Source organism: Megalobrama amblycephala, linkage group LG17, assembly GCF_018812025.1.
Source record: "Megalobrama amblycephala isolate DHTTF-2021 linkage group LG17, ASM1881202v1, whole genome shotgun sequence".
NCBI lineage: Eukaryota > Metazoa > Chordata > Actinopteri > Cypriniformes > Xenocyprididae > Megalobrama > Megalobrama amblycephala.
This window is the reverse complement of record NC_063060.1, coordinates 46444754-46516842: the sequence shown is the minus strand read 5'-3', so window position 1 is coordinate 46516842 and position 72089 is coordinate 46444754. Positions and strand designations below refer to the sequence as shown.

General features: G+C 40.1%; 3 protein-coding genes and 1 pseudogene across 3 annotated transcripts; all 4 read right to left on the bottom strand.

The window, feature by feature from the left end:
• Window positions 1–2302: 2302 nt before the first annotated feature.
• On the bottom strand, window positions 2303–4462 carry LOC125250886 (B-cell lymphoma/leukemia 10-like). The gene is made up of 2 exons (XM_048163692.1): window positions 4191–4462; window positions 2303–2671 (listed from the first exon to the last, which is right to left on the bottom strand). The coding sequence occupies exons 1-2, from the start codon at window positions 4239–4241 to the stop codon at window positions 2318–2320; spliced, it is 405 nt and encodes a 134-aa protein (XP_048019649.1). The 5' UTR covers window positions 4242–4462; the 3' UTR covers window positions 2303–2317.
• A 14828-nt stretch (window positions 4463–19290) lies between these two features.
• On the bottom strand, window positions 19291–40833 carry LOC125251969 (annotated as a pseudogene).
• Window positions 40834–45863: 5030 nt separating this feature from the next.
• On the bottom strand, window positions 45864–47649 carry si:dkey-56d12.4 (uncharacterized protein LOC799220 homolog). The gene is made up of 2 exons (XM_048164648.1): window positions 47316–47649; window positions 45864–46973 (listed from the first exon to the last, which is right to left on the bottom strand). Exons 1-2 carry the CDS (start codon window positions 47647–47649, stop codon window positions 45907–45909), a joined length of 1401 nt encoding a protein of 466 aa, XP_048020605.1. The 3' UTR covers window positions 45864–45906.
• A 9086-nt stretch (window positions 47650–56735) lies between these two features.
• Window positions 56736–68992, bottom strand: LOC125251968 (NACHT, LRR and PYD domains-containing protein 12-like). Its single transcript, XM_048165024.1, has 10 exons — window positions 68883–68992; window positions 65057–66841; window positions 64607–64777; window positions 63801–63971; window positions 60118–60282; window positions 59721–59891; window positions 59085–59255; window positions 58422–58592; window positions 57020–57271; window positions 56736–56910 (listed from the first exon to the last, which is right to left on the bottom strand). The coding sequence occupies exons 1-10, from the start codon at window positions 68990–68992 to the stop codon at window positions 56736–56738; spliced, it is 3342 nt and encodes a 1113-aa protein (XP_048020981.1).
• Window positions 68993–72089: the final 3097 nt, after the last annotated feature.

Sequence of the window (72089 nt, the reverse complement as noted above, 5' to 3'; positions counted from 1 at the left end):
AGTAATTGTACAAACGTCAGCTTGTGCTTCACGTCTTTTTGCTATGAAATTTTTATCAAGTAAATGTAAGAATAATTTGATCATAAAACTAAGTATTTAAATATCATCTTACTAAGAGATTACTGGCAGATAGAGTGACGACTGATATTGATATGCATTTTATGTAAGTATCTGCTATACTGTTATAAAGATCTCATTGATTTACATTAAAAGCATCATAATTTAATATAAATGTGCAGGAAATGGCTTATTTTTGCTCAATTTGGGCCTCTGAATAAATTGTAGGTGTTTTTCCTCCTCAGGTTTAAGCTCCATATTATCATATTATATGAGCCATAAAAGCCTGATACTCAGTTCAAAGCGTTCATCGCTGCCATTTCACTCTGCGGCCAAAAAAAGGCTGATGGTCTTGTTTGAGTCACTGTTTTCATCAGCATCAGCTCGTCTACGGGGGCCGCTGTGGCCTGGTGGTTTCAGAGTTGGACTACAATGAAAGGTTGTGGGTTCGAGTCTCGATATTGGCAGGAAATGTAGGTGGGGGATTGAATGAGCAGCGTGGTCAATGTGTACCATAAAAAAATAAGTTTCAGACCTTAAAAATTCCTCCTCGCTGCAAATCGGCATTTGTTCAAACCAAGCTGGGCATTTTCTACTTCCACCACAATAATATGTATGTGTACACTCGCACTAATATACATCAATCATAATGAATCCAATCCGATTCGGACATTGTGTTTATATGAAAACCCTAAACATTGCAATCTGATTCACATGTTCATTTAGATGAGCATTACATGTGTTCAGAACAAAACCAGTCCGTCGCGTGTTCAGGACTGAACTGTGTGTGGTTTGTGTGTTTGTATGAAGGCTTTTTAATCCGACTGAGTCATCCATCTGATTTCTAACGATTATTTGGTTCCATGTACGTCACGCTGAGGAGGAGGTGATGTTTTTGTTCTGGAGGACTTTGGTTTTACCATTACTAACTTTTAAGTGATAACGGCATGTCTTGCCTGACAGCTTGTGGTCAAAATGACCAAAACTTGTCCTAACACCACTGTAAACTGCATTTTGAGATCGGAAAGTGGTAGTGTACTTTCATCTCATAAAAAACAAGAACATTTGTATATATAGCGTCGCTGTTGAGCAGAAACCTCATGTGTACGAAACAGCTACTTCACAGGAAATGGAAATAATTAGATACAATGTTGCCATATATATGGCTTTATAAATGGTCAGACACTTGCATGTGTATTATTAATAACAATATTAATAACATTCTACCAAAATCAAGCTCAAATTAGATTTCCAAGTATTTGTCCAGTGAATTGTGTGTTTTATACGTCAACAGATCGGACGCATCTGAGACAGTAAGACAATCGCATTACACTTTATACCAGTATGCTTTACTGTAGCTATATGTGGGTACTCAGTTTTTCCTGTAATTTGGCCAAAATCTCATCTGATTAAAGCATTAGTTCACTTCAGAATGAAAATGTCCTGATAATTTACCATGTCATCCAAGATGTTCATGTCTTTCTTTCTTCAGTGGAAAAGAAATGAAGGTTTTTAAGGAAATCATTCCAGGATTTTTCTCCATATAGTGGACTTCACTGGGGTTCAACGGGTTGAAGGTCCAAATGTCAGTTTCAGTGCAGCTTCAAAGAGCTCTACATGATCCCAGACGAGGAATAAGAGTCTCATCTAGAGAAACCATCTGACATTTTATAAAAAAATAATCATTATATACTTTTTAACCACAAATGCTCATCTTGCACTACTCTGTGATGACGTAATCATGTTGGAAAGGTCATGTGACATAGGTGGAAGTACCGCAGGTAGGGCGAAAAACTCAAAATTGTCCGACATCATTGTTTTACCTTTTTTTGTAAAGGCCGTTTGACTTAGTCTTTGATGTTCGCTTTGTAAACACTGGATCGGTACTTCCGCCTACGTCACGTGTGATCTTTCCAACATGATTACGTCATGCGTGGAGCATCACAGAGCAGTGCAAGACGAGCATTTGTGGTTAAAAAGTATATAATGTTTATTTTTTTAGAAAATAAGTGATGGTTTCTCTAGATAAGACTCTTACTCCTCGTCTGGGATCATGTAGAGCTCTTTGAAGCTGCACTGAAACTGACATTTGGACCTTCAACCCGTTGAACCCCAGTGAAGTCCACTATATGGAGAAAAATCCTGGAATGTTTTCCTCAAAAACCTTCATATCTTTTCCACTGAAGAAAAAGAGACATGAACATCTTGGATGACATGGAGGTGAGTGAATTATCAGTGAACTAACTCTTTAAGAAACGTTCTAATTCTGAATAACAGCGGCAGTATTTGATTCATGATATGACCCTTTAAATAATGTTTTTTTACCTTTTAAAGCTTCTAGTCGCTCATTTTTCACGCGCTGCACCTCATCTGTGATCTTTGCGATGATGAAGTTGAGTGTGCGGCCCCACTTGATGGACTCGATCAGCATGTCTAAACCCCGTGGGTTTTCTGCGAGGATATCCAGCAGTTTGCTGGTGCGTCTCCCTCTCGTGGTCCTGCAGCTGATCTCCTCCGTGTCCTCTCTGGTCAGGATCTTCTTAGAGCGCAGGTAATCGAAGTGCCGCTCCGCGATGATCTTATCCACCAGGTATGGTCGTAACCGGTCTATGGCCTACAATAAAAAACAATAAAAGTGAAATACTTACAGAATGACTTTTACAATTAAAGAGGACTTGTGTGATGTTGATGTTTGAGCATGAAAAAGTTCCAGTTCTTCTCGCCTCCATCTTGAGTTTTCTTCACAATATTCCTCATTTAAATAATTAATGCGCAGGCGGGGCCTGGTTGAGTTAGTTAGTAGTGTGTTGAAACTGGTGTTTATGGTAAGGGGCGGGACATTTCCCAAACACCAATCACAACACACTGCTCCAGCCGACCAATCAGAGCACATTGTGCTTTTCAGAAGGAGGGGCTTCATAGAGACAGGAACTAAACAGAGCGTTACTGACAGACTGGGAAGAGAGGAGCTGAACAATGGAGAATATGAGGAAAATAATCAACATTCAGTCTTGTAGAGCCCAAAAACAACATCAAGAAAAAATGTGGAAGATTTAATTTCACATTCCTTTGTATATTTACCATTACATATGACATACTTTAAAAGACCCTAATGGTTGTATCTAAATAGTTAAGACAACATATGGCCTATTATAAATCAAATACATCTTAAAAGGCCTTCAGCCAATGGGATCACCTGTTTGTTAAGGAACACCTTAAAGAAATGAATTCATGATAGTTAAAAATAGTATGTGTAAGCAGTTTCTCAACCCCAGTCCACGTGACTCACTTCCCAGAATGCTCTACATTGCTCTAATCTATCTAAAACATTAAGGTATCCTGAGGACCAGAGGTGAGAAACTCTCCCTGTGTCTGAATATGCCTACTTCCATACTATATAGTAGGCGAGAAATAGTGTGCGAGTCAAGTACCCAGACAGCAACATAGTCTGGCTCAGATTCGGCCCTCATCCGGTACATGTGGTTTATACGCGGATCCAGATGTGGGCCGGATCTGTGCCGTCACTATGTTGCTGTCAGGGTAGTATGTCCAAAATCACATAACTTGGTGAAAAGTGACCTACTACTTCTTGAACAGATACCAAATGTAGTACTTACTATGTAGTATGCGATTTTTGGACACAGCATACTAGCTTCACCTACTCAGTAGGGAAGTATGCATATTTGGACTCCAAGCTTTATGATTGGCTGACACGTGTGGAAAAGCAGATGTTTGTTTACTCAGACAGTGATTTCTCATAAAGCAGAAATAAAGGTTTAACTTCTGTTTTTGAAAGCTGTTTTGAGCTACACATTTAATAGCCTACATAAACTTTGAACAGTAACTTAATTATTGTGTCTGATATCCAAATAATTTATCGCGTATTCCAATATAATTAATATACAAGCATGTCTGAAAGTTCAAGTGTACTTTATAGTGTTTATACACTGTACGTAAACTGATAAATCTCAATGAACCGAATTAATTTGTACGCTCTTTCACATATTTCGATCAGGTTTATGATCAGCAGACCAACACCTCTTTCACTTCCACTTTATCGAATCATAATCAGCCAAACTCACCGACATATTCACACACAGTGTTTTACACACTTTCATACACATCACACTTACTTCCTTCTTTATATCGGCCATTTCGTCCTCCGTCAGGTGAGTAACCTCCATCCTCCTGTTCTGTTTTTCACCTCTCGAGTTTTCAACTAGTTCCGGTAAGAAAAATATGACTGCGATTCCACGTCAAAGACGGGAAAAGAATGAAATGAGTATTTATGTTATAGACGTTCATAAACATGCGATGGCGAAGCTCGAACTATAATAGTTCTCTAAAGTTAAGGGGAACTACCGGGATCTCCAACTTCCTGATTTGATACATAGAGACGCTCTTACGTCACAATCCATGCCCTGATATCTGCTCAGTGTGTAATATCTACATCTGCTTTACTGGTGCTTCACACATCACTGGCCACATGGAAAATCTCTGATTCTTCTGAATGCTTGTGCACAAGTCTGTCTGTTCCTTCATTTATATCTTATTTCATGATTGTTCATTTGTTTTACACTTTTAGACTTTATTTTAAGGTGTCCTTGTCTGTACTGAGTAATGTACTTACTATAGGGTTATGGTTTGGTTTGGTTTAGGGTCAGTTATTCATGCATGATTTATAGTTTTTATTATAATAAGTACATGTAACTGAGTGTCATATCTTAATGTATAGTTTAGGTTTATTATGCATAGTTATTTGAGCATTTTATGCAACCTTGACCAATAGTTCAGATTTGGCACAATATAGAAATGTTGAAGCTGGTCAGAGGAAAATGGCTCCCCCTGCTGGTTGATGGGTCATCCCAATCTTTATTTTTTACTTCATCTCATCAGGCTGCTGAAAAAAGTTTCTTACATCCTCTCATATAATGTGCAATCTTACTAACAACAGTAATAATTTCAAAAATAATTGTCATATTCATTTCTAGCTTACTACTCATTAGTACAGTTCAAAACTGTAATTAAAAAAAAATACCACTCTGCTACTAAAACATGTTTTGTACCTTTAACATTTACTGATAACTATGGAAGCCCGTTTCCGCCATAAAAAAAAAAAAGCCACTAAAAAAAAAAAAAAAAGCCAATAAAAAAAAAGATGAATTGCGACTTTTTATCTCAGAATTCTGACTTTTTATCACGCAATTGCAACTTTATATCTCAGAATTCTGACTTTATAACTCGCAATTGCGACTTTATATCTCAGAATTCTGACTTTATAACTCGCAATTGCGACTTTATATTCTGACTTTATATCACGCAATTGCGACTTTATATCTCAGAATTCTGACTTTATAACTCGCAATTGCGACTTTATATTCTGACTTTATATCACGCAATTGCGACTTTATATCTCAGAATTCTGACTTTATAACTCGCAATTGCGACTTTATATCTCAGAATTCTGACTTTATATCACGCAATTGCGACTTTATATCTCAGAATTCTGACTTTATAACTCGCAATTGCGACTTTATATCTCAGAATTCTGACTTTATATCACGCAATTGCAACTTTATATCTCAGAATTCTGACTTTATAACTCGCAATTGCGACTTTATATCTCAGAATTCTGACTTTATAACTCGCAATTGCGACTTTATATTCTGACTTTATATCACGCAATTGCGACTTTATATCTCAGAATTCTGACTTTATAACTCACAATTGCGACTTTATATCTCAGAATTCTGACTTTATATCACGCAATTGCGACTTTATATCTCAGAATTCTGACTTTATAACTCGCAATTGCGACTTTATATCTCAGAATTCTGACTTTATAACTCGCAATTGCGACTTTATATTTCAGAATTCTGACTTTATAACTCGCAATTGCGACTTTAAATCTCAGAATTCTGACTTTATAACTCGCAATTGTGAGATATAAACACGCAATTGCGAGTTAAAAAGTCAGAATTCTGAGATAAAAAGTCGCAATTAATCTTTTTTTTTTTTTTTTTTTTTAGTGGCGTTTTTTTTTTTTTTTAGTGGCGGAAACGGGCTTCCATAGATAACCACCATAATAACACTGATGGTAAATGGATTTTCCACATGATGAATCAAAGTTCATCAAAAGCAGTCTTTCCATAATCTGAGGAAAATACTGATATACAGAAGGTGCACAAAATAATACAAAACACCATCATGGTAACACACACGACACTAAAATAATGCTTTTAACATTTGATGTAACAAAAATCCCTAAGGTACATCACTGATAAGAAAAAAAAAACATCAAATGTGAGCTGTCACAGAGAATGTATGTATAAATTATGTAGAAGATGTAGGGCTGTCAAATAGATTACATTTTTAAACCTATGATGCATTAAATGCATACTTATGGTGAAATCATTTTAGACATGTCAAGTTGCAATGCTGAATAGAACCACATAGAGATGCCAAAAAAAAAAAAAAAAAACTAAACCAACCACCTTGACCTGACTGCATATTAGGGGTTGCACCGACTAGTTAATGCTCTGCCATGACACTTTAAGCATGACGTCAACTAGTCACTGGTCATGGCCTACAGAGGGCGCAACAGGATAAAAAAATATTTTAAGTCCACCTTTTGAACTCCTTATCCTACAGTTAATGACAAATAAATACATAGGCTACTCCCAGAGCGCTCCACAAGATATGTTTGATTATACCATCTGGATGCTCAATACTGAAAGTATGCATGTTTTAAGTTTATTGTACAGGTAAGTTAACTGCCGTTCTAAGCACTACACGCACACATCATGTGCATATAACGCGTGCATACAGAATCATTATTGTCAACACTGTTCTGTTCTGATTTATCAATAAAATAGCATAGAACCTGAAAAGTTCTAGAATATATTTCTTAGTAATTAAAACACACAGCTTCACTATTATTAGAGAGACGCTGCCAGGTAGAATTCATTCACACACAATCGCTCTCTCACTAATGCATTCATATAAATGTAATCTTTACTGTGCTACTTGATCTGTATCTGATTTAGAACGAGCAGAAATCTGTGAGAAATATAACGATATATATGATATAATGACATTATGTAGGAGCAGTAGGCTTGTGGGCAGTGCTGTGTCATATGCCATAGCTGTGCACAAGGCAACCTGCGTTCCAGTCTCAGCTTGAGGTCGTTTACACAGAACGCATTTTTGCTTTTATAAACATGAAACGCTGGCAGTGGAATAGGGAAATTGTTAAATGTTTAAAAAAATTTAAATGTTGAACTGATTTGAACTCGAGTGGCGCATTTTTAGAACGCTGTGTTCTGCGCAAGACGCTGCAAAAGATCCAAGGCGCGAGCGCAATGGTCTACATGTCTGTCTAGCTTGTATTTACATATAAATAAAAAGGAAAAGTGCATTGGAATGGAAAAATGCATTCTGTGTGAACCCCTACTGCATATACCTACTACAGATCATGGATCCATTCAGAGTTACTAAACACAGCAGCATACACATAACGGATAAAATGATCATACTGAATGTGTGTGGAAACAACGTGAATGTACTGAAATGTGTCTGTGCATTAATACAACGTGTGATCAGTGCGATGAGAGACGGTTTGTTTGTGCATTAATATAATGGATTCACGCATCCTTACTGTATGACGCCTGTACGTCACCGCAATCTTCTCATTTGCATCCATCAAAACTTTACTAGCGAGACGCTGGTTTGCTTTATCCAGACGAGAAACTTAGTTTGCGTATCATCTGGCCATACAGTGGTGGAATGTTTTCTTTACATTAGAGCTGTTTGAATGAATTTGCATACTAGATCATTGGACTGAAAACGCCCCTGGAGTTTAGCAGCTTAAAATGATCTGATCGCAAACAGAAGAAGCAAAATTGGATTGAAGGGTTAGACTAGAAATTAGGGTTACAGGTGCTTGTGCAATTATAGATGCTCAGTGTGATAAACTCTACTTCTAAAAGATCTCACTAAGTGACAATTTTGTGTGCATCATTAATTTATTTGCGTTCAATTATTTTAACACGTTAAGGATTTTGAATTAATTGCATACGTTAATGCGTTAACAGCCTTAATAAGATGATTTGATCTTTTTTACTTCCAAAAAATGGAACAACGGTTAGATCTATTACAGTTTTCTCTGTATATAGTAAGTTGCTGTTGACAAATTAAAAGGTTTTTACTGTTGCAATTTTAGTCTTTTACAGTTAAAATTACAACAATTTTTTACAGTATTCATGGGCATTGTAATTATAGATTCCTTATCACTCCTCCTGCATTTCAATATTTGTTTTGCTTTTGTTTTTTTAATAAAAGTGTAAAATGTGTTGATCAGAAGCAACCAAAGCACAGTTCACTGACCCCACTGACACCAACCCTAAATGGGATATGGCAGATTCACTATCCCCCGGTTTCACAGACGAGGATTAATCTAGTCCCAGACTAAAATGCATGTTTGTGCTGTTTTATTTGAAAGCATATCTTAAAATATGTCAGAGCCATTGTTTTGTCTCCAGATTCACACCCAGTAATGTTTTTTTCTAAGGCACGTTTATAAAAGCTACTTAAATATCCTAACTGAACTAAGACCTAATCCTAATCTAAACCCTGGCTGTGAAACCAGGTCTATATGGTCAAACGCATGTGGCCACTTCCTTCTAACTGCCTTAGCTGGGACTATTCAAGGAATTTCTGCGAAAATTTCACATTTTGGGGTTACTTTTGGACTTCATAAACAATTGTTTTACTTAAGTGGAATGCCAAAATGTAGAAGCCATGTGTGACAAACTAAGTACACCTTTACCGCTTCCATAGGAATTAAGATGGTAAGTAGCAGTCAGGCGCTGCTAATTAAAAGCCTTTGATTAACTGATCATCAGCAAGCATGACCACCTCTATAAAATTAGTTCTGGCAGTTTGCTGGTCTGGAGACTTCAGGTGTGTGTTAACACAATGCCAAGTAGAAAATGTTTTTTAATTGCAAATTGTTGCTGCCATCAAACTGGGAAGAGTTATACAGCCATTTCCAACATTTGTCCAACATGCTACAGTGAGAAGGATTATTCACAAGTGAAAAACATTCAAGACAGCTGCCAATCTTCCCAGGAGTGGACAAACCACTAGACACCTGGAACAATGTCCTTTGGACAGACGAGACCAAAGTGGAGATGTTTGGCCATAATGCACTGCACTTTGTTTGGTGAAAACCAAACACATTATATCAGCACAAACACCTCATACCAACTTTCCATAATGCTGGTAGATGGGTGATGATTTTGGCTTATTTTGCAGTCACATGACCTGCGGGCAACTTGCAGTCATTGAGTCAACCATGAACTCCTCTGTATACCAAAGTATACTAGAGTAAAATGTGAGGCCATCTGTCTGACAGCTAAAGCTTGGCTAAAATTGGGCCATACAACAGGAAAATAATCACAAGAATACCAGCAAATCTACAACAAAATGGCTGAAAAGAATATAATCAAGGTTTCAATAGCCCAGTGAAGTCCAGACCTGACTGAAATGCTGTGGCAGTACCTTAACAGAGCTGTGCATAAACAAATGCCCGCAAACCTCAATGAACTGAAGCAACATTGTAAAGAAGAGTGGGCCAAAACAATGTTTATCAGTCTCTCAATAATGTGAGATACAGATAAAGTCCTATAGAAAATAGCTGCTAAATGTGGTTCTACAAAATATGAAATCATAGGGTGTACTTAGATTTTCAAACATGGCTTCTCCATTTTGGTTTTATATTTGCTAAATAAATAATGACACAGTGTAATATGTCGTGTTGTTCATTTGAGGTTGTATTTACCTAATTTTAAAGGTGCCCTAGAATCAGAATTTGAATTTTCCTCGGCATAGTTGAATAACAAGAGTTCAGTACATGGAAAAGACATACATTGAGTTTCAAACCCCATTGTTTCCTCCTTCTTATGTAAATCTCATTTGTTTAAAAGACTTCCGGAAAACACTCGGATCTCAACATAACACCGACTGTTACGTAACAGTCGGGATCATTAATATGTATGACCCCAATATTTGCATAATGCCAGCCCATTCGACGCATTAGACAAGGAAAGGCAGTATTAACGGCTGGATCTGTGCACAGACAAGGTAAGCAAGCAAGAACAACAGCGAAAAATGGCAGATGGAGCAATAATAACTGACATGATCCATGATATCATGATATTTTTAGTGATATTTGTAAATTGTCTCTAAATGTTTCATTAGCATGTTGCTAATATACTGTTAAATGAGGTTAAAGTTACCATCGTTTCTTACTGTATTCACGGAGACGAGAGTCGTTGCTATTTTCATTTTTAAACACGTGCAGTCTGTATAATGCATAAACACAACTTCATTCTTTATAAATCTCTCCAACAGTGTGTAATGTTAGCTTTAGCCCGTTAGCCACAGAGCATAGCCTCAAACTAACACAGAATCAAACGTAACCATCTAAATAAATACTTTACTCACATAATTCGAAGCATGCATGCAGCATGCATGACGAACATCTTGTAAAGATCCATTTGAGGGTTATATTAGCTGTGTGAACTGTGTTTATGCGATGTATATATAGTTGAGAGCTCGTGTGGCAGAGGAAGCGCATCTCTTAAAGGGGCCGTGCTGAAAAAAATCAGTGCATAGTTAATGATGCCCCAAAATAGGCAGTTAAAAAAATTAAAAAAAATCTATGGGGTATTTTGAGCTGAAACTTAACAGACACATTCAGGGGACACCTAGGACTTATATTACATCTTGTAAAAAAACAATCTAGGGCACCTTTAAGACCTGCTAAATACCAGGGACCAAGAGCTCTCCTAAATAGCAGTAAAGGTTCTTAGGTAAGATCTTCCTCAAATGTAGTGAAGGCAATTTTCTGAGAGGCTAGCAATAGCAAGCTAGCTTTGAAAGCACATGATCCCTTCCTCCCTTCAGAGCATCTCCAAAGCCACGCCTCTTTCAAAACACATGAATGCACACAGCAGGGAGCAAACAAAAGCGTCACAAGAGACGGTGTTAAACTGACTCGTGTCTCAAAACACATAACATTACAATTATAATGAACATAACTTAAAGAGCATGGACATGCCCCACCTGACTGCGGCAGATTCATTCCGATGTTAATAGGGTCTTGTATTATTGGTTTTTATTTGTTTTGCAACATAATGACAATTGACTTTTAACCTAAACCCTGATATAAGAAATAGCCATAAATATACATTTTTAAAAATGGAAGAGTTTATTAATGTTACGGTCTGGCTCTTGTAGAGATGAGGCTGATACGGACTTTCCACAATAGATGGGTTTTATTTACAAAACGAAGAGACAACGTCCAAACACACATAGCAACATTTAGAACAGACAAGGAGTGAAGGGAGTGAGTCCATTATATATATATATATATATATATATATATATATATATATATATATATATATATATATATATATATATATATATATATATATATATATATATATATATATATATATATATATATATATATAGGAGAGTGCTGATGATCTGTGATGATGGGGAGATGACGAGGGAAGTGAGTGCAGGTGTGGAGAACAGGAGGATAATGGGAAATGGAGTCCAGGGAACAAGGGATCCGTGACAGTACCTCCCCCTCCCGGTAGGCGCGTCCTCGCGCCGTAGATGTAACACCGGGGAGGGGGGTGGGTGCCCTGGAGACCTCATGCCGGTGCAGGGAGAGGCATGGGTAGGAGTGGAGGTCTCCAGGGCGGGTCCATGAGCCGTGGCGGGTCAGGCGTAGCGGGCAGCCAAGGCGGGTCAGGTGCAGTGGCCAACCATGGCGGGTCAGGTGCAGTGGGTAGCCATGGCTGGTCAGGTGCAGTGGGCAACCATGGCGGGTCAGGTGCAGTGGGCAACCATGGCGGGTCAGGTGCAGTGGGCAACCATGGCGGGTCAGGTGCAGTGGGCAACCATGGCAAAGCCCCACCCACCTGTGTGTCCCCCACATGTCCCCCACCCACGGGTACTTGGCCCCCCCCAAAAAAAATACTTGGAGAGGTTTCGGATCATTAAGAGGAGTCCAAGGAATATAGTAAACATGTGGGTGGAGGAGCATGAAGCTGGTTTGGCGGCGCATGGAGCAGCTGATTCGGCTGCAGCGCGTGGAACGGCTGGCTCGGTGCAGGAGCGCGGAGCGGAGGGCTCGGCGGCTGAGACTGGAGATGAGAGGGCTGGAAAAGGGGTCCAATCCATCCCCTCAAACACGATTAAAATCCCCACTGGTACTGGAGAGGGCTCAGTGGAGCTTGGAGAAGGTTGCTCGGCGGCTGGAGCTGAGGGCTTGGCGGCGGCGGCTGGAGCAGAGGGCTCAGCGGCGGCGGCTGGGGCAGAGGGCTCGGCGGCGGCTGGAGCAGCTTTCTTCCTCCTCCGCTTTCTGGACCCAGCGGAGGAGTGTGGGTCCAGTGTAACACAGGAAGGAAGTTCACTGGAGGGGTATGAGGAGGAAGACGGAGCTTGGCAGACTGGCCGGGCTGACCGTGTTTTTGGAAGGACTGGACGAGAGGAACACTCAACATTCTGAACCTCTTGGACAAAGAATTTGGAGCAATTTAAATACAAAACTAAATTTATAGCATCAGTTAAGGAAACATAATCGTCAGGTTCATTAAAGCGAATAGTGTTCTCATCCAGTCCATCCAAAAACAGGGCGATCAAATGAGCATCCGACCAATCTGTCAAATAAGCAAGCTCTACAAACTCCTCCACATACCTCTCCAGTGAACGTCCCATCTGGAAGAGCCCGATGAGCCGATTAGCCGCTGATGTAGATGTGAGAGGCTGTGGGGGAGCAGGAGCCACGGGAACAAGGAACAAACCCATGATGAATTTGTGGATGTCCAGTCGGTTTCGGTCTGTTCTTCTGTTACGGTCTGGCTGTTGTAGAGATGAGGCTGATACGGGCTTTCCACAATAGATGGGTTTTATTTACAAAACGAAGAGACAACGTCCAAACACACATAGCAACATTTAGAACAGACAAGGTGTGAAGGGAGTGAGTCCATATATATAGGAGAGTGCTGATGAGGAAGTCCAGGTGCTGATGATCTGTGATGATGGGGAGATGACGAGGGAAGTGAGTGCAGGTGTGGAGAACAGGAGGATAATGGGAAATGGAGTCCAGGGAACAAGGGATCCGTGACAATTAAACCTTTGGCTTTTATGGCTTATATAGTTATATATATTGAGAATATGGAGCTCAGACATAGGGAGGAAAAACTCCTTAATTTTATTTAGAGGCCCAAACTGAGCAAAAATATGCAATTTGCTGCAGATGTTGATGTATATGTCCAAAAAAACAAGATGAAATTCTGAAAATAAATTGAAGATGAAAATATTTTTAAGGGCTGTCTTTCACCCGAGTATGCACCATGTTAAACAAATTTAAACACACCTAATGACCATGTTTAAAATAAAAAATTAACTTCTTAACCCTCTACCGCACGCATTATGATAATTTTTTTTAAAAAAATATTTGACTCTTTTTCTTTTCTTAGAATGGCTTAACTTGAAGTGCTGTAAAAAAAAATTTGGAAAAAAATATTATTTTAAGGTACTGTATGATATGTTGCCATATGGCAACAACGCGCAATAGTGGAAATAACTTAAAATAAGTGTAAGTGTATATAGTTAATATTTTTCCTCAGAAATGTTGTTTGTATTGAATAAATTGGTGCTATTATAAGCTTTAGCAGTAAATATAAACAACACCTTATACTTATTTTCCAACATCTTGTGCTTTTATTTATGGAATTTATTATTTTGCTGAATAATGCTTTATATTCTTTGAATTTCATTACGTTTTTCGTGAATATTATTTAAATTGCAAATGTAGACAGTTAAAAACAAATCTAATACTGTTCATCATATATCATAAAACATTGACATAAAACCAAAAACATTGCAGTTCATGAAAATTCAACATTACGCAATCTTATGAGAGGAAGGTTATGAACATGAACCCCCATAATCCTTGAAACGTCACCTTTTTTCTGTATGAAACTTCAAAAAGCATTTTTTTTCAGAGGTGAGACACATGTACACATCACATTTGGTGCACTTCACCCTAACAATACACTTACATCCACTTGCACCTGCCTTTTTGAGACACTATGGTTGGCCAGTGGTAGGTCTGGGCCAGTATAGCACTGGCTGTGGTGGCAGGTCTCCGATGTTGATTTAATCCATAATATAAATGCCACGGCAGTCCTTAACATATGACTAATCAACATTATATCACTAGCATTAATGTTCTTATTGTTACAGCTTAACAGACTGCAGCTTGCCTTTGCTAGCTATCTAACCTATTATAATAATGCCATTCCATTATTGCGCAGTGTTGCCATATGGCAACACAGACATTTTATCAATTTACCAAAAACTAATTTCATAAATTTTTTTTTGAGTGGTGAATATGTTATCATAACTTACCAGAGATGATGTTAACAATTTTTTTGTGAATGTGACATGGGCGGGTCCTTGTTTGTTACTGACGTTTTAATTTGCTTTCAGCAACTACATACAAGAGACGGCAGTCTGTCAGAAAATCGCGCCACAGAAAAAAATTGCTTGTCATGTGACTTAACCAAAGCACATCATTGGCTAAACTAAGGTCTTCTCTTACCAACAAAAAAAACGAGAATGTTCTCTTAAAGAGACAGTGGCAAGGAAATGAACACAAAGTGTACGTTGCCATATGGCAACACTATGCGGTAGAGGGTTAAGTTTTACAATAATAAAAGGTGAATATTAATATTAACACGTCATATAAACATCAATCAGAAGAAAACACAACAGACAATGACATGCATTTAAATCCTGTCTTCTGCCCACTACAGAGCTGTTAAACAGTAAAGATGGATAAATATTAGATTAATCCACTTGCAAATATACAAAAATTATTATTACAGCCCGTCTACCTATGTAGGCGCACGATTGTCCAATTTTTAAAGATCTTTGTTTTTGACGCGTTTTGGTTCTTGAATAGATAAAATGATAAAATGTCCATGTCTTAGAAAATTAAAGTTGGATATTCCAATCCGTTTATTGTCACTTTGCTCAATTCAAACAGCAACAAACAATAAAGAAAAAAAAGAAAACAAAACTCTATTCAAGTCCCTTACGATGACAACGGTCAAAAAAGTTTGTTTGACCTTCTTTGTGCCCTCATCTTGTGTTAGTGATTAGACACCATAAATACATTAAGCGGCCTCTAGTGGCGTGAAAGAAAAACTATATAAACTGAAACAAATGGCTCCTACAACCGACTTCTGCTTAATTCAGGAGATATGAAAAATTGCTTTTTTTGCTTATAACTTCTGAACGGTTTGACCAAAAATCACAAAACTGGTATCTTTTGATCTGGTGCAGCATGCCGAGTCGAACAATACCAATTTTTCCATATCGGCTATTTTAGGCATTGGCCATTTTGAGTTTTGTCGTAAAATGCGGCGTATTGTTACAAAACTCGGTATGTGTCTCTGGCACCATGCCCTGAAAAAGTTATAATGAAATTTCCAAAAATTCTAATAACTTTTGATGAAATTGCCTATTGGGTAACACTTTATTTTAGTGCCGTAGTTACACATTATTACATGTACTATGTACTATGTACAATAGTAATAACAGTAAATTATGCATAATTACAAGTAACACCATAAACCAAACCCTTACCCTAACTGTAACTCTACAGTAATTACATGTAGTTAATTAATAGTACTCAGTATTGAATTGAATCTATTGTATTGAAACTGAGAAGAAACTGTAATGAAGTAATTTTTAAGATTGTGTTGGCCCTATGTGAGAATATGCACATTTATTGCACTTTCCCGCCATTTGTTTAATTACTTTTCAAATATAAAAACATATATACAATTCTGTGAAGCCATCTTGTTATATGGCGAGCAAATATCGCTGACTTTTGTGTATAAAGGCATCTTTACACAGCCGATTTATGGCTGCTCTGAAGCGGGTCAGTATCTACATTTATATTTACATTTACATTTATTCATTTGGCAGACGCTTTTATCCAAAGCGACTTACAAGTGAGGAATACAACAAGCGAGTCGTCATGACGAGGCAAACAGACAAGAAGTGCTCAAAATACAAGTTATAGGCAGTGCTCAGATTATCCTAAAATACAACAGAGAGGGATTAGAGGAAGTGAAAGGATAGGAATAAGAAGGGTTTTTTTTTTTTTTTTTTTTTTAAGATGAGGTTAAGTGCTCACGAAAGAGATGGGTTTTCAGCTGTCTTTTGAATATTGCCAGGGATTCCGCATTCCGGATGGAGGCAGGAAGATCGTTCCACCAGCAAGGAACAGTGAACGAGAACGTTCTGGAGAGTGATTTTGTGCCTCTCTGTGATGGTACCACAAGCCTTCGCTCCTTTAATGAGCGCAGGTTTCTGGTAGGAGTGTAGACTCGTAAGAGTGAGTGGAAGTAGGAGGGTGCTGAGCCTGTGGCAGATCTGTAAGCAAGCGTCAACGCCTTGAATTTGATGCGAGCAGCAAGTGGTAGCCAGTGAAGAGAGATGAAGAGAGGCGTGACGTGGGCTCTTTTGGGCTCGTTGAAGACGAGACGTGCTGCTGCGTTCTGAATCATTTGTAGAGGCTTGATTGTGCATGATGGCAGTCCAGCCAGAAGAGCATTGCAGTAATCAAGCCTAGAAATGACCAGGGCCTGGACCAGAAGTTGTGTTGCATGTTCTGTTAGAAAGGGCCTGATTTTCCTGATGTTGTAAAGTGCAAATCTGCATGACCGAGCTGTCTTTGCAATGTGGTCCTTGAAGGTCAGTTGGTCATCAAGGATTACTCCAAGATTTCTGGCTGAATTTGACGGGGTAATTGAGGATGTACCAAGCTGGATGCTGAAATCGTGATTTAGAGTCGGATTGGCAGGGAAGACGAGAAGCTCAGTCTTAGCCAGGTTGAGCTGTAGATGATGTTCTTTCATCCATGCCGAGATGCCCGCCAGACAGCTTGAGATTCGTGCAGCTACTGTGGGATCATCTGGTTGGAATGAAAGGAAGAGTTGTGTGTCATCAGCATAGCAATGGTAGGAGAAACCATGTGCTTGAATGATAGGGCCAAGTGATGTAGTGTAAATGGAGAAGAGGAGGGGTCCAAGAACTGAACCCTGAGGAACACCTGTGGTCAGTTGATGAGCTTTGGATACCTCCCCTCTCCAGGCAACCCTGAAAGACCTTCCTGTGAGATAGGATTCAAACCAGAGAAACGGAGTACCTGTGATGCCCAGTGATGAGAGGGTGGACAGGAGGATCTGATGATTCACCGTGTCAAAGGCAGCAGATAGATCGAGCAGAATGAGAACTGATGATTTGGAATCAGCCTTTGCAATCCGCAGGGATTCAGTGACCGACAGCAGTGCAGTCTCAGTCGAGTGGCCACTCTTGAAACCGGATTGATTGACATCCAATTGGTTGCTCTGTGAGAGGAAAGATGACACCTGGTTGAAAACAACTCGTTCAAGTGTTTTTGCTATGAATGGTAGGAGAGAAACAGGTCTGTAGCTGTCTACAAGAGACGTGTTTAATGTGGGTTTCTTAAGCAGTGGGGTTACCCGAGCCTGCTTGAATGTGTTAGGGAAAGTGCCAGTGTGGAGAGATGTGTTGATGATGTGTGTCAGTGCTGGTAAAAGTGTGGGAGCGATGGCTTGTAGAAGGTGTGTGGGTATGGGATCTAGAGGGCAGGTGATGGGATGACTGGAGAGGAGAAGTTTGGATACTTCTGTCTCAGTGAGGGGGAGAATGAAGAGAGGAGGTGTGTGGCTGTGTGTGTGGTTGGTCTGACTTCCTGTGTGTGTGGAGCGGAGAACTGACTGCTGATGGTAGATGTTTTATCAGTGAAAAATGTAGCAAAATTATCAGCAGTAAGGGATGAGGTGGGTGGCGGTGGAGGGGGGCAGAGTAGAGAGTTGAATGTTTTGAAAAGTGTGCGTGTGTTTGGAGCGCTGTTGATTTTGTTGTGGAAATAGGAGGATTTAGCAGCATGAATTTCAGCAGAAAAGGATGAGAGCAGAGATTGATAGCTACTTAGGTCAAATTGGTCTTTTGATTTGTGCCACTTCCTCTCTGCAGCCCTGAGTTTAGTCCGATGTTCACGAAGAACATCAGATAACCAGGGATTAGAGGGAGTGGCACGTGCAGGCCTGGATGACAGAGGACAGATACTATCTAGAGAAGAAGTTAATGTGGAACATAAAGTGTCTGTTGCTGTATTCACATCTAGAGATGCGAATTGTGAGGGTGAGGGAAGAGAGGATGATACAGTAGAGGAAAGATCAGAAGAAGAAAGAGAGCGCAGGTTTCGTCTGAAGGTAACTGGTAGCGGGGTTGGTGGTGAACAAATGGGGAGTTGTAGATTAAAAGTAATGAAGAAATGATCGGAAATGTGCAGAGGTTTTACCAGAATGTTGTCGGTGATGCAGTTGCGTGTGTAAATGAGGTCAAGTTGGTTGCCAGATTTGTGTGTACTTGTGGTGATGAGCCGATTAAGATCGAATGAGGCTAGAAGAGAGTGGAAGTCTGAAGCATAAGGCTTCTCTAGATGAATGTTGAAATCGCCAAAAACTACAAGTGGGCTACCATCCTCTGGGAATGAGGACAGCAGCATGTCCAGTTCCTCTACAAAGGTACCCAGTTGCCCTGGGGGGCGATAAATTACTACGATATGAATTTTGACAGGAATTGAGATTGTAATAGCATGAAACTCAAATGAATTGTAGTTGCAAAGAGAGGAATGAGTCGAGTATTTCCAATTGTCAGAAATGAGAAGACCTGTGCCCCCACCCCTACCAGATTGGCGAGGGGTATGAGAGAAAGTGAAGTTGTTGGAGAGAGCAGCAGGAGTTGCTGAGTCCTCTGGACGAATCCAGGTCTCAGTCAAGCCCAAGATATTAAGAGAAGAATTAGTAGCAAAGGCTGGAATGAAGTCAGCTTTGTTAACTGCTGACTGACAATTCCATAGACCCACAGAGACAGAGAGAGGAGTATTAGTGTTAGAAGAGGAGTAAACAGGACGCAGGTTAGAAACATTGCGCTGCCTTTTACGTGGGTTAGTGGAGCGTTGCCGAGAGACAACAGGAATGAGTTGAAAGCACATGCTGAGGAAGAAGGAAAAGTGTGAAAGGAGGGAAGAAACTTAAGTGCCTACCGGTGTCGTTGCTCGGTGGAGTCGCGCAGGTAGAGTCGCAGGTCTTTACCCGAGTCGGTCTTCACACGAGGAGGCTGAACGCTCCCGCTGACGCTTCCGCGACAGCGCGCACACACAATTAATATACTGCTTATTAACACGTGATTGAAACGAGCTAGGCCCGCCTTGCAAATCAGCACTGCAAAAGCCTAAACCAAACCCGTGAATGGCTGAAAACCGAAACTAACTAAAGCTTAAGTGCGGGCAATAACACCAATAAAGTCTGCAAACGCAGCTGTTATTCTAAACAAGTACAATTAAAATACAATTCTATATAGTCGAGGTAGGAAATAGGACAAACACAGATACGAATTAAATCCTTCCTAGCAGCAAAGAATAAACGAAGCAACTGACCCAGAACAGATATTAAGCAAAACACTCACGCGCTCTTGCGTCCGTCACCACTGCCAGCTCGCTAGTCCTGCTCACTTCTGAATTACACGAGTTTAAGTATGTTTACCCTCGCAGGCCCGCCTTGCAAATCAGCACTGCAAAAGCCTAAACCAAACCCGTGAATGGCTGAAAACCGAAACTAACTAACTAACTTCTGAGTATCTGCTCAGAATTCAGTGTAAAGACGCAATGCCGCATTAAAGAAGACCTAAAATACACCGGGTCTGACCCACCTCAGCCCCTAGTATCAAAGGCGACTCTGATACTGTTCTGGTTCAGTGTAAATGAACGCGAAATATAGCCGCCCTAAACTACGTCATTGTCATGACAACCAAAAGCATTCCAGTCAGCTCAGGAGGCGCGAGATTCAAGAAGCAGGAGACGAAACATAGGTATAGGGCAAATAATAAAAATAATGTCTACTAACAAGGGGCATTGAAGTAAAAGAGTTCTGTACTCACATCATGAAGCAAACCACCAAAATAACAGAATCGTCGTGTGTCATCAATTGGCTTTCGCCGTTTGTAATCTTCCTAAGAAGAGACTGTCAGATCGCCGCTACATTTCTCTCAGATACGGTAAATGCTTAACACAATCGGCGTCACTATGATTGTGCATTGTTATATTATATTCCAAAAGTCATGTCCTTGAGGACGATATTTCACCCACACACGGCGGTCTAGTGAGTGGTGACATCTGCTGTCCTGCCTGACACGCTATCATTTGTTGTTTCTGGCTCTTTGAAAAAAAAAAAAAAAAAGTTCGACCTCTTTTAATCCTGTTGTGATCTACCCGGTGTAATAATGAATATTTTTTGTAGCATCGTTCCAACTGTAACAATTTTTTATTAGGAAATAGAAGAAAATAGAAAATAACTATACAGAATTATGACAAACATCAAAGCGTGAGATATAGCACGAAGAGGAAATTACACTTTTAAAAATGTCCTATTTTTTATTTCAAGTTATATTTCATTGTTTATTATTTAATTATTTTTAAATTAATTTTGTTAAAACTGTTAGTTTTAAAATACGTATGTTCAAAGCATTGTTTCCCGCAATTTTAATTCCTGTGTAAATGCATTTATGCCGCTTCAGAGGAGCATTAAACAGTCTGTGTAAATGCACATTTTTGTGATTTTATGCCGCTTCAGAGTTGGTTTCTGTGCCGCTTTTTCTGTGTAAAGATGCCTTAAGATACAATCAGATTAGTCTAATTTACATAGAAAAAAATGTTGTTTGTGCTGAAAGGAATAAATGATTCAATTTAAATACTCATGGTGCAGCACTGCTTCTGAAGAGATATAGGTTAACTCATGGTGATATGATCATGTAATGACAAATTAGCACCTTAATCAACCATTTGCCTTTCAACACAAGAAAAGATAGAAAAATAATAATGTGACAATGGCAAATATCCTCTTCAGATGAGCTTCAATCAAATCTCAGGAAGACATTTGACAAAGGCATTAAAAGCATCATCATTAAAGGATTAGTTCACTTTCAAATTACAATTTCCTGATAATATACTCATGTCCATGTCTTTCTTCAGTCAAAAAGAAATAAAGGTTTTTGATATATATATATACTTGCACTAGCATATTATATATGACAATTTAGTTTAAACTTTGACCTGTGGAGGGCAGTAATACACTTAGCAGTGTCTACACTGCCGGAATTCTAATAGAGAAGAAGAAGACTGAAGACTGAAGAAAGAAAGACATGAACATCTTGGATGACATGGGGGTGAGTAAAATATCAGGAAATTTAAATTTGAAAGTGAACTAATCCTTTAAACCCAATAAAACATGTAGTTCCCCAAAACCCAGATGAAACTCAGCTCTGAAGTTCACTGTTAATGTAGTGATTGTGTTGAGCTGCTCACTTCACTGAGATGGCTGATGATAAAAACAATTCACTAATACATGAATTAGAGGAAGACTTTATTAGATCTTATACAAAAAATCATGTACATTTATATACATTAAAATCCAGAAAAGGTCACTGTGACTTCGGTTTTGTTGATAATGATTCTGTAGTGGCTCCATATTCACCATCATTTAATACCTGTCAGTAAAATAAAACAACAACAGTAACATATGCATTACTGCTGACATATCTGTTTAGAGGATTGACTAGTTCATATGATATTATTATATTAAGTGATATGAATCAATACTTACAATAGTGTCACCAGTTTTTAATGTGGATTATCTTTTAAAGCAGAGAGACGCTTCAGACTGGCATGTCCTATTTTACTTACAGACAGATCCAGTTCTCTAAGGTGCGAGTTTGATCTCAGAGCTGAAGTCAGAACAGCACAACCTTCAGCTGTGATATTACAATCAGACAACCTGCAGAAAACAATGACACACTATCTCAGTTCAGCAGGAACTACACAACCTCAGAGATACTGAGATATTAAATATTAAATCTGTGTGGGTGTAATGTTTTATTACTCTTTGTTTACTTTTTAATTTATTGTGTGTTAATGTAAATCACTATGATCCAAAAAAAGAACAATAATCCCTTTAAATAATATGATACTTGTCTCTGTTAAGATTAATGTATGATCTTACATCAGTTTCCCTAGTTTACACTGAGGATCCTTCAGTCCATCAGAGAGCAGCTTCAGACCATTATCTCCTATTTTATTCCCAGACAGATCCAGTTCTCTGAGGTGTGAGTTTGATCTCCGAGCTGAAGTCAAAGCAGCACAACCTTCAGCTGTGATATCACAATAAAATATCCTGCAGAAAACAATGACACACTCTCTTAGTTCAGCAGGAACTACACAGCCACAGAGAGACTGAGATATTAAATACTAAATCTGTGTGGGCTTAATGTTTTTGTTATTTTCTATTTACCTTTGCTTTATTGTGTGTTAATGTAAATCACTATGATCCAAAAAAGAACAATAATCCCTTAAAATAATGATACTTGTATCTGTTAAGATTAATATATGATCTTACCACAGTTTCTCCAGTTTACAGTGAGGATCCTTCAGTCCATCAGAGAGCAGCATCAGACCTGCATCTCCTATTTTATTCCCAGACAGATCCAATTCTCTGAGGTGTGAGTTTGATCTCAGAGCTGAAGCCAGAGCAGCACAACCTTCGGCTGTGATATTACAATCGTACAACCTGCAGAAAACAATGACACACTCTCTTAGTTCAGCAGGAACTACACAACTACAGAGAAAATTAGATATTAACTACTAAATCTGTGTGGGTTTGATGTTTTTGTTGCTTTCTGTTTACTTTTGCTTTATTGTGTATTAATGTAAATCACTATAATCCAAAAAAGAACAATAATCCCTTAAAATTATTTGATACTTGTCTCTGTTAAAATTAATGTATGATCTTACATCAGTTTCTCCAGTTTACAGTGAGGATCCTTCAGTCCATCAAAGAGCAGTGTCAGACCTGCACCTCCTATATTATTCTGAGACAGACTCAGTTCTCTGAGGTGTGAGTTTGATCTCAGAGCTGAAGCCAGAGCAGCACATCCTTCAGCTGTGATATCACAATGAAAAAACCTGCAGAAAACAATGACACACTCTCTTAGTTCAGCAAAAACTACACAACCACAGAGAGACTGAGATATTAAATACTAAATCTGTGTGGGTTTAATGGTTCTGTTACTTTATGTTTACTTTTGCTTTGTTGTGTGTTAATGTTAATTTTAAGCTTAAAAAAATATAAGGATAATAATCCCTTTTGTAGATCTTTTGTATACTGATCCAAAGGTGTCTTTTGTTAAAAGAAATAAGGCAAAATTAATATTATCATAGACAGCATAGAACAGAGAAGCACTGCACTACAATACACATGCACGCACACACACACACACGCACACACACACACACACACACACACACACACACACACATCTCATGATTGACTTACTGAGCTGATCTGGAGGCTTCAACTACAGGCAAGAGCTTCTGAAGTACTTCATCCGGTGACATGTGGTTTTGGCCTTGACTGATGTATTTCTTCAAGTTAAACACATCCAAAAACTCAGAAGACAACAGCTGACCACTGTGATGAGGACAATCTGGCGCTTGAAAGACCTCCAGATCTGACATACTGCTGGATTTCATTTATTAGAGAATGATCGCCCAGTTCATTTAAACAGTGGAACAGATTAATGGATTTCTCTGGTGAGGGATTCATTCTAATTTTCATTTTAATGTATTCAACCGTTTTCCCTTTGCTGTACGAGATTTTTCTAACACATGTCAGAAGGTCTTTCAGGAGCATCTGATTGGACTCCCGTGAGAGACCCAGAAGGAACCGCAGGAAAAGATCCAGATGTCCATTTCTACTCTGCAGAGCCATGTCCACGGTGCTCTGATGCAGCTCAGATATCGTGTGACATGCATGTTTTGAGCTGAGGTTTTCATTGAGCACATCCCTCTTGTACAGCAGGAATGAAAGCAGCACATGAAGAGCTGCTAGATGCTCCTGAATACTCAGATGAACGAAGCAGAAGACTTTCCCCTGATACAAGCCCAACTCCTCTCTGAAGATCTGAGTGCACAATCCTGAGTACACTGAGGCTTCTGTCACATCAATGCCACAATCTCTCAGATCATCCTTGTAGAAGATCAGGTTTCCTTTCACAAGCTGCTGGAAAGCCAGTTTCCCCAGTTTGAGGATCACGTCTTCATCTTTCACTTTCTTCTCATAGTCCTTCTCATGTTTGATGTTGGTCTGAAGGATCAGGAAGTGTGTGTACATTTGAGTGAGATTCTTGGGAATCTCTCCACTCGCTGCTTCACTCAACATCTTCTCTAGAACAGTGGCTGAGATCCAGCAGAACACTGGGATGTGGCACATGATGTGGAGGCTCCTTGATGACTTCAGGTGTGTGATGATTGTATTGGCCAGGCTCTGATCACTGATTCTCTTCCTGAAGTATTCCTCCTTCTGTGGCTCATTGAAGCCTCGTACCTCTGTCACTCGATGGACACACTCAGAGGGGACGAGATCAGCTGCTGCTGGTCTGGAGGTGATCCAGATGAGAGCAGATTCCCCACAATGAGGTTCATCAGAAGCACATCTACTGAGGCTGATTCGGATATATTACACAGTTTCACATTAAAATTCAGAGACAGACGACACTCGTCCAGACCGTCAAAAACAAAGACAACTTTATATTCACCACTGAATAGTTTCATTTCTTTTGTTTCTGGGAAAAAGACATAAAGAAGCTCTGAAAGACTGAGTGTTTTGTCCTTCATCAAGTTGAGCTCTCTGAAAGGAAGTGGAAATATGAGCTGGACGTCCTGATTCTCTTTCCCTTCAGCCCAGTCCAGGATGAACTTTTGCACAGAGACTGTTTTTCCAATGCCAGCAACTCCCTTTGTCAGCACAGTTCTGATGGGTTTGTCTTGTCCAGGTAAAGGTCTAAAAATGTTGTTGCATTTGACTGGTGTGTCCTCTGTTGCTGTTCTCCTGGATTGTGTCTCAATCTGTCTCACCTCATGCTCATTATTGATCTCTCCACTTTCACTCTCTGTGATGTAGAGCTCTGTGTAGATCTGATTCAGGAGTGTTGGGATTCCCTGCTTTGCTGTTCCTTCATACAGACACTGAAACTTCTTCCTCAAATTTGATCTAAATATCTTAAGGGCTCCAGCATGTTGAGGGTCACTGCTTTAAGATTAAAATAAAATAAAATCATTAGATAACTAATATGCATATTTCATATAGTATAATAACTACCGGTTCGTTTAACAAGGTCTTCCTTTAGTTTAGGTAGTTTAGACTGCTGTTTAGTCCAATCCAACACACAATTATTCATTCTGTCCCACTGATCATTCGAGTTAACTCTCACTCCATTTCCCTATTGAAACACACATTATGCCCATATAAATAGACTGTTTCCAGAACATTGAATGTATGATTATTACTATCTTTTATAGTGCCTTTAGTACTGTATACTGTTGTATGCAAGACTTTTGCCTATGTATCAATCCTGGAATGAATGTGTTATTATTACCAAAGACTTTATATACAGAAAGACGGTGCACAATATCAGAATCAGAATCAGAATCAGAAAGAGCTTTATTGCCAGGTATGTTGTTTACACATACTAGGAATTTGTTTTAGTGACAGAAGCTCCACAGTGCAACAGAGTAACAGCGACAAGACAAGACACATAATAAAAAGAATAAAATAATAATATACAAATTTACAAGATAGACAAAGTGCAAAAAAAGCAAAAGACAATATATATTATAGACAATTGTATGTACAATTATGTGTGCAAATTGAGATATAAATAAGTGTTTTAAGTAAATAATATGTAATAGTGTTGTGTGTTCCGTGTTTGTCAAGTGTTCATGAGATGGATTGCTTGAGGGAAGAAACTGTTCCTGTGTCTGGTCGTTCTGGTGCTCAGGGCTCTGTAGCGTCGACCGGATGGCAACAGTTCAAAGAGGGAGTGTGCTGGATGTGAGGGGTCTAGAGTGATCTTCTTTGCCCTTTTTCTCACTCTGGATAAGTACAGTTCTTGGAGAGTGGGGAGGGTTGTGCCAATGATTCGCTCAGCAGACCGGACTACCCTCTGTAGTCTTCTGAGGTCAGATTTGGTAGCTGAGCTGAACCAGACGGTAATTGAAGTGCAGAGGATGGATTCAATGATGGCAGAGTAGAACTGTTTCAGCAGCTCCTGTGATAGGTTGAACTTCCTCAGCTGGCGAAGGAAGTACAACCTCTGCTGGGCCTTTTTCACAATGGACTCGATGTGGTTGTCCCACTTCAGGTCCTGGGAGATGGTGGTGCCCAGGAACCTGAATGACTCCACTGCAGTCACAGTGCTGTTCATGATGGTGAGTGGGGGGAGAGCAGGTGGGTTTTTCCTGAAGTCCACGATCATCTCCACTGTCTTGAGCGTGTTGAGCTCCAGGTTGTTAAGACTGCACCAGACAGCCAGCTGTTCAACCTCCAGTCTGTAAGCAGACTCGTCACCGTCCTGGATGAGGCCGATCAGTGTGGTGTCATCCGCAAACTTCAGGAGCTTGACAGAGGGGTCTTTAGAGGTGCAGTCGTTGGTGTAGAGGGAGAAGAGCAGTGGGGAGAGCACACAGCCCTGAGGGGCGCCGGTGCTGATGGTGAGGGTGCTGGATGAGAATTTCCCCAGCCTCACTAGCTGCTGCCTGTCTGTCAGGAAGCTGGTAATCCACTGACAGACAGAGGTGGGCACGGAGAGCTGAGTTAGTTTAGGCTGGAGGAGTGATGGGACAATGGTGTTAAAAGCAGAGCTGAAGTCCACAAACAGGATCCTCACATAAGACCCTGGTCTGTCCAGATGCTGGAGAACATAATGCAGTCCCATATTGACTGCATCATCCACAGACCTGTTTGCTCGGTAAGCAAACTGCAGGGGGTCCAGTAAGGGTCCAGTGATGTCCTTCAGAAAAGCCAGAACCAGTCTTTCAAATGACTTCATGGCCACAGACGTTAGAGCCACAGGTCTGTAGTCATTTAGTCCAGTAATTTTGGGTTTCTTTGGGACAGGGATGATGGTGGAGCGTTTGAAGCATGAGGGGACATCGCACAGCTCCAGTGATCTGTTGAAGATCTGTGTGAAGATGGGGGCCAGCTGGTCAGCGCAGGTTTTCAGACAGGCTGGTGAAACGCTGTCTGGGCCTGGTGCCTTTCTTCTCTTGTTCTTTCTGAAGACCTGGCGCACGTCATCTTCACTGAACTGAATTGCAGGTGTGGGGGAGAGTGGGGTTGATGGAGGTGTGAATGGTGATTTTTCAAACCTGCAATAAAACCCATTCAGATCGTCTGCCAGTCGTTGATTCTCCACAGAGCTGGGGGATGGTGTCTTGTAGTTGGTAATGTCTTTCAGACCTTTCCACACTGAAGCTGTGTCATTAGAAGAGAACTGATTCCGAAGTTTATCAGAATAATTCCTCTTTGCCACTCTGATCTCCTTTTCCAGTGTGTATTTGGCCTGTTTGTACAAGACTCTGTCCCCTTTTCTGCGAGCATCTTCTTTGGCCTGACGGAGCTGGCTGAGTTTTGCAGTGAACCAGGGTTTGTCATTGTTGTAAGATAAATGAGTCTTTGTAGGAATGCACAGATCCTCACAGAAACTGATATATGATGTAACAGTCTCTGTGAGCTCGTCCAGATCGGTGGCAGCAACTTCAAAAACACTCCAATCAGTCCATTCGAAACAGGCTTGTAAAGCCCGCTCTGTTTCGGTGGTCCATCTCTTTACAGTCTTTGCTACAGGTTTAGCTGATTTCAGTTTCTGCCTGTAGGTTGGTATGAGATGAACTAAACAGTGATCAGAGAGCCCCAAAGCTGCCCGTGGACAGAGTGATATGCATCCTTTATTGCTGTGTAACAATGGTCGAGTATATTACTGTCTCTGGTGGGACAAGTAACATGCTGTCTGTATTTGGGCAGTTCACGTGAGAGAATCGCTTTATTAAAGTCCCCGAGAATGATAAGAACAGAGTCCGGGTGTTGTTGCTCGCTCTCTGTGATCATATCAGCGAGTAACTGTAAAGCCGAGCTCACGTGCCGCTTGCGGAGGAATGTAGACGCTCACCAGAATGAACGAGCAAAACTCCCGCGGCGAATAGAACGGTTTGCAGTTAATGAAGAGTGTTTCAAGATCTGGACAGCACATCTTCTTTAACACCGTTACATCTGAACACCACCTTTCGTTGATGTAAAAGCACGTCCCGCCGCCGCGCGATTTCCCCGTTGATTCAGCGTCGCGATCTGATCTAAACAGCTGAAAGCCCGGCAGACATAACACGCTGTCCGGAATGGCGTCGTTCAGCCAGGTTTCCGTGAAGCACAGAGCAGCCGAGTTCGAGAAATCCTTATTTGTCCGGGAGAGCAGAAGGAGTTCGTCCGTTTTGTTGGGCAGAGAGCGGAGATTCGCCAGATGGATGCTAGGCAGCGGCGTTCTTAATCCGCGCTGTCTGAGCTTCACGAGGGCGCCGGCGCGCTTTCCCCGTCTGCGCGTCCTGAAGCGTCTAAACAGCGCTGCCGCTCCGCCGACTACAACATTCAACAGAACGTCTGAATAATCGAAATCCGGTAAAAGATTTTGTGGTGTGAACTGCCGAATGTTCAGCAGTTCATCCCTGGTAAAACTGATGGTGTTTGAAAAACAGAAAACAGGAAAAACTAACAAAAACAGAACAAACACTGAAGAGCTAAGCACTGTGGCTGCCATGCGCGGCGCCATCTTGATCTTGACTCCAATATGGCAGAATAAGTCCCGCCTTCTAAATAAAACAGCATATATTCAGTTGGTGAAGTCATCGCGTCACTGCAGCTGCCGTTATAAGATCCGGCTCCTATAGAAACAGTCAAGCTGTGTCTCATTTTGGAGGCTGTGTCCTCCAGAGATCTCATATGAAGACGGCATATGTCATCAAGGATGTCTTATTAAGAAAAGCAACCATAATAAAATTGACTGTTATTCCTTGTGAGGTGTAAAATACTGTAATTTCTTTCTTACTTTGCAATCTAATGGTTACTTTTCTTAAATGAGACCACCTCGATGACAAATGCAGCCTTCAAATATGACCTCTGGAGGATGCATCTGTCAAAATGAGATGCAGTTTTAGTGTTCTTAGATGTACACTTAGGACTGCGCATGAGCTTGGTCCAGCATGACAAATGCAGTTTTTTGTCATGATTCAAGCATTTAGAAACAAAATTTATGAGAGGGTTGTTGTCAGATTTCATTAGTTATGTTGATGTTCCAAATTTGGTGGTTTCTGTTCATGGTTGCTGTTCATAGACTGGAAAAACCAACAGTGAGGTTTTGGGCCGGCAGGCCTCAACACATTGATCAACCATGTGTAACTTCTTCAACTATAACAGAGTCAAACTAAAACCTAAATTTCATCATCATTTCTTCATTCAGAATGGAAGGATTCGATTGAAAATTCGGCACCATCCAACCGAACCATCAAGACTTTCTCCTAAGAATGCAAGTATCGTACAATTAACTAGCTAAACAGGGGTTTCGTATAAGTGGTAGACCCCTCTTAATGAGCTGCTTTGAAGAAAGAAACTGATTGTTCTGTTCAGATGGTTAAATGACTCATTTCCATAGCTTCATTCCCTGTTTCTGTTTCCGGTAGTGCTGTAGTACTCGAGTCCGGACTTGGACTCGAGTCCGGACTCGAGACGTTTTTCTGTTGTCTCGGACTTGTCTCGGACTCGGTGATATTTGCACTCGGACTTGTCTCGGACTTGGTCATTGGTCTCGCCACAAGTCCTAGTTGGTCTCGACCGAGTCCAGCTCAACAGTCTCACTTCTTACCGATTCCGAGCCGATCTTTTTTGTTACCAGCGGCACAGGCAGTAACGTCAGCTGCGCATTCTCGCTCTCTTCTCTCACGGTGAAGTGACACACACTCGCGCGGGCGCCTCCGCGCGCGCGCGCTCTCTCTCTCTCTCTCTCTCTCTCTCGTCTCATTCGTCTCATTCGCTCCGGTTCCCGCAGGTCTCGCGCTCACACCAAAAGCGCGCGCACCACTGATCAGTGGAGCGAATAACCACGCTCAGTCTCAAACAGAGACAGAAGTCAAACAGAGTCACAATTACCAAAATGAGTTGCTTACTGCGCTTAAAATATCAAATACATACAAAATTATGACAAAATGCTTGTCTTGGCAATTATTCAGATAAACACAGTCAGTTTTGGATCGTTAAATAGCTAAGAGAACGCATGTTGTGTAACAGTATTGGGTCCATTCATAAACTCTTAAAGGGACAGCAGTCCAATATTCCTGCTGCTGTCTGTCATGTTATTTAAAGAACAAAAGACAAAGAAAATCACTTTCTGCTCTTGACTGAATACGTTTTTAACTTTAATGGTAAGAATAAGTCTGTATTTAATATTTACAATAAAAAATACAGAAATTAAGGTAACCAACGTGGATGTGTTTTTTTTTACATTTGATTACTTTAATTTCTGTAGTAATTCTTATCTAAATAGAAACCTACTTAACCTGAAAAAACTTAGTTTCATAGCTCTCTATTCTATTGCATTTATTTGCTGTTTGGATTTTTTTTTATTTGTTCTTATTTTATTACTGAGTTTTATTTTTTTTTTATGAAAATAAAACTTTGCGTTGAAGAAAGGTAGATTTTTGTTTGTATAGACCTTATGTAGCCCCGCCCCTTTTCAGCGTTGCGCTCGTTGTCTTTTGACTTCCGGTTTGTATTTCCACAGCGATATTACATTTATGAATGAACTGCTCGTTTTAAAATCTTCCCGATCTACTGACATTTGTTAAGACATCTGCTTTAAACATAACAATGCTCATGATAACTTTCATTAACTCTACAACAAGTAAATCCACTTAACCAACTAATTATTCTTTGACAGCGATGCCATAGAAATGTACAGAGCTACCGCAAAACGGAAGTTCAAAGACAATTTTATAAAGATGGCGGCACGCTTGTTTCTCTGGTAAATAAGGTCTATATGCTGTCAATTATAGTTCTTAGAAAGAAAATCATAATTGGCAAAAATAGGTATCGGCAGATCACACTATCCAAAAACTGGAAATCGGAATCGGCCAAGAAAATTGAAATCAGCGCATGTCTAGTTCAAACAAAAGCCACAGCAGAACACAGCATATCGATGTTTTGTGAACGAATCTGTGGCTGTGTAAAAACCATGAGAGTCAATAACATCATTGCTTATTTCTCTTTTGGACATTTTTAATTTAAAACATTTATTTATTTTATAAAGGTATTTATAGAGGTAAAAAAAAAAGCACTGTAATGCACAATCAGTTTAAAGGGGAAAATATTGTCCCTTAATGGAAAAGGTGTGGACTGCAGCAGTCTAAGTGGAAGAGAGGGGGTATGCAGAAGAATGTTAAATGCCTCAGGGTGTACGCGACTGTAAAATGTTTGGGAACCACAGTTGTAGAGAATTTAAAAACATGTAATAATGCAAAAAATAATAATGCAAAATTATTATTTTAGAATCTAAGATATGTTGTCTCTCGCATCACATAAATTATCAATAGTTATGTACGTGGTCTTGAAGAGGATTCTTTTTTTCTGTCTCTGTCTTGACTGTCTCATTTGGACTCGGACTTGACTTGGACTCGAACCTTTTGGACTTGGACTTGACTTGGACTTGAACCTCTTTGGACTCGGTCTTGACTTGGACTCGAACCTTTTGGACTTGGACTTGACTTGGACTCGACAAAGGTGGACTTGACTACAGCCCTAGTTTCCGGTTCCATTTACTTTCACTTTCCATTTTACCCATGTATGTGTGTGTGTGTGTTTGTTTAGATTAGGTTAATCACGTGTTCACGATTTGGTTAAATAAAGCTTTTGTGTACATTTGTGCGAGTTGATTCTGTTCTGCTTATAAATCAACGTAAATTTAACGATTGTGATCACAGCTACATAATAAGAAGAGTTAAGAGTTATTTTTCTGTGGCCACGAAAATTATCCATTCTTAGGGTTAAAAGATGACCAATACTGAGTATTTGGTGGCCAAACAGGTTAATTGATTGTAATATTAATTAAGATACATTATGTTAATTAAATTGACTGATCTGAATATTTATAATTAATTATAACATGTTAACAGAAGTTCGCTATAATGGTCATAATATCAGTATATGTCTTTAACATTCACTTTTAAGGTTTAACACTGTATTAGAGAAACAGAGAACAAACACCAGAAAGTCTGTCTGAACACTGTAAAATGCAGTGGAAGGTATTCCTACAGCTCAGAAGAGCATGGCAACAATGGAATGTCATGAGTTTGATCCCAGGGAATGCAAGGACTCTCTGATAGTGTTGTAGTACTCAAGTCCATTCTTGAGACCATTTTTTGTAAGGTCTTGGTCTTGTTTCGGACTCGACCACATTTGTTCTCTGTCTTGTCTCAGTTTCAGACTATGAGGACTCTTGATTTTGTTTCAAGACTGGTCAAGACCACAACTGCTGGGATATTACTAAATTGCCAGTGCATTGTCTGATTTATTTACTAACATCATCAATGTGATTAGTACAGCATTTACCTAAACCCAGGATCAGTGTGTCCACTAAAGTTACGTTGAGGATCCATTGAGCAGTCACTCTTCATGGACTCACAGCTGGATTCAGGAGGGTCCAGTCTGTGCATTGAGATGAACACAAGTGAATGTAATTCACACACTCTTATATTAATTACTTTTGTAATGACTGTTTGATTTAGGTAATTAAAATATTTCATTAATATGTATTATCCTGTTAGAGACATAACAGAACAAATAACTGTTATAGTCCACATATCGGAGCTGTTAATTATGTTCTTCAATCTAAAATGCATTGCATACAGGTATTGAAGACACTTTACATCATTAAATTTGAAGTTCTTTCTTGTTTTTAAAACAGATAAAACCATATAATAAGATAAAGATACTTTAGTACAGTGTTTACCTAAACCCAGGATCAGTGTGTCCACTAAGATTAGGTGGAGGATCCATTGACCAGTCACTCTTTATGGACACACAGCTGGATTCTGGAGGGTTCAATCTGAGAATTGAGATGAACACAAGTGAATGTAATTCACACTCTCTTATATTAATCACTTTTGTTATGATTGATTATTATAGGTAACTAAAATATGTCATTAATATGTACTAGTCTATTCTGTTAGAGACACAACAGAACTATTAACTGTTATAGCCCACATATCGGAGCTGTTAATTATGATCTTCATTCTAAAATGCATTGCATAGAGTTATTGAAGACACTTTACAGCATTACATTTGAACAGTTCTTTCTTGGTTTTAAAACAGATTAAAACCATATAATAAGATAAATATACTTTAATACAGTATTTACCTAAACCCAGGATCAGTGTGTCCACTAAGATTAGGTGGAGGATCCATTGACCAGTCACTCTTCATGGACACACAGCTGGATTCTGGAGGATTCAATCTGAGAATTGAGATGAACACAAGTGAATGTAATTCACACACTTATTATCATGTCTATGTTTGATAATTTCTGTTCTGAGACTTTCATTTTGAAGTTTTTCCTGTGTTTACTTCCTGTTTCATTAGTTTCCATGGGTTCTAGTGTGTTCTCAGTTGCTTCCATAGTTACTGATTTGGTTCTTCTCCTATGTCTTGCTTAGTTGAATGTCACCCTGTGTATTTATACCCCTCAATTTCATCAGTTCATTGTTGTTATTGTCATTGTGTAAATGTTGCAAAGTTGCGTTTGTGTGCTCCTTGCCTGTCAGATTATCTTGTTTATTTGAATATTTTCAATTTCAATTTGAAACACTTTATTTGTATTAAAGTGGATTAAATATTGCTGCAAACATACCTCTTCTCACCCTTCATCTTACTTGCACAGCACCACTAAACTCAGGGCTGGACTGGGACAAAAAAAATAAATCAGCCCTGGAATTTTTAGTCCAGGCAGCCCACCACTACGATCCAGAATCATTCCAGTTGGACACCACCCATATATTTGCTGTTTAAACAAGTGGATCCTGCAACTGCATAGCTTATTGAGAGTCTGCAATTTAGTGCCTGATGAAAAATTAAGCTTTAATCTCTTTAATATTTCCATCATTATGTTGGAAAACACTCTTATCAGAATAATTTCTGTTAAGCTTGTGTATATTTTTAGTTTAAGCTGTTAAGTTAAGAAATAGTATCATGTAGTTTTTTTTCCCCTTTGTGTGTCATATAATGACCACTCTATGCATGTTTTCCTTGATTGGTTTTCCATGAAGAGATATACATTAGATTACACATATAAAACGAAAGTAAAAGAGTGACGCATGTCTGTTGTATTTTACCGCAAAATGAGAGTTCCGTGTCTTATTAAAATTAACACATTAATGATTTCTCTCTCATCCACCCGCGACCCACCCGCAGTTAATTGGAATGTTATTTTTTATCACTTAGCCCACCCCATCTGTGAATTATCCGCAGTGTCCGTGGATATAACTGCTATCCCCACATCACTATTGAACATGTTTGGGGATTTGACCAGCAGTCTCATGAGCAATGGCTAGTGCGTTCAGATTGTCTTGAACAATTTGAAAACATTTTGGTGGCATCATCCTCCAAACTCTTAAGCTTCTTATCCTGGAGATTTTCAGCCCCACCTTTGCACTTTGGACTGTCCATTTCGAGAGATGGAGAAGAAGGGGTGATGGATGAAGTGATATTTATATAGGCGGAGCAAGGTACTTCATCGCTTTGTCTATGGTGCATTGTGATTGGGTTAGGGGAATCACGACTACTTCAGAGTGTTAAAGGTCAAACCCAGCACAAAAGGAACAACCAGTGACATAAGTGTATGCTGATTGGTTGAATGCACGCGAAACACCAGCACCCGCCATTTTTAAAAAGCTGTGTACACAGCCTATATAGACAGAGCGACTCGCGTCATTATCTGAAAACCACGCCCCTTGGGGGGGGAAACAATCCAACCGTCTCCATTGACTTTGTATTGCATGAAGCTGCCTCCTTGTCATTTCTGACTTATAACAAAAAACAGAACAATGTCTAAAAGCTGCTGTGTGACATGGTGTACAGCAAACAACCTAAAAAACCCAGAACTAAGTTATAAGCTGTTGACCCAAAAAAAGGAGCATTTAAGGACACAAAAGTGGATACAGGCAATTGAGACAGAGTGTGACATGTTATATTACACTGAGAACTCAACTGGAGGGGAATGTAATCGGTGACAGGAAATAAAATATACTGCCCGGCCAAAAAAAAAAAAAGTTGCTGTTTGGATTTTATTGGGCAAATACTTAAGAGTCTATGGATGGATCTTTATTACAGTGATTATTATGTTTCTAGCATGTTTTATGCTTGGCAACGGTTCTTTTAACCCTAAAAGAGTGTGTAGATTTTCATTTCTTAAACAACCATGTAGGAAGACGTATCAAGGCCATATTCCAGAGTGACAATGTCAAGATCCATCAGGTTAAAATTGTGAAAGAATTTGTTGGGAGGGAGCATGAAGAATAATTTTCATAAATAAATTGGCACCTGTCCTGACCTTAATTTCATTAAAAGTCTATTTTGTTATTTTTTACGCACAAAAAGTATCTCATCGCTTTATAATATTAAAGTTGAACCACTGTACTCACATAAACTGTTTTAAATATGTTTTTAGTAGCTTTCTGGGCATTGAAAGTGTTAATTATCCTGCTGTCAATGCAGGCCTCACTGAGCCATCGGATTTCATCAAAAATATCTTAATTTGTGTTCTGAAGATAAACGAAGGTCTTATGGGTGTGGAACGACATGAGGGTGAGTAATAAATGACAGAATTTTCATTTTTGGGTGAACTAACCCTTTAAATTAATTAGATTATATATGATAACATATAATTTGGTAGTTAAACAAAGTGTTGCACATTTTATTGGTGCAAAGATGAGTAGGCTATGTGAATTTTGTACAAAATTTGCAACTGCTTTTTATCACTTAAAGAAGCACCACAATTTTAAAATTGACTTTAAAATTTTAAAGTCTTTTAAAGTCTTCTGTTAGTTACATAGCAACTACTGAACAGACATTTAGAAGTTTATTTTAAAATGCAAAGTATTGAAAATAATAATAATAATAATAATAATAATAATAAAAGCTGTAAACGCTTGCATTTTTTTGCAAGATTATAAGTGTGTCCCATCGGGCTAACAAAAGTCCTATACACACTTGTAGTCTTCACGCCTACTTGAACACTTGGGCCAAATATAGGAAATATGTCATGTAAGTAGACAAGTGGTCAAGTGCAAAGACCGCAAGTGTGGGTATTTGGACAGAGCACATGTGTTCTCTGTTTCAGTTTCAAAGCCGGTTTCAGTTTCTATCCAGGTAAGTTCAAGATTAGTTTGAGTAAACTGGTTTACACTACACGGCTAACCTGCTCCAGAGCCGATTTTATTCTGGGTTAGAGATCACAAACCCAAACTTGACCAATCTGCTGTGAGTAAAGTGACATGTATCTGATGCAATAAAGCCACTCCCCCTGTATCTCTCGCTCCAAAATAAATCAGTTCATAGTAAAAACATTTTAGAGACAAAATTGCTCATCTTTTGCTGCTAATTATTTATTTATACTATATGAATTAATTATGTATAATTTATATAATAGTATACTCATATAATGATTATATTATACTTATGATTATTATATACTTATAATGAATATATAATACATGCATCGATATTTAAATCTTTTAAACAAATTAAGCTTGTGTATTCATTTGAGCTCTTTGTGAAACTAATATAAATTATTATATTATAAATTATTAGGCATATTTAGTCATATAGTCAGATATTTTCTTTTAGCTGCCTTCTCAAACCTTCACTGCATCAGTGTTTATTCCTGCTTTGTAAACGCATTTAATTTCATGATATTTTTCATAATGATCTCTTAATCTTCAGAAGAGAAGTGAATTGTGTGGCTCTCTCGTGAGAAGTTAATCAAACTTACGTTCTCCATGTTCCGTGTGATTGGCTGTTTGTCGCACATATCACGCTTTCAGATGCCCGTGCTTCAGAGTTAATCGCAAACTCTGGACTAAACCTGAGTTGACAGAGAAAGTTTATACCGAATGTTGTGCAACAGTTGATCCTGATCTATACCAAGTTGGATTAATCTGGATTTGTCAACTCTAAACCTACTCTGAAACTCAGAGTTTGTTCAACTAGCTTCATGCAACAGGCCACAGGAGCAGGGTTGGATACCCCTCAAAACATCATTCAATGTAAATTGTGATAATCGTAATTAATAAATCGCAATTACAATTTCAAGGAAATAATCAACAATTCTGATTTTTGTCATAATTGTGCAGCCCTATGGAGGACCAGAAGTGCCACTTAAAAATAAAACGAAGAATCATTTAATTAATTTAATAAGTCAAACATAAAAATGTATATAAATGAATCACTTTTTATATGGGCAAATTAATAGACATATTTAAAGTTGTTTATTTAATTCCTGGTTTTAAATGTAGTTTAATAAAACAATAAAACAATACATTTTAAAAATCTTTATTGAATGTATAAATAAATAGACAAATTTGAATTCATTTTTTAAAACGTAGATCAATAAAACAATAAAAAGTACATTAGTAAATCATTTTAATTGCACATTTAAATCGTTTTTTTAAAAAGAATTTGGCAAATGCTTTTTTCTCTCTATTTACCAATTGCTTTTCTTTGTCGGTTTGCCAAATGCTTTTCTTTATCCATTTGTCAATCGAGTGGTAAAATGCCATTGGACAGTACACACGTGGGAGCAACCAATCAACTTTCGCCTCAATTTGAAGAGCCAATCCTCTCTCACTTGTAATACTCACTGTCATTGGACAGTTAGTACGGAAGGGGACATGTTCGGTTCACTTAGTTTTGTCGTGGCCACAACATATAAACTCGTGGGAACATGATAAAATAACAGTGCATATTATATTGTATTGCGCGCGATGTTGCTTATACAGCATTCGAATTAAGTTTATAAATCAATGTTTAAATGTTGTACATTTGAATCCCACTGAACAGTCTTTTAAATCCTTTCACTTATCGATTATTTTTTATTTAATATTTTTATATTATTAGTTACATCTGTATATTTATTTGCTTTATTTTCCCCTTCATTTCCCATATTTCTTTATCTAATTAATATTCTTTACTTTATGACTGTATTTCTGTAGCCTATTTCTGTAAATGAGCGTCTGTTTTCACTTGTAGCCCCTCGTGCCTGTGACAGCATTCAAATTAATTCAGAGTTTAAGTTTAAAAAATGTGTTACTATTTTAGAATATTTTGTTTATTATTTTTATATAACCTATGAAAGCTTTATTTATGATTTTTATTTCTGTAGGCACACAGGAATTTTATAGGGAGTTAATTTACGGGAATATATATATACACATACCACCCTTATTTTTCATTCTTAATTAAAAATATTATTATGGTATTGTCCAAATATTATTATGGTATTGTGATAATTCCAGGTTGCTATGGTTGCGCAGGTTGTTTACACGTTAACTCGTGGCCACGAGAAAAATATATCGTTCCCTCAACATATAATCTCAAGGCCACGACTTTACATCGCGTGGCTACGACCCTAAGGATGTCGTTACCTCGACAAAAATGATCTCGTGGCCACAACTTATTATCACATTCCCACAAATTAATATCTTGTGGCCACAAGATTTTATCACGTTCCCACGAGTTTATGGTGGCCACGACAAAACTAAGTGAACCGAACATGTCCCCTCCCGGTCACCGTACTCGTACTAACTGTCCAATGACAGTGAGTGTTACAAGTGAGAGAGGATTGGCTCTTCAAATTGAGGGGAAAGTTGATTGGTTGCTCCCATGTGTTGTACTGTCCAATGGCATTTTACCACTCGATTGACAAATGGATAAAGAAAAGCATTTGGCAAACCGACAAAGAAAAGCAATTGGTAAATAGAGAAAGAAAAGCATTTGCCAAATTCTTTTTAAAAAAGCGATTTAAATGCGCATTTAAAATGATTTACTAATGTACTTTTTATTGTTTTATTGATCTACGTTTTAAAAAATGAATTAAATATCCCATTTCAAATTTGTCTATTTATTTATACATTCAATAAAGATTTTTAAAATTTATTGTTTTATTGTTTTATTAAACTACATTTTAAAACAGGAATTCAATAAACAACTTTAAATATGTCTATTAATTTGCCCATATAAAAAGTGATTCATTTATATACATTTTTATGTTTGAATTATTAAATTAATTAATTGATTCTTCGTTTTATTTTTAAGTGGCACTTCTGGTCCTCCATACAGCCCTAGATCACACTGTAAATGCTTGCCAAAAAACAAAACAAAAAAAACAAACAAACAAGATTGTATTGGCCCCAAAGTGCGTCGACCCATAACTGAATTAAATAAAATTTCTTCAATTTCGGCACAGAATATATAATAAGACAAATGGTTTAAAGTGTTTACCTAAACCCAGGATCAGTGTGTCCACTATGATTAGGTGGAGGATCCATTGAGCAGTCACTCTTGATGGACACACAGCTGGATTCTGATGACTTTGGTCTTTGCATTTGGACTGAACTGAAACAAAACATGAAGGGAAACTAGAATGAAACACTGTTATAATGATTGATTGTTGATTAACTGAATATTTATGCTAAATTAAATATTTACCAACAAGGAAATGGTGCCATTTGTGCCTGAAAACCACTTACCAACTTTTAATTATTAAACAGTACATGATGCTGGTATTATTGTAAAGATTAAAAAAAGGGATTTCATTACTTGTAATGGCAAAAGTTGTTACAAAAACCACAATACAATAAAAGTCTACTTGCTACGAGACTCAAAACAAAACAAAAAAAGTCAGTCAACCTAACATTAAATAGTCTTATCGTGATAAGCTATTAAACCTTTTTATTTTCCATCAGGTGAAGGACTGGGCTCATGTTAACTTGTGCATCACGCTCATTGTACGTCACTTGAATGACATTGTCGTTTTCTCATCAAAATGCTTCTCCTAAATATTACATGACATACTTCATAAATCACCCAGTCTTTCGATTATTCAGTGTATTCAATAGTATTGTGCTATGAAATGTATATTTTTCTGAATATGCCGTGCGCAATGCAAAGGGCATTTGTTTATGTAGGCCTGTGAAAGTTTGTTTAAAAATCGAAACATGAAATGCGCATCTAGCATAAAGTCACAACTTCACAAACCAGTTAAACACGTTCTGATCTGAGCCACATTTCAGCTGTTTTTTGGGTTGAATCTATATCAAATGAAACGTGCTGGCAGGGAATATCTCTACTTTAAAACATAAAATTATGCAGACTATAAATTAAAGTTCACAAAACACAGTGGTCCTATAGATAGCGGCAGATAAAAAAAAAACAACACAAAATTAAAATATAATCTATTCCTTAAGTATATTTGTTACTCACCTGTGTGGAAAAGTGTCCGTGGAGATGTCTTCATAATGCTGACCTTCATGATGTTACATCAATCTAAAATCTAAATGAAAGACACTCAACACTTTGATAATAGTGTCAAGTTGTTTTCTGTTTTCATCAAAATGCCAGCATAGGCCGATGGACTGAACTTAACCACCTCAGGTGAACAGAAGAGAGGCAGGCGCATCTTTTCCCCTGAGCAGGTGTTGAGAGATTTTCGGTTTCAGTGGGCGGAGTTACATTAATATTCATGAGTTTGACGCACATGCGCGTGGAACTGAGACTGTTCACGCTCCTCATTTCTCAGCAGGTTTAATGGATTATTACAAAAAAAGGTAAATATAGTTTCAGCACGAACTTGTGTCTAAACTACAATTGTTTATAGTTTCGTAACAGTTTAAAATGTTTTTATTAGTTTGCAGGTTTTGTGCAGTCGTCCCTGACTGAATGCAGACATTCACTTCATGTAATGTTTGGATAAAGCACAAATAACTTCAACTAGTCAAATTAATTTCATTTCATTGTCCTTTCCCTTGTAATTGCGATGCTTTAAAACTTTATTAGTTTATTAGTCTTTTATTAGTTATCATTTGTTGAATACATCACTGCCTGCAACACCTGAAATAAACATGTATAAATGTATCTGTGGACATATATATTTGTAACATATACTGGTGTGGTGATCCGTATGATGTGTTTAACTTACCCTGCTCCGAGCCAGCCTATTCAACATGCTCCATGTTCTCTGGTTGTGAACTCTTTGCTGGTTGTAAAAGTACAGTGCTGAAAAATGTTACTGAAATGTCTTTCTTTTTTTTTTTTTTTTATGTTTTCAGTAATAATTAAAAATATATTTAAATTTTTTTACAAGCAAATATACATTTACAAATTAAAATGATCACAATTTTTATGGTTCCACTTGCACTGTGACTGAAAGTTCCAGAACACCTGAATGATTACACTGATTTACAGTAGAAGAGCAGATATAGGCCTAGATGGAAAAAAAGGTTTTGAGGCATGAAAACAGTAAGTGTAATACAGCTTTGAATTGTTGTTGTTTTTCAATACATCAGAATGGGTCCTGTTTAATATTTTTTTTCTGAGCAAAAATTAAATATCATACATTTTTACCTTGATTTACAGAAGACACACACTAAAATGTCATTCAGTGTAACAATCTTGTCAGAGATATTTACAACAAAACAACTACAGTAGGTGGCCATCCAAAACGGTGTTTCTACCGCCGCCGCCGCGTCGCAAAGTGCATTTGCAGCTTTTGACCGCTGAGTGGCGCTTTAACCACATGTTATCCAACAAATGCATCAAAGCACATTTATCTTTATGAAAAATGTAAATTTTCTCACATATTATGCCTATATTTATCACAAATACTTTTTTTATTTATATTTTAAACTCCTTTAATAAAACAGCATGGATTTTTGACACGCACATAGGCTACTTTGTTATTCGTTACCTGTCCTTTATTTGACAGATAACTACTTAGGAAAAATATAGCCTATCTGTTTGGACACTGATTAATAAATTGTTGCGTGTTTCATGAATTATATCCCTTTATTTTAGTAAAACGTGAGTCACTGAATAATTTCGCTCCCATTATTAAGGCGATTTAGCTAAATTATTGAAACTAAAAAGAATGGACGGGTTAATAAAACGTCATAAAAAAACTGCAACTCCTGCAGCCGCATTTAAATGCCGGAGTGTAGCCCTATTCTATTCCTTAAAATATCACATATCAAATTCAGAAACAACACATTCCAGCGGATAGATCACCTCTTATTTAACACAGACCTACGAATTTATTATCGAATTTAAGATTTTAAGATCATTATTGAGACGTTTCAGTTTCTCGCAGAGAGACAGCTAAAAGCGCACCCTGTTTTTATTTATTTTATTTTACTAAAGCACAAGGTTTTGTTGTTATCGTGAGCGCACACAAATAAAAGTAGACCATTTGTAGTCTTGTACTAATTTGTAAGCTATCGCCAAAAATGACGGAAGGCCTGTTTTAAGTTGTTTCTGTCATGAGGAGAAAATCCATCAGAACGCGCCGGCGCTTTCGTCGGCCAGAGGGATAACAATGTAATCAATTTAGTTTCATATTTATATTTAAATATTGGGCTATTGCCTAATATATATTTTTTAAAGATGTCACCAATGTTGATTATGAAAAGGGAATAGCATGACGTATGCGCAATGTTGGGAGACAAATGCAGCGGGTCAGACATAAGTTCGACCACTTCATTAAGTTTTGTTTTATAGTAAGTCTTTCTTTAAAATGAATTTCGTTTTGTAGAAATTGTATCTTAATTTCAATCAATGTTTCATCAACCAATTGCCTATATTTAATTAGGAAGAAAACCTTGAACGTCGGGTGTGGAATGGAAACGAAACGGCCTTTGAATTCACCTTATTCCGCCACGCCCATTTTTAATTCTCCGCTCTTCCGCATTTTGTCATCCGACTTCCGCTAAACTGACGCGGCGCATCCGGTTGCTAGATCAGTGGTTAGAAGATTGTTTATAACTCGCTATTAATTGATCAAAATGACAAATAAAGTTAATCACGTAAATGTTTTAAATTGGGAGCACGGAGAAAATGTCATACGAAGATCAGATGGTCTTATAATGTCCCATCCATCGTCGTTGTTAACGTGGGTAGACGATATGAAGAAGTGGCCAGAGGTAACCTACGGGGACATTTTCAACTACTTCGTCCTGTCAGAAGGAGTTGATGGAGCGGCAATGAAAAATTATAAAAGTACTGAGGCCTACCAATATTTACACAGTGGGAAAGTGGGTCGTGTACTGTTACACAGTGCGGGTGACTTCGTCTTTTTAAAAGCAAATGTGCACCCCAGCCAGTCCAGCAGTCCACATCACTCTGCGTGGGTACTAGTTAGTAACCAGGGATCAGTGGAGACTACTGGATGTTCGTGCATCGCTGGTTTGGGAAGGTCGTGTAGCCACGCAGCCTCGATATTATGGAAGGTAAGACTATCACACACATTATTATTATTATTATTATTATTTACGTTTTGTTAACATAAGTATGTTATAAATTTAAGTATATTAACATGTGTTTGTGACATATACACAGAATTGATGACCATCTGCAGGCTAAGTATCTTGTCAAATCTCTTACTTGTGCAGTGGAGTAAGGTAAGTGAATGGTGTCCAGGGTAGGGTTGCACCAGCCGACGGTAAGTTCTTTCTTAAATTGGAATTTAAAGTCCACATTAGATGCTTAGTAACTGCTAGCTTTTTTACATTCTAACCTATTTTACCAGATGTAACTAATGATAAGGTACTACTAAATCATGAATAACAAATGTTTTTATATGCAAATAACATTCAGAAACTTTATTTGAGACGAAAAAAGGATCATTATTGATCATGACTTTTTATTTGACATGCAAAACACGGAACGATGGGACCGATGCAAAAAGCGGGTTCGTGTTAACATTAAGTCAAATCACGCTATCATCTGATATAAGGAATAAGGTTGGTAAACATCAAGTGTAATGAATGTATAATTAATTAAATAAGACAACTGAATGTTTTGAAACTTCTTTTAAGTATACAAACTCATCAGTAAATATGTTTGGTCTCAGGTCGAAAATGCTGTGTCCAGTGGGCTCACTGGCATTGCCTGCACAGATGAGCAGCGGCTCTGGAATGTGGGGACCCAGAGGAACCTCTGCCCAAAGAGGTTAATGGACATCACCTTTTCCCACCACCGAGCTGCTGATGTGCTGATGACGCCAGAGGTAATGTCCAACAATCAACCTCTGCCTCCCACTCCTTCATTTCGCACCCAGGATGAGCTGAGAGAGGGTCTCAAGCATCTTCGACTGCCTGTGTCAAGCCTTCTGCACAAATGCCTGAGTGCTGCACAGGGACAGGAGCCAGAACAGCCTGCGTCCTCACCGCATGCTGACCATGATGGCACCAACATCTGCCAGAGGTGTATGTTGTTTTATGACAGTTTCGTGGGCATTGGTCCCAACAAATGTACAGCACTGGAGCGTGCAACTCTGGAGCAGAGTTCCTCTCACCTGTGGCATGACTCTCGTAAGATTAGAATCACTGCAAGCACAGCAAAGAAGGTCCCCATCAGAGGCAACCCTCAAACCTTCATCAGAGAGCATCTCTACCCACGGTTCCATGGGAATGCAACAACTCACCATGGCTTAGAAAGTGAGGCATCTGCCTTACAGTGGGTAGAGGGTTGTGGGTTTACAGTCAGCCGCAGAGGCACAGTCGTGTGTGCAAGCGAGCCCTGGCTGTCAGCAAGCCCAGATGGAGTTTTGAACTCAGAGGAACTGCTGGAGATCAAATGCCCTCTCCTTAAAAGTGATGAGTCTCTGGAGGACCTGTTCAGAAGTCAGAGGTATGATGTGAAGATGGTGGAGGGGACACCTCAGCTGCAGCCAAATGGTCCACGGGGCTTCTATGTGCAAGTGCAGCTTGGCATGTTCTGTACAGGGCTGAGGGCCTGTAAGCTGCTCATCTGGGTTCCATCACAGCAAGTTCTGCTAAACGTCCCATACAATGAGCAATTCTGTGCCAAGACTGTAGCAAGACTAAAAGCCTTTTATTTTAAGTATATGCTCCCTCATGTGTCAGATGAGTTTCAGTCAGGCCGCCTGTTGCTTTCCACAAGATACATGCAGCTTTGTAAGTAAGCAGGAATGAGAATAATTAGGGTTAAGGACAGGATATTATGTAATTGGGGTGGGGTGGGATGTGAGACTGTAACTATTTTAAATCAGTTGTTTTCAAATCCGTTGTGTTAAGATAACTTTGATATATTTTAGAAAATGTATAATTTAATATAAGTTGTTTACAATAAGCTAGAGACAGTGGAGGTAGTATTTCATTATTGAATTTTCATATACAATAAACAAAGATTGTAAAAATAACTTCAGAACAGGTAACATCTGGTCACATTGTAAAGGTTTATAAAAATAACTATTCAGAACAGGTAACATCTGGTCACATTGTAAAGGTTTATAAAAATAACTATTCAGAACAGGTAACATCTGGTCACATTGTAAAGGTTAATAAAAATAACTATTCAGAACAGGTAACATCTGGTCACATTGTAAAGGTTTATAAAAATAACTATTTACACTGATTAAAGCAAAACAGACATGGAACACACCTACAAATCAACACTCATCCTCAACATCGGAAATGATGCTGCTTCGGAGGTTACACAGGGCTGCGCAAATTCTCAAAATTTTATCAATTTTAGGGGTGAGGTTGATTGGAACTGTTTGAGAAAGTATTTTGAAGGTTTTCAGTCGACATATGACCCGCTCAACGTGGACACGTACATTGGCGATGCGCCTGGTGTTGGTGGTGTCTTCTTCAGAGAGTTGCATGCCTTTCTTGGTGAATGCAGGAATCACAAGTTTCACCTTCCTTTCATAGAGGAGATCCGTAATAGTGAAGCCTCTGTCTGCCATTACTTCATCGCCTGGACGAAGGTATTCCAGGAACCCTGAATTTGTAGTTATGAATTTATCACTGCACCTTCCTCCATATGCTGGCGAGATGAACATGATTAGTCCACATGGTGCAATGGAGACCAGGTATTTGATGGTGTTCTGGCCGTAATAATGGCTGTAGGACTCACCTCTCGAGTCAAGGTTGCGTGGCTTTTGAAGGGGTGTCTCTGAACAGTCAATCACACATGTAGTATTTGGGAACTGTTCTCTGAAACACTGAGGCATTGTTGCCTGGATTGTCTCCCTGGGAAGCCATGGAATGTAATGTCTCATGTTCTCCTCCATGATGTCAAGCCAACACGAAATGACCTTGCTTACAATGGACTGAGAAACACCAAACCTTTCAGCAAGATCACCCTGCAATAAATTAAGACGGAGCTTCATCAGGGTCATGAGGAGCTGATCCCAAATGTGTAGCTGGAAGCTGTTGGTGTATGTAGTAGTAAGGTGCTCAGCAACTGAATGAAATGCATCCAATGTTAAACCTGTGTAGAGCTGACAAAGGTGATCGTTTCTCAGCAGAGTTGTGTACAATGGCATCGGCTCAGCGCATTGGGTTCCCATGTCAGATGTAGATGGCTTCAAGTTGAGATGTGCTTCTGAAGCATAGTTGTGGTCAGAGACAGATGGATCCTCCCATTGTGTTTCTGCATCACAGATCAGGGGCATGTGGATGTGATCATCCTCACTGTTGTCCACTGCATCACTGGTGCTCATTGATGCATCTGTGGAAAAATATAACCATATATAACCAACATTTTTACATTAGTTCTTAAAATACATCATGAGAATTAATATTTCAATATTAATATCTGAATGAGAGAGGTAGCTAGCTGGCCTATCATCTGCAATATCTGTAACTTGCTGGAATAATGTGAGCTATTTTAAGACTGTAATGTACCATAATATCTTGTACTATTGTAAATATGAAACATATAGGTGGCAATGGTAATAATGCAAAATTCGTTGTATTAACTGCTCATTACTTATTTTAAATGTATTCATAGAAGGGACTTCACATATCTAACATTAGACTAACAAGCACATGGCTAGCTAAGTTAGCTTACCTGAATCTGACAACCTGTTTAGCACCCGGCGTGACTTCTTTACCGGAACATCGTAGCCGAGCCATTTCTCGGGGTAAGGGTGTTCTTCAGTCGGCTTCCCATCCACGAAATGATAAGAACACACGTAAGGGCGCTTGGGTGGGCACTTCAAATTTAGCGCCTTCCGCCATAGCCTCAGGTGCTCCTCGTCTTTAGGTGGTGGGTGTAAATCATAAAGTGCACCACAACACTCCAAACGCTTCGCTTTGTGTTCATAACATCTTTGGTGCAACTGGTCTCTCCTCTTAATCCAATTATTATGGCAGCCCCTAACCGAGCATATAATACTTGACATATTATGTAACTTTTTTTACCGTTACGGAAATAGGATTACGGCTAGCAACTAGTCTTTTACTGTCTATGTTTACGTCCCTCTCAACCGGAAGTAAGATGACAAAACGAACGTAATGGCGCCGCCCTTGTTGTCGCGGAAAATAAGGTGAATAAGGCTGAAGCAATATAGGCCTACGTCTTTCTGTTTTTATTAAATTTCTTAAATACATGTCTTTATTACTTAATTAATTGATAAGATGTTTTGGTCTAACAATATATTTTAGCTGCTCTAAATTCTAAGTTAGACACAAATTTGCGCATAGGCTAGGCTATATAAGATTCCCTTATAGACAAGCGCGTAAATTGCTGTTTCGGTCGCAAATTTTCAGTAATTTCGATCGGTGCATCAAATAATAGTCCTAAACTAAATTCATGTATTTACAGTAAAAGAATAAAGAAATAGCCTAACTCTAGACTTATTGGCTATGCTGTTTACGTTTGGGCAATATAATAATAATAATAATAATAATATCTCAGCAAAGACCGAACATATTTATTTGTCTCGGCACACGACCGCAACAGTAACACAGTAGCACAGCGCATCAAAGCTTACTGTTGTCTTGGCTACCTTACAAACGGCGATGGAAAAACAGTGAATTTTCCCCCCTTTTGTGGTAATTTAGCACTAGTATGGTATTCTGCTTGAATTTTTGGGCTTCAGTTGGATGCTTTATTTGTATCTTTATTCAATTGAGTTTAGTTCTAAAAAAGCAAAGGCTAGTAAATAATCTGCGACGGGGCCCATCATAGCGTGGGGGCTGCGGGGGGTGTCCCGTACGCCCATGATGTAATGGTAATGCATCGCTTACAATGGGTTCATGTTTACTATCAGACGATTTTAATGTGTTAATGTTTCAACTATATCGTGCAATTATAGCTATGTAACAATCTGATAAACTGCAATTGTGCAGTTTGTATCCATTAACACGCTCATAAACATTACAAAAAGAAATGTCATGCCATAAGCGACACAATTACGAACAACAAAAAAACGTTATCCCAATAATCAACATTTTGTTATTCAACAAGTGCTAGGCTATTAAGATAAAACGTTTCTGCTATAGAGTTTGCGCCTAATCTGAGTCTCCACAATGGACTACACAATGCATATGAATATTTTTATAGGCCTATTTGTATTTCGACTGCAGTTAAGAGCAAAATGACGAGAACATGTTTAACATTGGAAGTTTAAGATTCTTTATTAAATATTCTTACTTTATGCAAAACATATAGGCATCTGTATATTGTACTTCTATAACATCATAACATAAATCATTAAATTATAGTTCAGATGAACCGTACAAACCCAATCTTGTTTTTTGCTATTTATTTAGGCCTATTTATTTATATCAGCAGATCTGTGTTGATTCAGTTCATTTCAATAACTGCTGATGTTGCAAACTGTGGTTAAGCTGTAAAGCAGCTCGAAAGAATTGACCAAGATATGTAACATTATGGCTCCGTATTATTAGAAGAATAACTGTACAGAATCTTTACTGCCATCCAATGTTCCTTAAAGACAAAGAAATAAAATAAAAATGTTAAAGAAAAACAAACAAAAACAACAAACCGATTGTGTTCCATTTATATATCAATGTATATTTTTTACATTATCTTGTGTGTATAAAAAGCACTCACCCAACCTAACAGTGCTTGACAAGTTTGAGATAGGGGGAAGGGCGCTTTGTTTAAAATGTTTGTCATCAAAGCCATTAATCCAGAGGGCGGGAGACTCAAAATATTAGCCTAAGCTATGCGCGCGACTGACCTTTTTGCAATCTTAGTGCTTTTTGTTAATTTTAACATCCTGATCTGATCATATGAAATAAGCTGACGAAATATACAATTGTTAGACTCTGTTATGAGTATTTGCAGTAAGTTTCTTTATTTGTTTGTGTTATGGAGATTTGCAGTGTTTTGTAGTGTTTCACGCTCCACTCCAGAAGTTCCGAATGGGATCAACCCTCCCCCCGCGCGTTTGCCAGCGTCTGCTGCTGCCGAGCAGAGTATGTGCGAAGTTTTGACTGGAGCGAGGAGGGATTTTGTAAAAGTCGGAGCGTCGTGTTTTTTTTGTTTTTTTTTTTTGTTTTGTTTTTTAAATCTGCAAGAAATGTTATGAGTTTGGCGTGTGGTAGGAAAAAAAGTTTGCACAATAAGCCACTACGCAAATGTGTGTCTAAGCCTAGACCAGCTAAAATATATTGTTCGACCAAAAACATCTTATCAATTATTTAAGTAATAAAGACATGTAATAAAGTAATACATACATTTAATTAAAACAGAAATACGTATATTGCTTCAGCCTTATTCAAAGGCCGCGGAAACATGGTTTCGTTTCCATTCCACACCCGACGTTCTTGGTTTTCTTCCTATTTATTAAATATAGGCAATTGGTTGATGAAACATTGATTGAAATTAAGATACAATTTCTACAAAACGAAATTCACTTTAAAGAAAGACTTACTATAAAACAAAACTTAATGAAGTGGTCGAACTTATGTCTAACCCGCTGCATTTGTCTCCCAACATTGCGCATCCGTCATGCTATTCCCTTTTCATAATGAACACAGGTGAAATTAAAAAATAATAATAATAGGCAATAGCCCAATATTTAAATATAAATATGAAACTAAATTGGTTACATTTTTATCCCTCTGGCCGACGAAAGCGCCGGCGCATTCTGATGGATTTTTTCCTCATGACAGCTGAAACAAAAACAGGCCTTCCGTCATTTTTGGCGATAGCTTATGCAAGATTACGAATGGTCTACTTTTATTTGTGTACGCTCACAATAACAACAAAACCTTGTACTTCTGAATAATAAAATAAAATAAAAAACAGGGTGCGCTGTCTCTCTGCGAGAAACTGAAACGTCTCAAAAGTGAACTTAAACTCAGCGAATAATTGTACCTAAAAAGAAAGAAATAACTCAATTCGATAAGATATAGGTCTGTGTTAAATAAGAGGCGATATATCCGCTAGAACGTGTTGTTTCTTAAATCATGGCCAGTGCTCGTTGCTGCTGTTATCAGTTCTCTTGGCGCTCGTGCACACGCGCAGTTTTCACACAGACAATCGAGCGTTTCGGTCTGGTAAAAGCACAAAACAAAATGCACACAACGTATCCTTGCTCTTGATGTACAATCACTGATGAACACCTTTGGTTTTAATGAGTAAATTTGCCTAAATATTTATTCCTGCCGGTATTTTAGTCTGCGATATCAAAATCACTAAACATTACATAGCATATATAATAGCCAAAATAATAATAATAATAATAATAATAATAATAATAATAATAATAATAATCAAGAACAATTAAAAAATCAAGAACAACAGCAGTTAATAAGAATTATTGCTCTTAATGCGGTCTTAATGCTGGACCGTTCTCATTTCGCTCCGCATATGGAACTTGAAGGATTTTTTTATTTTATTTTATTTTTTTTTGCAAAGAGCAAACCAGAATGAAAATATTACATTTATAATCCGTGTGCTCCTAATATATATATATATATATATATATATATATATATATATATATAAATATATATATGCCTAATGACTGTTTAATGACAATAGCATGCAGTAAGACTTTGTGTAAAGGTCTTTCTTTTAATTTTTGATGCATAGAGTAGCCTAAGACTATCCCACGTTTTGAAATTAACTCTCACTTTAAATTTTCTAATGGTTTTTAAGGATGTTAAAAGGTTATATTATAATGTTATTGTTGTTTTACTTCGTCCTTTCATCTCCGTTTACAAACCGACATTTTATTATTACAGTCACTTTCCAATCCGTCCCTTTGCGCCACCTGGCGGTAGTTTTTTACACGCGACTGAATTTCAGTTAAAGCAACGGCCCTGCGGCGGCGGTATGCGCGGCGGTAATACCCATTTTGGTTGTCCACCTACTGTATTTATGCCATATTAAAGACTAATTACTTTAACCCCAAATGCTAATTACTTGTAATTTTACATTTTTAAACTTTGCCACTATCCGAGGTTTTGCCCATTCGTCAGCAAGATTTTTTTTTACTCATTTAAAATGCAATAAAATTTAGTATGATCACTTATTCTTTTACATATTTTAATACGTACAGGTCAGAATAAGTATGTTGTTTCAATTTTTACATAAATATAAGTGTTACACTGAATGACAATGGAACATTATTTCTCCCACATTATGACATTTTATTCTCCCAAAACTTATTTGAAACCTTTAAAAAGTAGATGTTTTACTTATATTTAATGTGCTTTCTATGAATATAAAATCACTTTTGTGCATTTCTATTGATGTGGACATCTAAATGTTTTTGACCCAAATGCATGAACCAGCTATCATTTAAATTATTTATTTATTGCTCTTCTGTTACCTTACCTTATGAAGCTTTAAGACAGTTATTCCTCTGGCAATGACTGAAATAACAGCCACAACCATATCAGTGGCCTAATAAACATTTTGCAACCTACACTGATGTTTTGATCTGTTCTTTCTTTGACCCTGTGTGCCTGTATGATACACAATGATCATTGATACACATGCATGATCTATTTTGATGCACAACAAACACTCAGTCAACATTTTTCACAAGTCATAAAGTTTCATAAATATATGCTCTTAATTAGGTTTCTATTAGAGACACTTCAGACTTAAAATCTTGAAAAATGAAACTTCTTTAAACTGTTGTATATAAAACATTTATGTTACATTCTGGCATCTTGATTCTGGTATTTTTTTAATCACTCTTAAGATTTGCAGGACAAAAGTTTGGAATAACTATGATTTAAGAAATTTTTAATTCATTTATTTCAAATAAATGCCATTCGTCTGAACTTGCTTTTCATCAAAGAATCCTGAAAACAGACACTATATAGGCCCTGTCCCAAATGGCGCACTTCATGTGGACTTTCGGTCTCGTGGACTTAAATTGCGTGTGCTCGCCGAGTCTACGAGTCCGTAGGCCGTCTCATTCAGCATTTTAACGCTCTGAAGTGTGCTCAGCAGCGCCCCCTTTGTACCCTTGAAGCGGTCTTCCGCGAAGCCCGCATAGATGCAGGCTCGGCACACTTTAACTACCCAGGAATCCTTGCGAAATGCCAATCAGACAACGGATGGGAGGAGATTTCGCTCAAGAGCAATTGATGACATGGCTGAGAAGAAAATATTTAAGTGTAGGTAACTGTTACAGATGCTAGTGCTGTAAAGATGAGACGTTCACGGAGATCCACTATTATGAGTATTTATTCACAAACGAAGGAGAGAATGCACACAACATCACATTAAACTAACAATTAGGACAGACAAGGAGTGAAGGGAGTGAGTCCATTATAAAGGGAGTGCTGATGATCAGGAACAGGTATAGGTAATCCGTGATGATGGGGAGATGACGAGGGAAGTGAGTGCAGGTGTGGAGACAGGAGGATCATGGGTAATGGAGTCCAGGAACAGAGGGAACTGTGACAGTACCTCCCCCTCCCGGTAGGCGCGTCCTCGCACCGTAGATGGAACAACCGGGAGGGGGGTGGGCGCCCTGGAGACCTCATGCAGGTGCAGGGAGAGGAGCGGACGGATACTGAGGTCTCCAGGGCAGGTCAGGGGCCGAGGGCGGCCATGGCGGGTCAATACTGAATTTGGGATTTTCCTTAGTTGTCAGTTATAATCATCAAAATTAAAAGAAATAAACATTTGAAATGTATCAGTCTGTGTGTAATGAATGAATATAATACACAAGTTTCACTTTTTGAATGGAATTAGTGAAATAAATCAACTTTTTGATGATATTCTAATTATATGACCAGCACCTGTATGCCACAAATGTGGTTAGACTGTTATAATGAAGTTATAATGAAATTTCCAAAAATGCTAATAACCTTTGATTAAATTGCCTATTGTAATGAAACTGGTCTAAATATATTCCTTGGGTCATGCCGAGAACATAGATACCAATTTTGCCATGGTCAGCTGAACTTCCTGTCCGCCATCTTGATTTTCTTTCAAAACCTACTTTTTTTTAACTCCTCCTAGACCGTTTGTCTGTTTTTTACCAAAACTGAATCGTATCATCTTCAGACCATGCTGGCAAAGGTATGGATTTCGTGCTGATAGACAAAACCTTTTTTGTTTACCGCATCAACAAAATTGATGGCATGAAATCAAAAGTTATCTGAGGCTGTATCTCTGCAATGCTTTGGCATATTGACACCAAAATTTGCATGTGCCGTTGTCACCTTACTCTGATCACACCACATAAATTTGGTAACAGCACCACCTACTGGTAAAAAGTGATAAACCATTAAATCATATTAATTGTTGTTTTTGATTTTCAGCCATTTTGACTAAAATCAAATTAAAATGCCTTTCAATTGGTTTGTTGGTCTGATGCTCCCAGCCATGATGGTATGACTTATACCTTCTTTGTGCTTGGCCCCTAAATTGCTGCTTGCATCTATATTTTTATTTCTTCTTTTTGTGTGTTCTGTGACATTTTTATAGCCAAGATAACTAAAGTAATTTTTTGTGACTACAAACTTAATTATTACTTTCACTGTTGTCTGAGATGCTGTTGGCAAATATCACTGACTTTTGTATATAAGATACATTCAAATTAGCTTAATATACATAGAAAAAAATGTCATGTTTGTGCTGAAAGGAATAACTGATTGAATTTAAATACTCATGGTTTAACACTGCTTCTGAAGAGATATAGGTTAACTCATGGTGATGTGATCATGTGATGACAAATTTGCACCTTAATCAACCATTTGCCTATAAACACTAGATAAAACAGAAAAATAATAATGTGACAATGGCAAATATCCTCTTCAGATGAGCTTCAATCAAATCTCATGAAGACATTTGACAAAGGCATTAAAAGCATCATCATTAAACCCTATAAAACATGTAGTTCCCCAAAACCCAGATGAAACTCAGCTTCGAAGTTCACTGTCAATGTAGTGATTGTGTTGAGCTGCTCACTTCACTGAGATGGCTGATGATAAAAACAATTCACTAATACATGAATGAGAGAAAGACTTTATTAGATCTTATACAAAAAAAGAATCATGTACATGTATATACAGTAGAGTCCAGAAAAGGTCACCGTGACTTTGGTTTTGATGATGATGTCTCTGTATTGGCTCCATATTCATCATCATTTAATAACTGTCAGTAAAATAAAACACAGACAGTAACATATGCATTACTGCTGACACATCTGTTCAGAGGACTGACTAGTTCACATGATATTATTATTAGGGATGCAACGATGTATCGTCCGCCAATATTTATCGGATGATTTTTGCTCAATTTACAACCATCGGCATATCGGCTGTAGCAGGAAAAAGGCCGAAATTAATAAACAGTCAGTTTGTTATAAACTGCATGAAGACACTGAGCTGTATAATGTCTGTTGCTTAATCCTGCTTGTGTCTGCGCTTTAATGTTAATCAAATAACAAAAGATCGCACACTATTCTTGAATAAATAACTTCTGTTTTCATAAGTGTTGCGGGACCCCATCCGAATGATGACCAAAACTTTACTGATGTTTTATAAAGTTTATTGCTTCCATTTTCACTTCAAATAAATCACCACAAAAGCTAAACAATACAAAGCACAAGAAGTGTGCATTAATCTCTCTCTCTCCATTGCATTATCTTGAAAACACTAACTCAATTACAACTAACAGTTAAGTAGGGTTGGGTATCGAGAACTGGTTCCAAATTTCAAAGACCCAGGTATTCGATACGATGCGCGCATTTCGATTCAGTTTATCGATTCCTGACCTTTTTTCAGTCATTCTCACACGGTGAACAGCAGTGGGCATTTTACAGTTGTATCTATCTGCTAGGACCTGTGACAAGGACCTTATCTCATCACACACATACGCAGTTCATTACAAATCGGCACTGACTTTTGCTTCAACACGGCATTAATCTGAAGGAATGCACCATGTTTGGGGCCGTTCACATGTCGTGTCTAAAAACACGTGGAAAGCGTGGCTGCGCCACTTTCTCCTCCTTTCCAAAGCGCTTTCGCTCCTGTGGAGTCTGTCGTTGCTATGCACTCTGCAAGATGATGAGGTAGTATCAGCAAAGGATTAATTGATTTCTAGCTGTTGCTTTAGCTTTACTAGATTTATTTATGGAGATGAGAAATAAAACACGGCTGAGATTTTGATGTTATAGAAAGGCCGAAGCTGATCGGTTGGTTCTTGTCACATGATCTGCGGTGCGCTTGAGGCATTCCTGGAAACATTTGAAATAACGAACATTTGAAATAACACGAGTCCTAAAGCATAGCAATAGCAGCGTCTCACACTCGGGTACAAAAACAGTTACAGCCTACTGTTTATAGCCTAAATGTGGCAAGAATAAAAGGTAAAAATTATTATTAAATATTTGCTCTTTTTTTCTCCATAAAAAAAAAAAAGATTGGAATCGAAATCGAGAATCAATAAGAACTGGATTCGATAAGCAGAACCAGAATTGGAATCGTTAAAATTAAAACGATAACCAACCCTTCAGTTAACAAATACATACGAATCTAATGACTTTTTGGGGATGCTTAATAAACGGACAAACTTTAAATCTGCAAAATAACTCTGTAGAACTGCGTGCTCTCCTTGTCAGCCCGCAGGCTAGAACATCCGAAGACTAGAACAACTTCACAATTTATACAGTGAAAAATATGCAGTGCTATTTTACATTTGTTTACTTTCTGTAACTGAAAACTTTTTAAACCTACATAAAAAGCACTGTTTATTTTATATTTTGTTCTGTTGTCTTTATATAGGCCTGCTGAATGTTAAACGGATCCAATCCATGTTCATTAAAAATTATTTGATGATGCAGCAATAAACCATCATGTACATTTGAATGCAGGTGTTTTTGAACTTTGCTTATTTAAAACATGATCAAAATATTATCTATAAGAGAGGAAGTGACATATCGGTATCGGACAATAATTGTTTGTTCAAATCGGTATCGGTCCCAAAAAAAATAATATCGGTGCAACCCTAATTATTATATTATATGATATGAATCAATACTTACAATAGTCTCTCCAGTTTATAATGTGGATTATCTTTTAAAGCAGAGAGACGCTTTACACTTCCATGTTCTATTTTATTCCCATACAGACTCAGATCTCTGAGGTGTGAGTTTGATCTCAGAGCTGAAGCCAGAGCAGCACAACCTTCAGCTGTGATATCACAATTACTCAACCTGCAGAAAACAATGACACACTCTCAGTTCAGCAGAAACTACACAACCACAGAGAGACTGACATATTAAATACTAAATCTGTGTGGGTTAAATGTGCTGCACTCCCTGCCCAACCCCCCTTGTGTTGTTGCCAGTAAAATGTTCCTCTATCTTCATCTTGTAGGCCAGCTTAGCATCTTTGATGCCTCTTTTTAGGTTAGCTCTTACAACATTATGAGCCCTGTCACCTGATTTGAAGGCCATATCACGGGCTCTGAGGAGTGTATAGACCTCTGACATCATACAGGGTTTCTGGTTTTGAAAAACCCAGATGCGCTTTTCCTCAGTGACAATGTTTTTAGTAGTTGGGTTCATCCATTTCCTGAGAGGAGTATAAGCTGGGACAAAGAACAGTGAGACATGGTCAGATAGACCCAGATTCGGGAGAGGCACAGCTCTATAGCCATGCTTGATATTAGAATACACACGATCAAGTGTGTTACTTCCTCTGGCGACACATTTTACATGTTGTGAAAATTTTGAAAGGACAGTCTTTAAACATGCCTGATTGAAATCACCAGCTATGATATGAACTCCCATCAGGATAGGCCCTCTGGTGTTTACTAATAACACTGTGCAAATAGGTGAGAGCTGTGCTAATGTTAGCAATGGGTGGAATGTAAACAGCAGTAACAACAACCACTGTTAGCTCTCGTGGCAGATAAAAGGGTCTAAATATGATTGTCATGGTCTCTATATCAGGTGAACAGTAGCTCTCTATGATGCGGCTTTGTGAGCACCAGTCATTGTGTACATGCATGCAAAGTCCTCCACCTTTGCGTTTACCAGAATCCATGGTGCAGTCCCGCAATATAGTGTGGGCTTGCCAGCTATACAACAGTGTCGGGAATCCCCTGGTGTAAGGTCTCAGTTATTATAATCACACAACAGTCAAGTAACGAGTTGTTGTTCACTATCAGTAGCTCCATATCGTCCATTTTGTGTGTGATGGACCTGGCATTGGAGAGAAATAAGCTCGGGAGCAGTGGTTTATGTGGCTGTTTACTCAGCATAGTGAGTAGGCCCGTCCGGCAGCCTTGCTTTTGTTTTCTCTCTTTCTGCCACCTGCGCTGCTTGACACACCCGATAAAAAACCATGTAGATCCAACTATGTCCGCTGGGATCCTGTTTGCTTGTTAAAAGTCTGCCGTAATGACCATTCTGGATTGCAATTCATTATTAATCAATTCCTGCCGGCTATAGACTTGCTTCACTTGACAAAACTTAGCACAAATGAGCATACACATTAAGATATTCATAAAACACAAGCACCATACTGGTGAGCTAAAAGCTGCAGCACTCATGCACGCCGCCATCTTGGTACAAATGAATTGCATTTTGGAATTAGGAATAACTGTTTATTTTTACTTAATTGTGTTTTAATCTAAATCACTATGATTTGAATAACATACAGAGAATAATTCCTTAAAATAATGATACGTGTCTCTTTTAAGATTAATGTATGATCTTACCTCAGTTTCTCCAGTTTACAGTGAGGATCCTTCAGTCCATCAGAGAGCAGCGTCAGACCTTTATCTCCTGTTTTATTCTCAGTCAGATTCAGTTCTCTGAGGTGTGAGTTTGATCTCAGAGCTGAAGCCAGAGCAGCACAACCTTCAGCTGTGATATCACAATTATTCAACCTGCAGAGAATAATGACACACTCCCTTAGTTCAGCAGCAACTACACTATCACAGAGAGACTGAGATATTAATTACTAAATCTGTGTAGGTTTAATGTTTTTTTTTTTTTTTTTTTTTTTTTTTTTTTTACCTTTTCCTTTATTGTGTTTCACGAGTTTGTGTGCCCATATAATCTTAGAGTAAGTGGTAAACAGATTTGGCTTGCTGTCTGCTATAAAGGTGCTCAGAGATGATATTCTACTCGAGCTATGATTGCCCCCCATTACACAGACAAAATAATATACAAAAAGGAGAAGGCGAGGAAGAGGGATGCTAAAAGAACCAACAACAGGAACTGGTAAGAGGCTGTTTTTTATACCTTAGTATTAATTAGAAGATTAGATGGGCGTACTCCTTACGAAATTAAGTTAATAACTTCACTAATTTAAGTCATGATTTGAATAACATACAGAGAATAATCCCTTCTCTTTTAAGATTAATATATGATCTTACCTCAGTTTCTCCAGTTTGCAGTGAGGATCCTTCAGTCCATCAGAGAGCAGCATCAGACCTTTATCTCCAATTTTATTCTGAGTCAGATCCAGTTCTCTGAGGTGTGAGTTTGATCTCAGAGCTGAAGCCAGAGCAGCACAACCTTCAGCTGTGATATTACAATCAAACAACCTGCAGAAAACAATGACACACTCTCTTAGTTCAACAGGAACTACACAACCACAAAGAGACTGAGATATTAAATACTACCTCTGTGTGGGTTTAATTATTACCTTTTGCTTTATTTTGTGTTTCATATAATATAACCATATAATCTTAAGAGTAAGTGGTTAACAGATTTGGCTTGCTGTCTGCTATAGAGGGGCTCAGAGAGGATATTCTACTCAAGCTCTGATTGCCCCCCATTGAAAAGGCAAAATAATATACAAAAAGGAGAAGGGGAGGAGTATGGATGCAGAAAGAACTAACAACATGAAGTGGTAAGAGGCTGTTTTTTATACCTTAGTATTAATTCGAAGATTAGATGGGCGGCGACTCCTGAAATTATGTTATTAACTTCACTAATGTATGTCACTATTATTTGAATAACATACAGAGAATAATTCCTTCTCTTTTAAGATTAATGTATGATCTTACCTCAGTTTCTCCAGTTTACAGTGAGGATCCTTCAGTCCATCAGAGAGCAGCGTCAAACCTGCACCTCCTATATTATTCTCAAACAGATACAGTTCTCTGAGGTGTGAGTTTGATCTCAGAGCTGAAGCCAGAGCAGCACAACCTTCAGCTGTGATATTACAATTAAACAACCTGCAGAAAACAATGACACACTCTCTTAATTCAGCAAGAACTACACAACCACAGAGAGACTAAGATATTAAATAGTAAATCTGTGTGGGTTTAATGATTTTATTAGTCTTTGTTTACTTTTTGTTTTGTGTATTATCGTAAAACACCATGATTTGAATAACATACAAGGACAATCTCTTAAAATAATATGATACTTGTCATTGTTAAGATTAATGCATGATCTTACAACAGTTTCTCCAGTTTACAGTGAGGATCCTTCAGTCCATCAGAAAGCAGCGTCAGACCTCGACCTCCTATTTTATTCTCAGACAGACTCAGTTCTCTGAGGTGTGAGTTTGATCTCAGAGCTGAAGCCAGAGCAGCACAACCTTCATCTGTGATATCACAATTACTCAACCTGCAGAAAACAATGACATACTCTTAGTTCAGCAGAAACTACACAACCACAGAGAGACTGACATATTAAATACTAAATCTGTGTGAATTTAATGTTTTTTTTTTTTTTGCCTTTTGCTTTGTGTATTTCACAAGTTTTTGTGCCCATATAATCTTAGAGTAAGTGTTAAAGAGAGTTGGCTTGCTGTCTGCTATAAAGGTGCTCAGAGAAGATATTCTTGTAACGAAGCGGGACTGAGGCAGAGATCCAAATGCAGCATTTTATTAAAGTGAGAGTGGTCGTACAGGCAGGGTCAATCAGGAGCGAACAGGAACAGCAAGGAACAGGCAGAATCGTGGTCGAGGAACAGGCAATGATCAGAGGCAGGCAGATATCAATCACAGAACAGGATAACAAAGCGAGGGTCAAAAGCAGGAACAGACAGGATAAACACAGGGTAACGCTTAGAATTGCAACAATAGTTAACAAGACTTCGCGGTGAGGTAGTGTGTGTGAAAGTTCTTTATAGTCCTGGTAATGCGTGGCAGCTGGGTGTGGTGATTAGTGTGGTGATTGGTAGAGTGAGTGCAGGTGAATGGCAGAGAGGATTATGGGGAATGTAGTCCGGGAAGTGACAGGAACATGACAGGAACAGATGGTGATCGTGACATAACGCCCCCCTCCCGGAAGGCGCGTCCTCGCGACGTAAATGGAACAGCTAGGGAGGGGGGGTGGGTGCATTGGGGACTGGTATGCGGACATGAACAGGGTCCCCAATGCAGGTTCCAGGAACTCGGCCACCATGGCGGGTCAGGTGCTACGGGCAGCAACGGCAGGTCGGGTGGCTCGGGCGGCCACGGCCGGTCAGGTGACCTGGAGAGCCATGGCAGGTCGGGTGGTTCAGGCGACCATGGCAGGTCGGGTGGTTCGGGCGGCCACGGCAGGTCGGGTGGCTTGGGCAGCCGCGGCAGGTCAGGCGGTTTGGGCAGCCACGGCAGGTCAGGCGGCTTCGGCAGCCACGGCGGGTCAGGTGGCTTGGGCAGCCACGGCAGGTCAGGCGGCTTGGGCAGCCACGGCGGGTCAGGTGGCTTGGGCAGCCACGGCAGGTCAGGCGGCTTGGGCAGCCACGGCGGGTCAGGTGGCTTGGGCAGCCATAGCAGGTCAGGTGGCAGGGGCGGCCACGGCAGGTCAGGTGGCAGGGGCGGCCACGGCAGTTCAGGTGGCTTGGGCAGCCATGGCAGATCAAGAGTCTCTGGCGACCACGGCGGGTCAGGTGGTCTGGGCAGTTCAGGGGCCGCTGATGACCGCGGCCGTGCAGGGTTCCCACCCACAAACTCCCCACCCCTAGGTATACTGCCCCCCCCCAAAAAAGTTCTTGGGGATTTCAGCGGGGCCCGTCGCAGGTTCGTGGGCAAGGAGTTCGGGTGGCGGCGGCAGGGCCAGGCGTGTGGGTGAAGCCGTCAGGGCAAGACTCCTGAGTGGCGCTGGCAGCGCAAGGAGTTTGAGCGGCGCTGGCAGGGCTGGAAGCGTGGATGGCGCCGGCAGGGCTAGAAGCGTGGATGGCGCCGGCAGGGCTAGAAGCGTGGATGGCGCCGGCAGGGCAAGAAGCACGGGTGGCGCCGGCAGGGCAAGAAGCACAGGTGGCGCCGGCAGGGCAAGAAGCACAGGTGGCGCCGGCAGAGCGAGGAGCTTGGGTGTAAGAAGGGGAAGAATAGAATGAGCCTTCCTCCTCTTCCTCCTCCTCCTCTTCCGAGGATGAGGCGATGGTTCACCGGTTGGAGCATGTTCAGGAGCAGACTCACTGGCTGAAGCGGGTTCTGGAGCGGACTCAATGGCTGGAACGCCCCTCACATCCTTGAGCACTGCAGGGGCGGCCATCTTGCCCGTGGGCACTGGCAAAGCAGCCATCTTGTCCAGCGCGTCCAGGGTGCTTGAGTCCATAGCAACCGGCGAACTTGAGTGCGTTGCAATTGGCGAACCTGAGTCCATGGCAACCGGCGAACTTGAGAGCGTTGCAACCGGCGAACTTGAGAGCGTTGCAACCGGCGAACTTGAGAGCGTTGCAACCGGCGAACTTGAGAGCGTTGCAACCGGTTGGCTTGAGTGCGAAGCGACCGCCGGGCTTGAGTGCGAAGCGGCCGGCGGGCTTGAAAGCGAAGCGGCCGGCGAGGACTTGGCGATGCCAGCTGCTCGGACCGTAGTCAGTGGAGGATCAGCCACACTGGAACGCAACCCTCTCCACTCCCGGACTGATCTAGAGACGTGACGTGACGTGACTCTGGGTGATCAGCGGCGACGTGACGTTGCTCTGGGCGATCAGCGAAGGCGTGACGTTGCTCTGGGCGATCAGCGAAGGCGTGACGTTGCTCTGGGCGATCAGCGAAGGCGTGACGTTGCTCTGGGCGATCAGCGAAGGCGTGACGTTGCTCTGGGCGATCAGTGGAGACCTGAACTGTTGCTGTTGTGATGGTAGCCGCCATCTGGTGCATGTTACGTGGCGCGGCGGCCATTACGTGACCTACCATGGTGTCGCATTCCTCCGCGACTCCCACAGTAAACAGAGACCCAACAGACAACAATGCATAGTCCATAAAGCTGTTGAGTGACGAACGCGGTCCCTCTCGTCTTAGTTGATTCTGGAGAGGTTGGTTGACGCCATCACAAAAGAAATCAATCAGAGCACAGTCCGGAAGATCAGAGAGGTAAGCAATGTCTAGATATTCCTGCACATATTCCTCTAAGGATCGCGTGCCCTGCGAACTCCACAATAGTAATTGCGTAATGTCCATACCGTGTAGATGCTCTCCGGGAAAACTGCTGGATCGTTGTGGCGGCGAAGTCTTCTGTAACGAAGCGGGACTGAGGCAGAGATCCAAATGCAGCATTTTATTAAAGTGAGAGTGGTCGTACAGGCAGGGTCAATCAGGAGCGAACAGGAACAGCAAGGAACAGGCAGAATCGTGGTCGAGGAACAGGCAATGATCAGAGGCAGGCAGATATCAATCACAGAACAGGATAACAAAGCGAGGGTCAAAAGCAGGAACAGACAGGATAAACACAGGGTAACGCTTAGAATTGCAACAATAGTTAACAAGACTTCGCGGTGAGGTAGTGTGTGTGAAAGTTCTTTATAGTCCTGATAATGCGTGGCAGCTGGGTGTGGTGATTAGTGTGGTGATTGGTAGAGTGAGTGCAGGTGAATGGCAGAGAGGATTATGGGGAATGTAGTCCGGGAAGTGACAGGAACATGACAGGAACAGATGGTGATCGTGACAATTCTACTCAAGCTCTGAGCTCTGATTGCCTCCCATTACATAGACAAAATAATATACAAAACAGAGAAGGGGAGGAGGAGGGATGTCGAAATAGTTAACAACAGGAACTGGTAAGAGGCTGTTTTTTTATACCTTGGTATTAATTAGAAGATTAGAAGGGAGTACTCCTCCCGAAATTACATGTATAACTTCATTAATATCATAAAATCACTATGACCTGAATAACATTAATCTGTTAAGATTAATGTATGAACTTACCACAGTTTCTCCAGTTTACAGTGAAGATCCTTCAGTCCATCAGAGAGCAGCATCAGACCTGTACCTCCTATTTTATTCTGAGTCAGATCCAGTTCTCTGAGGTGTGAGTTTGATCTCAGAGCTGAAGCCAGAGCAGCACAACCTTCAGCTGTGATATCACAATACCTCAACCTGCAGAAAACAATGACACTCTCTCTTAGTTCAACAGGAACTACACAACTACAAAGAGACTGAGATATTAATTACTAAATCTGTGTGGGTTTAATGTTTTTATTACCCTTTATTTACTTGTTTTATTTGTGTGCTGTTATTGGAAATCACTATGATTTAAGCAAAATAAGGTGAATAATCCCTTAAAATCATTTGATTCTTCTTGCACTTAAGATTAATGTATGACCTTACCACAGTTTCTCCAGTTTACAGTGAGGATCCTTCAGTCCATCAGAGAGCAGCATCAGACCTGCACCTCCTATATTATTCCCAGTCAGACTCAGCTCTCTGAGGTGTGAGTCTGATCTCAGAGCTGAAGCCAGAGCAGCACAACCTTCAGCTGTGATATTACAATAACTCAACCTGCAGAAAACAATGACACACTCTCTTAGTTCAGCAAGAACTACACAACCACAGAGAGACTGACATATTAAATACCAAATATGTGTGGGTTTAATGTTTTTATTATCCTTTGTTTACTTTTTGTTTTATTGTGTGTTGTTATTGGAAATCACTATGATTTAAACAACATAAGGTGAATAATCCCTTAAAATAATATGGTACTTGTCTCTGTTAAGATTAATGTATGATCTTACCTCAGTTTCTCCAGTTTACAGTGAGGATCCTTCAGTCCATCAGAGAGCAGCTTCAGACCTGCACCTCCTATTATATTCTGAGTCAGATCCAGTTCTCTGAGGTGTGAGTTTGATCTCAGAGCTGAAGCCAGAGCAGCACAACCTTCAGCTGTGATATTACAATGATTCAGCCTGCAGAAACAATGTTGTGGGTTTAATGTTTTTTATTAATTTGTTTACTTTTGCTTTATTGTGTGTTAATGTTTACATTGTATTATTTAAATCTTATATTATTTCAATCTGAAAAATTATAAGGATAATAATCCCTTTTGTGAATCTTTTGTATACTCATCCAAGATTGTCTTTTGTCAAAAGAAAACAAAATTAATATTACTATGGATAATATAGAACAGAGAAGCGCTGCACTACAATACACACAAACACACATCTGATGATTGTCCTCAGACTTACTGAGCTGATCTGGATGCTTCAACTACAGGCAAGAGCTTCTGAGTTACTTCATCTGGTGAGATGTGGTTTTGGCCTTGACTGATGTATTTCTGTAAGTTAAACTCATCCAAATGCTCTGAGGTTAATAAAACAAAGACAACAGCTGACCACTGCGATGATGACAATCTGGCGCTTGAAAGACCTCCAGATCTGACATATTTCTGGATTTCATTTACGAGAGAATGATCGCCCAGTTCATTTAAACAGTGGAACAGATTGATGGATTTCTCTGGTGAGGGATTCATTCTTATTTTCATTTTAATGTATTGAACTGTTTTCCCTTTGCTGTATGAGATTTTTCTAATACATGTCAGAAGGCCTTTCAGGAGCATTTGATTGGACTCCCGTGAGAGACCCAGAAGGAACCGCAGGAAAAGATCCAGATGTCCATTTCTACTCTGCAGAGCCATGTCCACGGCTCTCTGAAGCAGCTCAGACATAGTGTGACATGTGAACTCATTTGCATGTTTTGAGCTGAGGTTTTCATTGAGCACATCCCTCTTGTACAGCAGGAATGAAAGCAGCACATGAAGAGCTGCTAGATGCTCCTGAATGCTCAGATGAATGAAGCAGAAGACTTTCCCCTGATACAAGCCCAACTCCTCTCTGAAGATCTGAGTGCACAAACCTGAGTACACTGATGCTTCGGTCACATCAATGCCACACTCTCTCAGATCTTCCTCATAGAAGATCAGGTTGCCTTTCACAAGCTGCTGGAAAGCCAGTTTCCCCAGTTTGAGAATCATGTCTTCATCTTTCATTTTCTTCTCATAGTCCTTCTCATGTCTGATGTTGGTCTGAAATATCAGGAAGTGTGTGTACATTTGAGTGAGAGTCTTGGGGATTTTTCCTTTCCATGATTTCCTCAGCATCTTCTCTAGAACAGTGGCTGAGATCCAGCAGAACACTGGGATGTGGCACATGATGTGGAGGCTCCTGGATGACTTCAGGTGTGTGATGATTGTATTGGCCAGACTCTGATCACTGATTCTCTTCCTAAAGTATTCCTCCTTCTGTGGGTCACTGAAGCCTCGTACCTCTGTCACTCGATGGACACACTCAGAGGGGACGAGATCAGCTGCTGCTGGTCTGGAGGTGATCCAGATGAGAGCAGAGGGAAGCAGATTCCCCACAATGAGGTTCATCAGCAGCACGTCCACTGAGGCTGATTCAGATATATTACACAGTTTCACATTAAAATTCAGAGACAGACGACACTCGTCCAGACCATCAAAGATGAACAACACTTTATATTCTTCACTGGATATTTCCATTTCTTTTGTTTCAGGGAAAAAGACATGAAGAAGATCTAAAAGACTGAATGTTTTGTCCTTCATCAAGTTAAGCTCTCTGAAAGGAAGTGGAAATATGAGCTGGACATCCTGATTCTCTTTCCCTTCAGCCCAGTCCAGGATGAACTTCTGCACAGACACTGTTTTTCCAATGCCAGCGACTCCCTTTGTCAGCACAGTTCTGATGGATTTGTCTTGTCCAGGTAAAGGTCTAAAGATGTTATTGCATTTGATCGGTGTGTCCTCTGTTGCTGTTTTCCTGGACTGTGTCTCAATCTGTCTCACCTCATGCTCATTATTGATCTCTCCACATTCACTCTCTGTGATGTAGAGCTCTGTGTAGATCTCATTGAGGAGTGTTGGGTTTCCCTGCTTTGCTGTTCCTTCATACAAACACTCAAACTTCTTTCTCATATTTAATCGAATTGTCTTGAGGGCATGTTGAGGGTCACTGCTGTAAGATTAAAATATAATTAAAAAATGTTATTTAACTAACATGCATATTTCATGTTGTATATTTAATGAGTACCAGTTTGTTTAATGAGATCTTCGTTTAGTTTAGGTAGTTTAGACTGCTGTTTAGTATGAAGGATATGATTTTATATTGCAATATTGTGTAGCATCTGGACCAATTAGACACACAATTATTCATTCTTTAATGAATCGTCCAACAAACGTCTCAAAACCGTAAGAAGCAATGGTCCAAGTAGGCCCAAGCAGATGTCTGCTGTCCCACTGATCATTATGAGCTTTTACTCCCCCTTTGCTAACACTAGTCCAGCAACTAGTGAACCTCAGGCACATTCCAGGTGGGGGAAATGTAGCCACATGCAAACAAGGTAACTCTCACTCCATTTCCATACTGAAACACACATGCCCATAAAAAAGGACTCTTCCCCATTTATTCATACAAAACTTTACATGTATGATGTATTACTGTCTTATGTATTATGTATTACTGTCTTAAATAATTTAATATTTCTTGGGCTTCACTTTTTGACTTTCTCTGTGTCTGGGCTTTTTCCATTGTGCACATCATGTACCTACCTAGACAAAACAAGTAGTAGTAGTCCTTGGACACACTGACACTCTCACACACAACCAGAAGTTGAACACACACACACACACACACACACACACACACACGTTCGTTTTTGTGAATTGTGGGGACATTCCATAGGCGTAATGGTTTTTATACAGTACAAAATGTATTTTCTCTCCCCCTACACTACCCCTAAACCTACCCATCACAGGAAACTGTGCACACTTTTACTTTCTCACAAAAACTCATTCTGTATGATTTATAAGCCTTTTGAAAAAGTGGGGACATGGGGTAATGTCCTCATAAGTCACCTTTTTTTGTAATACCTATGTCATACCCATGTCATTATACACGTGTCCTGATATGTCACAAAAACGCGCACACACACACACACACACACATACATTTCTTAATTATTATATTTCTTGAAATGCCATACATGGTAAGGTTTGATTCTGAAGATTGGATGCTCAAGCCATCCTGGAGATTGTTGTTTGACCTATGTCTATAAATATGACCCTTCTTCCTGAATAAATCTGAGAATGCTTTGTACCACAATTGCTCTGTGTCTGTATCGATTGCTCCTGTCTGCCTTGCTGCCTCTGCCTCACTGCTCAGAGTGGTTTGCGTCTCTGTATAGCTTTGTTTTCTCTTACTTTTATTGAATCTCATACTTTTATTCATTGTTGCTCATATTATTATTACTTTATATATACACTATTGCCTACCACATTAATCTGACGTCGCTAACTTGTAAATCTTTGAATCTAAATCGCTGTTACAACGTGTTTGCATCTCGCTAGCTTGTTAACTTGTCATCAGTCTCTTGCGCGCTCCCTTTTCAACGCGTTCATAAAACAGCTGTGGTAACTGTGGTACCTGTTCCATTTGTCACATGTTCAGCATAGCTCTCTCTGTCAGCGACGAGGGTGTCACAGACACGTCAGGTTCCACCTCACTGCAGTACCCACGCACTCAATCACCAGCCTTCTAATCACCGCCACCTGCACGTCATTAACTCTGCAATCACCAGCACCATAAAGCCACCACACTCACACACACTCACTGTCCGGTCTCGTTCGCACTACGTATTATGTATGCTTACCTTAAGGACTCCCAAACGACTTACCTACCTGCTCCAGCGATCTCCTTCATCTCCTTCGTCTCCTGGTCTCCCCGTGTGCAAACCTACCTGTGTGTGTGAGTGTCTCCATCGTCTCCCTCCATTGCATCTCTCATCCAGCATCTGCAAGTTTAAAAGGACAGTATTATATCCCATTCATCTCTCATCACGCTATATCTGCTTGCTATCACTCTGTGCTCAACAACTTGTGAATAAATACTTAACTGGATTGCTTCTACTTCAGTCTCCGTGTCTCTGTTGTAACAGAAGACCGGACCTTAACAACTTCACAGTATGAGCACCAACGACCCGTTTCAAGAGCTCGTGGACACGCTGCGCCGAGCACTCACACCACAGCTATCGTCATCTTCCTCCAGCAACGCTTCCACTCCAGCACCAGCCAGCACCGCTTCCTCACCAGCATTCACCGCCAGTCCCATGGCCAAACCGGCGCCCTACTCTGGATCGGCGGAGGAATGCAGCGGATTTCTTCTCCAATGCGAACTGGTCCTGGAGATGCAGCCGCAATTCTACACCACCGACGCGGCTAAAATTGCGTTCATCATCTCGCAATTGCAAGGTAAGGCCCTGCAATGGGCAGACTCTCTGTGGACTCAAAAAGGCCTGTGGTCAGATCATACTCGGCGTTCGTCTCTCACTTCCGGGAGGTCTTCGGGAAACCTCAGACGGATTCATCGACTGGTGAGAAACTCTACAATCTAAAACAACGTAATCTCTCTGTTAACGAATATGCCTTGCAGTTCCGAACGCTAGCCGCCACCAGCGGATGGAATGAACAAGCTCTCATCACATCATTCCGTCAGGGGTTGGAACCCAATATGCGGCTGCATCTCGCTGCATACGAGGACTCCATTGGACTTGAACGCTTTATCCAACTCGCCATTCGCGTGGGGTCCCGTATGCAGTCGTGTCTCCTAGAGCACCAGGGCCAGTCAACCATCACCAACCTCCTCCGTCGGTCCGAACCCGTCAGCCCTCCAGAACCAGCCACCGAACCCATGCAGATTGTTCATTCTCGTCTCACCACAAATGAAAGACAAAGAAGGCTGACCCTGAACTTATGTTTATATTGTGGATTAACGGGGCATGTCATCTCTACATGCCCAACCCGTCCTCCTCGGCCCGTGGTGAGTGCAATTTTTCCCTCTATCCAAAAAATGAAACCACTCACTACTGTTGTAATCCTTACTGCTGCAAACACCTCTGTTCCAGTGGTGGCGCTCCTCGACTCAGGGTCAGCAGGAAATTTCATCTCTGGTGCCCTCTGCCGACAACTCAACCTCAAAGTCTCCCCGTCTCCGACTTGCTATCAAATCCACTCCATCACGGGCAAACCCCTGAGCCGTAAGAACATCCGTCATTATGTGGGACCTCTTCAACTCTGTGTCGGCATCCTGCACTCTGAGAAGGTACATCTGCTGGTTCTGGAGGAATCCACCGCTGACGTGGTTCTAGGGCGCCCGTGGCTAGAACAACACAATCCCACCATCTCCTGGCGCACGGGCGAAGTCCTGAAGTGGGGCGATCACTGCTTTCCCGACTGTTTCCCAACGCTTCCTGTTCCAAAGTCTCCACTCTCCAAGTCTCTCTCCATGAACGCCACTTCTATCGAAAGCCCTGTCGAGAAACGCTCCGTGGATGTTCCCCCGGACTACGCCCCCTTCAGTGACGTTTTCTGCCCGCAGCGCGCCTTCAAACTTCCTCCACACCGGCCATGGGACTGTGCCATCGATCTGCTACCGGGTGAACCAGTGCCTAGGGGACGCATCTACCCCCTATCACTACCGGAGGAGAAGGCCATGGAGGAATACATCAAGGAGGCACTCGAACAGGGATACATCCGCCCGTCTACTTCCCCTGCTGCTTCAAGCTTCTTTTTCGTGGCAAAGAAGGACGGAGGCTTGAGGCCATGCATCGACTACCGTGCCCTCAACAAGATCACCGTCAAATTCCGCTACCCACTTCCCCTCGTCCCAGCGGCCCTGGAACATCTCCGCGGTGCCACTGTGTTCACCAAGTTGGACCTCCGCAGCGCGTACAACCTCATCCGGATACGTGAGGGGGACGAGTGGAAGACCGCCTTTGTCACGCCCACCGGACACTACGAATATCTCGTCATGCCGTATGGCCTGGTCACACCCCCTCCGTATTCCAGGATTTCATTCATGAGGTGCTCCGGGAGTTTCTCCACAAGTTCGTTCTGGTATATATTGATGACATCCTCATCTACTCCCGGAGCTTGGCCGAACATCGCCACCACGTTGCGGAGGTCCTTCAACGCTTACGGCAGTTTCACCTCTTCCTAAAAGCTGAAAAGTGCTCCTTTCACCAGCCCTCCGTCCAGTTCCTAGGATACATCATTGACCACAGTGGCATCCGGATGGACGAGGGGAAGGTCACCGCTATCCAGTCCTGGCCCACTCCATCAACTATCAAAGAGCTCCAACGATTCCTAGGTTTCTCCAACTTCTACCGCAGATTTATCAAGAATTACAGTACCATCGTCAGTCCACTCACCAACTTACTCCGTAACCAGCCCAAGTCTCTGTCCTGGTCCCAACTTGCCACCAACGCCTTCGAGACCCTGAAAAGAGCCTTCACCACCGCTCCCCTCCTCGTCCACCCTAACCCGGACCTACCATTCATCGTGGAAGTGGACGCCTCCACCACCGGAGTGGGAGCGGTCCTTTCACAGCAGCAGGGGACGCCAAGTAGACTCCATCCATGCGCCTTCTTCTCCCGCAAGCTCAACCCGGCGGAGGTCAATTATGACATCGGTGACCGCGAACTCCTGGCCGTCAAGCTTGCCCTTGAGGAGTGGAGGCATTGGTTGGAGGGGGCTACTCATCCGTTTCAAGTTCTCACTGACCATAAAAACCTTGAATATCTGAAGGCTGCCAAAAGACTCAACCCTCGCCAAGCTCGCTGGGCCATGTTTTTCTCGAGATTCAATTTCTCCATCTCTTACCGCCCTGGTTCTAAGAACACTAAAGCTGACGCTCTGTCTCGTATCCATTCCCCTGAGGAAAAGCCCGAAGAGCCTGAAAAGATCCTGCCGGAGTCTATCTTCGTGAACCCTATCCAGTGGTCTGAAGAAACCATTCCCTCCTCCAATGCCTCCACACGCACTCCGCCGGGTTGCCCCCAAGGCTTGCAATATGTCACACGGGCACGTCGCACTCCACTCCTGCACAATACCCACTCATCACTTGGCACTGGTCACCCGGGGGTCAATGAGACCCTCTCGTTGCTCAAACAACGCTTCTGGTGGCCCAACATGGCCAACGACGTCAGGAGGTACGTGCAGGGCTGCAGGGAGTGCGCCATCTCCAAAAGTCCACGCCATCTTCCACCGGCAAGCTACTTCCTCTGCCAGTTCCTGAGCGACCCTGGTCACACCTGGGAGTGGACTTCGTCACCGATCTCCCTGAGTCTGACGGTCACACGTGCATCCTGGTGGTGGTAGACCGCTTCTCTAAGTCCTGCCGTTTGATACCCCTGGAGGGTCTACCTACC

Coding starts and splice junctions, on each gene's coding strand:
- LOC125250886 (XM_048163692.1), bottom strand. CDS start 4,241: ATGGAGGTTACTCACCTGACGGAGGACGAAATGGCCGATATAAAGAAG. Junction 2,672..4,190: donor TGGCCGATATAAAGAAGGAA/GTAAGTGTGATG, acceptor TTTTTATTGTAG/GCCATAGACCGGTTACGACC.
- si:dkey-56d12.4 (XM_048164648.1), bottom strand. CDS start 47,649: ATGTCAAGTATTATATGCTCGGTTAGGGGCTGCCATAATAATTGGATT. Junction 46,974..47,315: donor AAACAGGTTGTCAGATTCAG/GTAAGCTAACTT, acceptor ATTTTTCCACAG/ATGCATCAATGAGCACCAGT.
- LOC125251968 (XM_048165024.1), bottom strand. CDS start 68,992: ATGGGACTGGCGGTGAATGCTGGTGAGGAAGCGGTGCTGGCTGGTGCT. Junction 58,593..59,084: donor TGCAAACTGGAGAAACTGAG/GTAAGATCATAT, acceptor TATTCTCTGCAG/GTTGAATAATTGTGATATCA. Junction 56,911..57,019: donor AACAACACAAGGGGGGTTGG/GCAGGGAGTGCA, acceptor TGTTTTCTGCAG/GTTGAGTAATTGTGATATCA.